Genomic DNA, 72,089 nt, shown 5'->3' with positions numbered 1-72,089 from the left:
TGGGGGGCGAGGCCGACCCCACTGACCCCGCCGCTAATCGAGGGCGAGCCGGCGCCGCCGGAACGGGTCGGCGGCGGAAAGGTTCTGCGCTCCTTCCGCTCCATCTGCTCGCCCGGCCAATCCAAGGGAGAATTCCACCCCCCCCCGGGGGAGTGAGGAGACGCACCTTGCGCTCCGCTCCGTCAAAATCCCCCTTTTTTAAAACGACGTGTGGGATCGTGGGTAAATCGGCGCAGAGACCAAGTCGTCGGGCGGAAAAACACGAACGTAAAGCGGAGGGGAAATGGTGGGGCTGATCCGGGCGGAGCCTCAACTGAAGGAGGGTGGCGGCAAAACGAGGTGAAAGGGCGACGTGATGGCGAGCGGCGCAGGGCGACACGCCCCCACCACCCCCCCAACGACAGGACGGCAACGCGCCCTCCTCCCAGCGCGTTCGCGTCGGCAAATCTCAAATGTAAACAGTGTCTCGAACAACGACAACGACAACGACGACAACGACGACAACGACGACGACAACATCAACAACCTGAAGAGTAGGATGCTGGAGGGGTGGAGCGGGGTGGAGCGGGGTGTGGAAATTCTAAACGATGAGGCCGGGATTCGGAAACTGGTGTTTTTTTGTTTTTTTGGGGGGGGGGGCGGGGGGCAAGAAAGTGTCGCACCGCCCCAAAAAATATAAAAGAATAAAAAGAATACTGATAAATGCTTTGGCAAAAGGGCGCGGCTGTTTCCTCTCCGACGCGACCTTTTCCTTCTTCTTTTTTTTTTTTTTTTTTCTTTTTCTTTTTTTTTTTTAATCCCCGAAGGATCGGATGAATTCCAGATCCGTTTTCAGACACATTTTTTTCACAACCACGATCAACAAAGAATTTACAAAAAAAAAAAAAGATGTTAATCGCTCGGGGACGAGAGAGACGGCGACGCTGCTCGTCTCTCCGAAGCGTAAAAAAAAAAAAACGGGATCTCTCGGTGATCCCCGAATGTCTCACAAACGCCCTTCCCGAACCCAGTGTGAACGGTCCGGTTCCAGGTTTTGTTTTGAGTTCTCTGTCCTGAATCGTAAGTGAAAAAGGAGGATTCGATTCTAAATGAGAGAAAGAAAACAACACTCACCTACGCATTACACCAGAAAGAAGAGGATCCCAAAAACAACTGGTCTTCCAGAGTTACACACCACAAACACACAGAGGACATCTGGAAAATTCACAACTTTTGTGTGTGTGTGTGTGTGTGTGTGTGTGTGTGTGTGTGTGTGTGTGTGTGTGTGTGTGTGTGTGTGTGTGTGTGTGTGTGTGTGTGTGCGTGTGTGTGTGTGTGTGTGTGTGCGTTAGTGCTGTGGGGAGATCGTGGCACCGTCTCTCGTCACTTTTTTACTTCTCTTTTCGTTTTTTCCTCACATTTCTCACAATCCGGGGGTCCCTAGCTCCGCCCCTTTTTCGAGAAGAGTGTGTGTGTGTGTGTGTGTGTGTGTGTGTGTGTGTGTGTCGTTGCCTAGGAAACCGTCTTCTTGCCGCCCAGGTCGTTCTCCTTCCTGTCCAGCCGCATGTACGGCTCGAACGCCGACGAGCCGCAGCCATAGGCGGAGCTGAGTTCGTGGTGCGCTCCGCCCAGCAGCGGCATGGAGAAGCAGAGGGCGTGGGGCGGGGCCACGCCCAGGCGAGGGGGCGCGGCCAGGGACAGCCCGAAGGCCCCGCCCCCGCCTCCGGGGGGCGTCCCCATCCCGCCGCCGCCGCCGATGCCGTTGAGCATGCCCGGGGGGGAGGCGGAGGAGGAGGGCGGTGGGAGAGGGCCCAGCCCCAGCGGGTGGGGGCTGTTGTGGTGGGAAGGCGGGGGCGGCGGCGGGCCGTGGGGGCCCGACAGGAGGCGGCCCTGCTCCAGCAACTTCAGGATGTTGCACGTGGCCAGGGACTCGGAGGTGGAGGACGGACGCTTGTCTGAGTCCTTGGTGGTGTCCTTCTTCTGCTTGGTGCGGCGGTTCTGGAACCACACCTTCACCTGGGGGGGAGGAGGGGGAGGAGAGGGAGGAAAAAAAAAAAGGGGCGTTCGGCGAGATTGAGATTGAACGCGACTGATTTGCACGTTGCGTTCCGCTAAAAACGATTCCTGCGGGAATTCCATTTCGCAGCCGGAGCCGGACGACTCGCTACACCGCCCGAGTGGAGCGGACGGGGAGCCCGACAGTCTGACGCGCCAACTCTCCAAAAAGAGACAAACCTTTCATCACTCATTTGTTGGCCTCAGGCAATTCAAAAAGAGGTGAAACCTGATTGGAAACTCAGTAGGACGTTGCTGCACAAAATTTCAAAACAGACGAGGATAAAAAGGTGATAAAAAGCTTGAATCATGCTTAAACAGTAGCAGCGCACTTCACAAACGGAGCACAAGTTACGGAATGAATACAAATGAATACAGTTTTCATTTGTTTATACAAGTAGTATGTAGCACATATGTAGTGTGTAATATGAAGTATGCTGCATGTAGGATGTAGCATCTAGCATGTAGTGTGTAATATGTAGTATGCTGCATGTAGCATGTAGCATGCAGCATGAGGGGGGGAGTGTAATATGTAGTATGCAGCATGTAGCATGTAGCATGTAATATACCGAGCTGAGTCTGCAAGCAGCCAGAGGGAGAGGAGCGGTGACCTCTCCGCGTCCTTGTGGATGAGGTGGAGCGCCGCCTTAACGTATAGCGTGCCGCGGAGCTGTAGGGGGTTGCGTGGAGCCGGGTGGAGCTGGAGGGGGTGGGGCCGCAGGGGCGGGTCGGGGCAGGTCACAGCACAGAGGTGGAATCGGACGGAGATGTCTCTCGCGCTCTCTCTCTCTCTCTCTCGCTCTCTCTCTCTCTCTCTCGCTCTCTCTCTCAAATTTGTAACGTCCAGTAAAAGGTGATTTTCTACGTGGGAAGCAGGGAGGGGGAGAAGGGGCAAAAAAAAAAAAAAAAAAACGCCCCAAAAGTAAGAAAACCCCTCGGAACAGCGGCCCCCAGCAGCTGAAACGGCGACGCTGGATTTCCCCGACCGCCCAGAGCTTGTCCCCGCGGCCCCGGCTGGGGCCCTGGGGCCCGGGGGCCCGGCGGTTGAGCGCCCGCTTTGTGGACGCGGTGGCTTCCTCCTTTAAACACGACACAAATAACGAGATCTGGGGAGAATCCCCGTCGTCGTCCCCCCCGTCCCTCCCTCCCGGAAAAGCCGAAAAGCCGAAAAGACCTGAGAGACTGACGGGAGGGGACGGGAGGAGGTGGAGGAGGAGGAGGAGGTGGTGGAGGGAGGATGTTTCAGCGACTGGTATGAGTCTGTGGAGCTACATTCCAAACCAAACACCACCTGGTACTGGTTCTGCCATAGAACAATCCTTCCTCAGTGGTTGCGTGTGTGTGTGTGTGTGTGTGTGTGTGTGTGTGTGTGTGTGTGTGTGTGTGTGTGTGTGTGTGTGTGTGTGTGTGTGTGATTTAAATAGACGGGGGGGGGGGGGGGGGCAGATCTGCTTCTGGTGCACTACACTACTGGATGTAAATCCTTCTTAATGGGATCCAGGGTTCAGGGCGGGGGCGGAGATTACCGAAGCGAGATCTGGATCTGCCGTGACCTGCATTTGCACCGGGCCTGGCCTCCCTCCCTCCCTCCCCTCCATCCCCCTCTCCCTCTCCCTCTCTCTCTCTCTCTCTGCCTGCCCCGCCCCGCCCCGCCCCGCTCCGCCCCGCCCCGTCCGGGTGAGGGCGAGGGCTGGGGCAGATAATGAAAAACCACGAAAGGCTCCTGGAATGGGAAGCGACAGAAGAAGATGCCAGGGGACAGCACCAGGCGGGGGCATTAGGGGAGGGGTGGGGGTGGAGGTGGGGCGGGAAGATGGGGCCGGTGTCGAAGAGGGGCAGTCGGAGACAAACGGAAAGAAAACACCCCGGTGAAAAATAAAGATTGGAAAATGGTCGGGCGGCAAAGGAGGCGCTGCTTACGGGCAAAGGCAAAGGAGAGGCGGGGCCGCCTTGACCGCCTTTCTAAAATTGTAGAGTTTCCAAAGAGGATCCTCTAGACTCGATTTTGGATTTGAGGCCTTCACGACGTGAGCATCTGTTCCATCGAACGTGTGCAGATTTTACAATCTCCCGAGAAATGGCCGCTCTGTCGGGCCGTCATCATGTACCGCGACGGGGAGCCCGGCGGAAGGAAAGCATTCCAGCGTCATGCCACAGTGTGGAAGAGGGACCGGGCGGGACCCAGGGAGGGCTGAAGCGCTCAGGGGACCACGCGGGGACACGCCCTGCTTGGGTCAAGCGGCCGAACTCTACGTCCCAGTGTGACACGAGCGCACCTTCATCCGGGTATAAGATCGTTATCGGAAGGAAAGAAATATTTCATGAACGCCCCGGGCTTTGGGAGAATGAGCCTTTTTCTTTGGCGTGTCGTTGTGGTCACTGCACGAGTGAACAAAGGGTCCCCACCACGACACATTGCATCACCTTCACAAAGACGCTGACACAAAATGGTCCGGGGGGGCAGCAAGGTTAAGCCCTCGCTAAGCAGGACACCTGCCGACTGTCTTTCTAACACTTTCGATGACCCATCCAGCCACTTAGTGTTCCCGCCCGGACCCTGCCCACAACCCCTGATCCCAGGCATGTGACGGGCCCCACCATCCAACGACCCCTTTCCACGGCAATGCCGCAAGATGGACCCGTGGCTTTTTGGTCCTATGTGACGGAGCGACAGCGGCTTAAGGATGCCGCGCTCCAAATGCAACCAACAATATGAAAAGAACCAACGGCTACTCAATGGCATGTGACGGCGGCTACTTCCACATATCGAACAATCGGAATGTGACGAATTAATTACATCTTAATTGGCGATCCAAGGATGCATCCATGAGCTATACTCAGACTATAATACAACAAAATGTCATAGGGACTCAATATATTTGTCCTCCCATCTTTTCCTATATACTTCTCCTTCCGTTAGCCTTAGTAAGAAAGTGTTCTCAGTCAACTTTCCCATCATTCATCAACACGTGGTCGGAACTCTAGGAACACCAATCCGGCCACGCTTGTGGACCCTGACCTTCATTTATCCCACCTTGCTTTTGAATGCTCCTCTCTCGGTACTCGTGATCTTGGTATGTTGAGTGTGTTTTCCTGCAAACAGTAAACACCAAAGCCAGGCTACCCTTCAGCCACGGCACAAGCGCAGCGGTCTCATCTTCGCCTTGACCACCTGATAAGCTCTTGATTATACCCAACTCAACGCGCCCCTAATCCCCTCCTCCTGCCGCCATAGCCCCGCCCCATCAGTTCGTTTTAAGTATCATCCTCATCGTCTCCATTTGTCGACCCAGTCATGCTGCTCTGATACTATGCACTGAAATGCCACCTGAGCCACCACTGACCCCCTGCCCACCCAACCCCCGCCCGCCCCGGGCAAAACCTGATCTGCCCCTGCGAGTGCTGCAGCAGCACATGTCCAGCCAAGTTCAGCCAGGGGTTAACCCTGTTTTACAGCACCGTTGGTAGATATGGCTCCCTAATCCTCCTTAGTGCAAAAGCACTTGGGACTATTATGAGGCCCACCTCTCTCTTGCCTCCCTCCCTCCCTCCCAACATCCCGACATCCCGCCCTTCCTCCATCCATTCCGTCCTTGCACACAACCCCCCACTGCCCACTCCCCAGAGCCCCCGCGGCCTGTGATGTCCAGGTTTTAGAGACAGACACATAATGAAGATTGAAATCGAAGGGAAGGCCACGTTGCCTCAGTGTCCCTCCCGCCTCTGCGTTGCTATGGGGATGAGCTACACAGGAAGCATGGAGGGATGTAGGAAGAGGTACATGCTTTTTTGCTGCATGCTGCACTACTTGGCAGACCCCCCTGACCCGATGCTGGACAGCCTCACAGCGCTGTCCGACCTCTCCCTGTGCGACCAAAAATACAAATTCCCACTTGGACATCCCGAAGAGGCCACACCCAACAAGATATGAGGACAGGCCCTATATGTAAAGTGTAGTATAATGTATTTAATGAATACATTTTATCCTGGGATTGTCAGCATCAGTACTAGAAAGTAAAACCAATATGGTTTTGAATCAATCATGAAGACGATAACATTTCAAACTCACTTCTGTGTCTTCTATTAAATATAGGTCGTATAGGTAACGTATGCGGGTTCACATTCACTCCGTTATGTCAATGAATGTGTCATTGATGTACCTTGGCCGCTGCCCTCACGCTCTTCCCGGCGTACGACTTTAACGTGGCTCTGGCTTTACATTGAACTCCGCGAATTGGGTTCATCCGCTCTGTGCTGGGAAACACAGGTGTCTTGTTCCTGGCTAATCCAGGAGGTTAATTGAATTACACGTTGCCTGGTGAACGACTCAAAGGAGCCGCATGCGAGGGCCCTGTGTCCAGACACACATGCCACACCTTCAGGAGGCAAACGAGACTGTTCGGTGTTCCCTCGTAATTAGGGGTAAAACCAGAGGTGACCGGGGGACTTCTTCCAAACCTCTTGGATAAGCAGGGTACGCTGGGCAGAAACCTTCTGACCCCTTGTTTGGACGAATGAAGTCCAAGTCATCCCAACACCAGGCGACCACTCCAGGACCACTCCAGGACCACTCCAGGACCACAATAGTAACTGTAGTTATGTAGCGTCCTCACCGCCCAGACAACAGTAATTGTTTGTCCGGTTCCAGCAGCATACTTTCCCGCCGAATGGAAACGCAGTCCATGAATGCACAATGGCCGCAAGTGGGCTCGGCTCCTCGCCCCGTAGCTTGTCTCCGTCTGTCTGTCCGCGTGTCTGTCCCCCTTCCTTTCTCCCCGTCCCTTCCTCAGAGGGCTCGGGTTCGGACGGGACAATCCCCACACTGTGCCGCCCTGTACGCGCCACATCTGCGCGACGCTACGTCGCGGCCAGACGACGGCAGCAACCGCTGCGGCCCCAGACGGCCGTCCAGACTTCGGCTGTCTGGGGCCGCCGTGCAGAACAATGCACACAGCGGGGACATTCACAACGATGTCTGGACACGGGCGGAGCCGGATAGGGTGGAGCCGTCATGGCGCACAGAGACAGGACGGGGGGTAGATCACAGCACGGAGAATGAATATACAAACGTCGAACAGGGAGCGCCAAGTTCAACGACCTTCTTGCAAATTACCCAGACATTGGCACTATCTATTTAGGAGGCAAGGTGTGCTGTGGCAAACTGATTTATGGTAAAAAAAAAAAAATTTTTACATATTTGTGTGAACATTGAGTAGCCGGCAGCAAAATGATGCTTCCACCTAAGAACCCAAATTCTTTAGAAGAGAATACCTCAACTGGCATCAATACATGAACATATTATGGGATTACCAATGACACCAATAGCCATTCCGCATGGCGTTATGCCTCCATGGCGTGTCCCTTCAGCCCCTGGTTCGTCCAGAAGGGCGGAGTCGGGCGACAGCAGGGGGTTTATTAGGGGAAGCTGCAGTTTCCAAACAGAGGAACTACGCGTCATTAGAACGCTCCTCTCTTCACTGGATTTGGGAAGATTAGTTAGCGATCATAAGGAATTACACAGATGCGGCGAGCTCGGATATCTGCCGGCCTCCGTCCTAAAGACGCCAGGGCTTGTCACTGGAACATACAAACACGTCACATTCCCCCAAATGTGAAACTGATCTTGTGTTGTTTTCCTGTTACACAAATGTGTCTGTGTATTTATCATTTGATTGCTGTGTTTAATTACACTGTGATAATCCTTTTTTACAGTCAAGTACACACACTGTCCACCCACATACACTAATTCAATGATATACAGTGTATTCTCACAGACACTCACTTATACACTCATAGGCACTTACACACACATACACACATATATATATATATATATATATATATATATATATATATATATATATATATATATATATATATATATATATATAATATCCACCCAAACAAGCATGTATCTCAACTAAACAAACTTAAATGATGCTGAAATGTGATATATGCCACCAGAGTTTAATGTGTGGATGCAGGGATGTCTGCATTGCTTCATCTCTTCCATTTGTTCCAGGATTACACATTTAGCTGATATTTGAATTATCTTAGCACCTAGCCCCCGCTGGGTTTGACGTGAGTTCAATTGGACTTGCTGCAATTGTGTATTAAACCTAACTAGTGGGGAAAAAAAAAACAGGAATGCATTTTAATAAGAAAGATCTACAATGTTTAATACAAAACACCTGGAGATGATTTTTATTTGGAAACAGAATGAGAAAATGTTTAAAATAGGAAAGCGCTGGGGCACACTGAGTAGAATTTAATAAATAGAATTTAATAAAGTTTAATTTAATTAGATATAATTATTACTAATATTGAATTGAATAATGTAGTATTATAATATATAATAGGATAATATCGTTTTATTATCATAATTATTAATACCTTTAATACGCCTACAAAAAACAATAATAATCATAATATTCATGATACTGATAAAAAATGATAATATTGTCTTTCACTTGGCATCCAAAAGTATGTGTTGAATGCACATTACACGATTTGCACGTGAATTGAAAAAATATATTTGTGAAGTGAAGCATTTGCAGCCAAATTGACCACAGTTCCAAACTGTCCATAACCGGCACCCTGCGTCAACGCCAGTGCGTGTCCGTGCGTGTGTGTGTGTGTGTGTGTGTGTGTGTGTGTGTGTGTGTGTGTGTGTGTGTGTGTGTGTGTGTGTGTGTGTGTGAGCACGCCAGGCTGTTGCGTGCGGAGAGCGGCTCCCCCCGCCGCGTTAGGCAGGAGCTGGGAGCCACCTGCCGGGGGAGCGCACCGCGCTGCGGTCCGGTCCAACTCCGGGAGCCGGTTCACTCCTTCCTTCCTTCTGTCTGTCCTTCCTACAGCCTTCCCTCCCTTCCTTCGGTCCAGCTTGCTTGCTTTTTTTTCTTTCTTTCTTTCTCTCCTCCCTTCCTTCCTTCACTCCTTCCTACTTTCTTACCTTCCTCCCTTCGGTACAGCTTTCTTTCTTTCTTTCTTTCTTTCTTTCTTTCTTTCTTTCTTTCCTCCTTCCCTTCACTCCTTCCTTCTTTCGTTCCTTCCTGCCTTGGGTCCAGCTTGCTTTCTTTCTTTCTCTATTTCTTTCGTTCCTCCCTTCCTTCCTTCGCTCCTTCCTTCCGTCTTTCCTTCGTTCCTTCCATCATTCCTTCGTTCCTTCCTTCCTTTCGTCTTTCCTTTCTTCCTTCTGCCCTTCCCGACTTCTTTTCTCGTATGTGCTTCCTTCCTTCTGTCCCCGTTCTCTCTCACTTCAGTCAGTTCCTTCCTTCCTCTTTTTCCCTTCCTACTTCTAATGTTGTTCTTTCCTGTTCACCATGACAAAGACACGGAATTTTAAATCAATTTAACTCCCAGAAAATGAATCACATTAACCCCCCGTTTTGCTAGTTGTGCCACGGTGTGTGTGTGTGTGTGTGTGTGTGTGTGTGTGTGTGTGTGTGTGTGTGTGTGTGTGTGTGTGTGTGTGTGTGTGTGTGTGTGTGTGTTTGTGCGTGCGTGCGTGTGTTTTATAATATACATTGCACATTACAGTGGGCTGGACTAAGAAAATAAGATCCAAATACGAATTTCCTGTTAAATATAAATATAAACATAATATAAACAATATAATATCAAAACACGGAGCTTCTATTGTGGAGAATCAACAAAATGTGTTTTTTTTTAGAAAAATAACTAAAATATTCTTCTAATAATTCTTATTCTTCTTATTGTTGTTGTGTTGTTGTTTTTTATTGTTTTTTTTTCCATTCCTAGTGGTTTTAAACTACTAAAGTATTAAACCATGAGACATATTGGTGTCGGGTAGTTCCACAGTAGAATATCATTAAATAAAATGTCATTGCCAATGTGGTTTTTTAGGTTCTGTGGTGATTTTAATGAAGTTCGTTTCGTTGAAAACTTTGTGCGCAACTCGAAACACTGGGTGCGAATCGACAACGGACGTGCATCGCTCTGAAAAGGCCAAACAAATAATAAAGCCATTGATTTCCCTGCGCTTCCACGCCAAATTGGAGACGAAAATCGAAATAGCGACAGTGCGCGTCACGTGACAGACACGGGCGGCCAATCAGAAGGCCCGGCGCACTTTGCGTACATCCATAATAAATCCGTCAGTTTGTCCAAGAAGCATAAATGCAGTTTTTTTGAAACGTGAGGCTGCAACAAAAAAATTGCCCTTTAAACCAATTTATTTCTGCAATCAGAAAAAAAAAAACCTCAAGGTAAAAAAATAAAAATAAACCATTCCTCTAATCCACCTTGAAAGCATTGGGAACGAGGTTAAAGTGGCCAAACGTGCGGGGATGACTTCCCCAAATGAATCTAATTGTGGAATAAAATGGGTAAAACGCCGCAGTGTGAACCGTCACGATCAGATGGCCTCACCCTCATCACCCTCACCCTCATCATCCTCTTCTTCCTCATCCTCCTCATCCTCAGGTCCCATTAACACCCGCAGTGTCAACACAATGGCTCTGTGTTCCCGGACACTCTGCTTTATTCTCCGTTTTACACATGAATTCGGTCCCGAACCGTGGAGTTCAGGGCTGAATGTGCAGCATAATGGTGCTGACAATTATACCGCCACCGGTAGATGCTCTGCATGGTGTTAAGAACATTTAAATTAAAAAAAAATACTCTTTTTTTTTTTTAATCGTTTATTTTTATTCGTTTGGGTGGGCTTTGTATCTTCAGAATCCGACTAAAATCGGGCTTTAATAGCAGAGTATAGGAAATTTAAATACAATGACTGGAGATCTGAATGTCAATGACAAACCATACAAAGGTAAAAATAAATAAAAGAAAGAACATTATAATATATATAAATATAAATGCGCACAATATCCATAATAGAGAGGCGGGCGTGATAGTAGGTAAATATTGATTAATATCAAATATAACATATCTATATAAAATAATACGAAATAAATATAATTTCATATCAACAAATATTACCTAATCATCTAATAAGCAATAAATAATCTATTGTCATCCACTGTGTTTATTTTTGTGACAGGGACACGGTGATTGCGCGTTCTGAGCGAACTCTTCCTCAATGCGCCGATAAACGGTGTATTCATGTGCAATAAACGCGCGAGATGCAATGAAAAAACAGCAACGTTTTGCATCTTTTGAAAGGATCGTGGGTTTGCTGTTGTCGTCTTTTTCTTTCGTGTTCGATTTGCACTCATACGCAGAGCGTGGGTCGGGGACTTTAAAGTTTCCAAAATAATAGTAATCAGCATTTCACAGGCCTGCGGCCGGGGGGGGGGGGGGGTGCTCCCCCTGAAAATGCGATCGGTGAAAATTCGGGGTCTCTGAAATGTCGACACGCGTCGACGTCGCCCTTTTTGCGCCGGGTTTCCACTCTTCCCCGTCTTCACGGTCACGGGTGTGCGTAGAACGAGGGGTGTCGTTGATGCGCGGCGGTGATTGGTCAACAAAGACACCCACGTGCGTGCTGTTCTTGCCACCGCCGTCGAGGCGCGGTGGCGCAATCTCATAAACTCAAAGACCAGAGAAAAAACAAAAACAAAAAAAAAACTTTGTCCCACTCAGTCTGCACCGTTTGTGTGTGTGTGTGCGTGTGCGTGTGCGTGTGCGTGTGCGTGTGTGTGTGTGTGTGTGTGTGTGTGTGTGTGTGTGTGTGTGTGTGTGTGTGTGTGCGTGTGCGCGCGCGCACGTGTTGACGAACAACTCGCACCTCTGTTGACGGGGACTCGACCCCTTGCCCGCAGCCTGGCGGTGCGTCCCGTTCGGATTTAACGCCTCCCTCGTTTTTGTGCTGATAAATTATGGGGTGTATAGTGCACCACTCTGCATGGCAGTTGTGTCGCACCACGACGCCCGTGTGGAGGTTCGACGCGCTCATTAACTGGTTATTATACGTCAGATGTGCTGACTGCTGACGTAAAGCCGGCGGGTCTGCACGCTCGCAGCCACGAATGTTTGTTTGCAACAGCAGTCACAGTAAAATCCTCTTTTTTTGAAGCAAGCGCCTAACCCCCGAGTTGACAAAAAAAATCTAGCTTCCCCGACTAAAAGCCATGGTATAGTTGCCTGCAACACACATGCACTGTGGTGTAGTATAACGTCGTTATACAACATAAACAACAACATCTCAGGCTGCGCCTATAAATTACGAGCGCTGGAAAGATTAAACTCAAAATGTATTGTAATTATTATTTTTATTATAATTATTATTATTGAGTGTTGTTTATGGAACTTAATTCAACACCTGACTTCGGCCGGTATATGTTTATTTATTAATATTATTAATATTATTGTTGTTATTATTATTCTATTGTCATGGTTCCATGGAATATAATAATAATTAATATTGTAATAATAATAATAATAATAATAATAATAATAATAATAGTAATAATAGTAATAATAATAATAAAAACATATAGAGGCCTGAGTCAGGTGTTTAATTAGTTCCATTGAACAGTCCATAATAAACGAGGAGGGATCCCTCTATGTCACTGTGTACATTAGGTCAGAGGTCAGAGGTCACGCTGCTGAGATCATTTGAATGCAGCGCCGCGGAGCTGATTGGTTGTTTTCCAGGAAGGCCCACATGTCAACAGTGATCAGGTGGATTTGTGGATGCAGAGCCTCCCAGCAGCAGGGAATCCCTCAGGTTTATTCTAGAGGTGGAGGCAGAGATGCAAGACTCGCAAACGATTAGTTTCAAACGACTCGGGGCGAGGGACTCACCCCGGCAAAAGAGTCGTTCGCCGGTTTCATTGGCAGCCAGGGGGACATTCGTTCGGTCGGGAATCTCGATTTGAAAAGCGAAAAAGAGCAACACACCCACACGAGTTCCTTGTCCTTGGGCGTGCTCAAGAATATTCAACGTGTAAACTTGAAATAATTATTAAACTAAATAAATGTGGTAAAACAAAGGCGTGTGGAATAATTTGTGTTGAAGGTGACAGATTTACCCTTTGAGTTCCACCAAAATAAATACTCTTGACGGAAGTAAATTACTTTTGTGATTCACACACAACTGCTTTTAAAGGAACGAGGCGAATAGATGTTTGGGATCCACCGCACTTTGCATCCTGCCCCGTGGATAAATAATTCACCGGGTTTTTGTTTTTTTTCGTTTGTTCGGTTTTTTTTTTGTCGTTGTTTTTTTTCTTAAGAATCCCACGTCCGACAGGGCGGAACCAACTCTGCCCGATCCGCCCATTGCACCGACCGAATCGAACGGAAGAAGAGTCCGAAAATCGAACGACTCGTTTTACGGAGCGACTCGGCAAGAACCGGATCTCAAAAACGAATCTAAACTTCCACCGAGGTCGCGAGACAATGATTTTTTTTGCTGCGCCCATAAAAAAAAAAGCCAATGCCCACGTGGTTTTCAACCGCCCAACGCCCGCATAAATACTTCAATAAAATGCATTTATATGGTCTGATAAATAATCAAAGTATTTTTTTTTCCAGTGTAAGATCACTGGATCTTACATCAGCTCTTTGTGCGGCTAAATTGGATCACTCGCCCGAAAGGTCTAACAGTCCGTTTCCAAGCTCGATATCAGAAAAAAAACAAAACAAACGGGGGCCAGACAGTGGATTTAAAACAAACCATCCACGCGTCCCTCCAATATTCATGCATTCTAGAGAGCTGCAAGACAAGCAAACGGGAACACAGACGAGGGCCAACCTGTCGCTTATCAATAACTCATGTTGACCTGAAATATGAATAGCGTCACCATGTCGACAGAAATAAAATAAAAAAAATACAAAAATAACATATTAATAGTAATATTTCTACTGTAATGCCACATACAGACCAACCTGTCGTTTATCAATAACTCATGTTGTTCTGAAATATGAATAGCGTCACCATGTCGAGAGAAATAAAAATACAAAAAATTCGAAAATAACATATGAATAATATTGTTTATACTGTTAAGCCAAATGCAGACCAACCTGTTGTTGTTTTATCAATAACTCATGTTGATCTGAAATATGAATAGCGTCGCCATGTCGAGAGAAATAAAAATAAAAAATACAACAAATCCATATTAATAATAGTATTTCTACTATAGTGCCTCAATGGGGGCCTTTCTAAACAGTAAGATCTATTATACACCTTTTTTGCCTTTTTCTTCTCTTTTTTTTTATCTTATGTTATCCTATATATATATTTTTTTTTTTTCTTTTTAATGTGATTTTCATTTTATCTCCTCTTTCCTTGCCTGAAATCCCATCTCACCTGGGTCTCGGACAGGTTGAGTTGGCGCGCCAGCTCGGTGCGCTCCCGCCCCACCACGTACTGGCAGCGCTGGAACTCCAGCTCCAGGCGGTACAGCTGCTCCGCCGTGAAGGAGGTGCGCGTCCGCTTGGGCCGGTCCAGGTCGAGGCCCTTCGGGAGGACGATCTCGCGGATGGTGCCCTTGGCGTCTACGTAGGAAAATAATATATTGTTGTTTTTGTTGTTGTAGTAATTATTATTTTTATTAATATTATTGTTATTATTATTATTATTATTATTATTATTATTATTATTATTATTATTATTGGACTGGGTAAAGGACACACGGTTTTATATTGAACTTGATTTATGAAAGTGTGGAGGTCTCACTTTCCTCTTTGGGTTTTTTTTCTGTCCTCATTTCATCTCGTGTCGTGGAATGGCTGTGTTTCTATTTTCATTTTGTTAAAGACGATCCGGAATTCTTTCTGTAATGTTAGCTCTCTAGCACTTTTAATGAAGTGATACAGTTAATGCAACATATAGGTATAGAAGATAGAATATTTTCAGATGTTTTATAATTACATGTAATTTTAAATGTATTCATATATATTTTAACTGAAAAAAATAGCATAATCATTTTTATTTATCATTATTAATCATTATATATGCAGTTACATAGCAATCATATATGCAACGTTCAAACAACATAACCATAAAATATGTAATTCCAATTTCATGAGAATTATAAGTGCAGAGTTATATATTTTATATATGCTAAATTCTACATGATATATTCAACCTCCATAACTATTATATAAGCTATATATAACCTACATAACTATTATATATGCTATATTCTCACTACATAACTATTATATAAGCTATATTCTACCTACATAACTATTATATATTATACCTACGTAACTACAATTCTGCACTACATTCTACCTATATAACTATTATTTACGATATATTCTACCTACATAACTATTTTATATTTACCTACAAAACGATTATATTATACCTACATAACTACTATTCTGCACTATATTCTACCTAGAAAACTATGATGTACACTATATTGTACACTATATTCTACCTACATAACTATTATATACACTATATTCCACCTACATAAATATTATATGAGCTATATTCCACCTACATAACTATTATATACACTATATTCCACCTACATAACTATTATATACACTATATTCCACCTACATAACTATTTTATAAGCTATACTCCACCTACATAACTATTTTATAAGCTATATTCCACCTACATAACTATTATATACAATATATTCTACCAACCTAACTATTATATACTATATATTCTACCTACAAAACTGTTATATATTATACCTACGTAACTATTATATTATACCTACATAACTACTATTCTGCATTATATTCTACCTACAAAACTATTATATACTACATATTCTAACTACATAACTATTATATATATACTATATTCTAACTACATAACTATTATATATATACTATATTCTACCTACATAACTATTATATACTATATATTCTACCTACATAACAATTACATACTATATATTCTACCTACATAACTATTATATACTATATATTCTACCTACATAACTATTATATACCGTGCAGTGCATTGCACTGCTGCCTCACAGTAAGAAGGTCTTGGGTTCGATTCCCGCCTGGGCGCTGTTGGCACCGTGCTCCGGCGGGCTTCCAAATGTGAGCCTTTCTAACTATTCTGCACTATATTCTACCTAGAAAACAATTACATACGATGTGTTCTACCTACATAACTATTATTTTTACTATATTCTTCCGAGAAAACTATTAAATACGCTATATTCTTCCTACATAAGTATAATATACAATATATTCTACCTACATAACAATTTAATACACTATATTCCACCTACATAGCTATTATATACACTATAACGTATATAAGCTATATTCTACCTATATTCTAACTACTATTCTACTTACATAACTTTTATATAATTTGAATCGGTCAGGATTTTTTGGGGGCTTGGAAACACACACACACACACACACACACACACACACACACACGGGGCTGCAATACATGACCCTGGGCTGAGCAAACCAATAACCGCATCAGTTGATATCATCACTATTTGCGCGCCAGTAAAACGGCCGTAGTGACGCAGAAGTGCGGCTCTGCGTCGTCACACTGCGTTTTATTCGCCGCAAAATCAGCGTCCGCGCGGCGCCGCCCGCCTGCGCGCGCGCACAGGGTCGCACCGGCACGGCGGAAACGGAAACGCGGCTTCACGCGGCCTCCCTGACCCCTGGGTGACCCCCTCACCCCCCCCCCCCCCCTCCTGCATCCCACTCGGATTTAAAAACAAACCGTGACCCGAGAGGCTGCCCCCCCCACACACACACACACACACGCACACACACACACGCACACACACGCACACACACACACACACCTCTGACTCCGGCTCCAAAAGGGACGTTATTACCAACGAGGACGACGCATTAATTATTGAATTGAGGTTTAGCTTCATACTGGATGTATGGAAACCTGAGGGAACGATGAGAACGAGGCACCACAGCGTCTACGGCCTTTTACCGTCCTCACTGGGAGGCTGCAAACACTGGAAAACAGATGAATATCTATATCAATAATTGAATACGCTCAATGTTACAGCACAGCTGGCATGTTACACTGGAATTCTAATTATTACACATTACTGTACATAGGAGCCATGCGTAAAACTGTTACCTGGGAATTAGAGGGAACCTGTAATTAGGTCACACTCAGGTATATGTAAATAAATGTATATATTAATGAAAATGGCCCTTTCACGTGATGTAAAAACATCCCCACACAGCAGCATGAAATGATGCTCAGAATGCTGCAGCTAGAGGTTCGGTGCTTCGAAAAGCTCGTTCATGTTTACATCCTGTATACATACATTATTATTATTTTTTTTTTTTAAGAAAATAAACAACTCCTGAGATTTTTAAATAATTGTATATCTAATTTAAAAGTGTACATAAATACATATATATGTTATTTTAAAATATGCATAGTTCATTACATGTTAACAAATAACAATTACATTTGCAAGGACAGGGACAGGATCATAGCAGTGGTCACACATCGCTCGAGATGAATCAGGCTCATTACATTTTTGGATTTGAATTCACACTCGTTCTATAATTCTTCTATCTCAATGTTGTGAATTATAATTTGTTTTCCGAGCTAAAGGGAGATTGGTGGACACTCACAGCATAGAGATCATTATGATGATTAACAACAGGAGGAATGAACAACTCCAATGGACATTCGGACTGAAAATAGACATAATTCCGTTGATGCTTCCATTCATTATTTATTCCCCAAAAGCGGAAATGTGTTGTTCTGTAATAACCTCGACAGTATGTGGGGAATTATTATCAGCTATAAACACATTTTAGTGTCTTGCGAAATACTGCATTTTATCAACTAAATGACCTTCAACAATGTATTTATAAATTGATGTAAAAAATAAAACAGTTAATTAGTAACAAATTATTACAGAAACAAATATTTAAAAATATTTTACAAGTGTCAGGAAGTCAATGGTTTGTTCACATGACATGATGCATGTGACGTTATGCGGAAATGAGAAGCATAATAATATAAATAAAACGATGTATATGTAAATCCACTGCGGTGCAGGTGTCAGGAACCATGGTGAATTTGTGGAGACTTTGGAGACTTTTTTTTTTTTTGGTCAAATTTTGAGGGTGTGATCCCACCTTCGTAAAAGATGTTTCAAGGAACGAAGCTGTGAACATGCTCTTAAATCTAGGACGAAATGACTGAAGGCACTGTCTGCTGCATCCTCCACGAAAACACCCTTTTTTATTTGTTATTTTGGTTTAGGCCCGCCGCTTTTTTCACTGCTTTTATCTCTTTTTTCTTTAGTATATTGTATTTTGTTGCCTTATGTAAAGAGATTTGGGTGTGGAATGTCCGATACAAATAAATCTCGAATAATACTCGAAAAAAGAGTTCTTGATCTTATTGGGACTTTCCTGCTGAAATAAAGGGCGTATAAAGAGTAAAATAAAAAAATAAGAAGAATAAGAAGAAAAATAAATCAATAAATACTACTATCAATAATAATACTAACAATACTACTACTAATAAATATAACCGAGCAATCGTTCATTAGAATCATAATAATCCTAAATAATCCTAAATAATAATAATAATAATAATAATAATAATAATAATAATAATAATAATAATAATAATAATAATAATAATAATTCATAATTTCCTCGGACTCACCCCGCACTAAGATCCTGCGGCAGTAGTCCGGGTCCCCCCCGAGAAGTTTGTCCTGGCCGTCCTCGCTGGAGGAGGTCGGGGTGGAGGACGAGGTGCCCGGCGTGTCGGTGGAGCTCTGCACCGGGGACCTGCACCCGCCGCCGGCGTCGGCGCGGCACTTGGGGTCCACCCGGTCCCGCTCTCGGTCCGTGCACAGCGACGTGGGTCCGCAGCGGAGGCTCCTCTCCTCGGGGGAGAGCCCGTCGCCCATGGTGGCCTGGTCGAACATGGACCAGCTGTGGAGCTCGGGTGGAGGGATAGTGGAGTGGAGTGGGGTGGAGTGGGTGGGGGTCCTGGGTCTCTCTCCCCCCCGCCCCACTACTTTGTAGCCCACGAGAGTTTGAGGGGTTCCCCGACTTGGGTGTAGTTTGAGGTGTGGGGTGTTATTCCGGGTGGATGTGGAGCATCTCCACCAGGAGCGTCCACTCGCGGGGGGAAAGCACGCGGTCAACGCGGAGCCGGGTCGCTCCTCGTGGGTCTCCGCATGACGCGCGAGGTCCAGAGTCCAGATGATGAAGGTGGAGGGGACGGAAGGGGTGGAGGGGTGGAGGGAGGGGTGGGTTGGGTGGGTGGGTGTGTGGGTGGGTGGGGGTGGACCAGTCTCCTTCAGGAAGCTCCTCGGCTACAGGTTCGAGGAGCTCCGCCGGGCTTCCTCCTGCGTGGGCGGCGTGCGGGCACCGCGGAGGAGGGACGCAACAGGGGAGGAACCGACGCGGGGACGGACTGGAGGCGGCCGGCGCGTGTCACAGGTCCCCGTGGAACCAACTTTCATCTTCCCCACCCCACCCCACCCCCCCACCCCCACCCGTGTTACACCACCCCCCGTGCGGCCGGAGCCGGGCTGCTGCAGCGGGTCCGCCGCGGCCGCGGCATGGCGCTGGTCCTGGAGTAGTGGGGGGGAGGGGGGGGGCGCGGTGGTCTCCGGTCCGCACCGGCGTGTTGGCCGAACCCCTCCGTGGGTTAACAACAAAAAAAAAAAAAAAAAAAAAGGCGGGACTTCCCCGTGGGTTCAACGGGTGACCGGGTCCCCGCGGTTGGGGTTGACTGCGGTGCGGAGCGGAGCGGGGGGACGGACACGGGGACGCGGCGGCGGCGGAGGCTGAGGCGGCGGCGGCGGCTGCACCGCGGCGACTTTACGAGCCCCCCCGCCTCCCTCACGCGTCACTTCCGGTCCGCCGCGCCGCGGGCTGCGATTGGCGCAGGCGGCGGGCGAGAGAGCGCGCGCGGCGAGCGGCCCAACCTCGGGTCACGGGACGTCGGAGCGGACGGCGTCGTTGTTGTTGAACGGACGCGGTTTTTATTGCATAGTGAAAAGTACATTAAAACCGTTTGGTAGTAAGTAAAAAAAAAAATGGAAAGCGCACGAGTTTCCGAGTGAAACACAAAAAGATTAAAAAAAAAAAAAAAATAATCACAATCATAATAACAAAGTCGTTTCTGTTCACCTTAAAAGACGTTCGTATATATTTATGTGTATGTTTTAAACGAAATCACTGTATCTTATAATCGAAACAAATATATTTAAAAGTAAAACAATTACATCAAATGTATTTTAAAAATGCATATAATTTACTTTTCTAATTGAACATACGCATTTAAAAATACATTCGTTTAAGCGACATTTTAAATATACATTTACATTTCGGGTGTAAAAGGTGCAATAACGTTTGGTTTTTTTGCAACGTTGATGTGTTGTGGCTGTTGTGCGGCGGCAGCAGCTTCGCCGTGTTGCCGTGATTGTGAAGTAATTGCTGTAACTACACGCATAGGATGGTGTTTCCCTCCTGCAGGTGAAAACATGTTTAAGAAAGGCGTTTTGCAGCGGGATAATATAATTATAGTTTTGCTGTGTGTGTGGGTGTGTGTTTCTGTGTGTGTGTGTGTGTGTGTGTGTGTGTGTGTGTGTGTGTGTGTGTGTGTGTGGCTGTGTGTGTTCAACGCAGGCCGTAATTACCCCACACAGACAGGTTGTTCAGATGGAATGATGAATGGGAGCTGTCAGTCAAACACACGGAAACACGCACGCACGCACATACACACGCACGCACGCACACACACGCGCACACACAAATACAGTGTTTATAAGGACAGACCAAACGACAATCTTTGGTCCACAGGGCATAAGATAAAAGTAAAAAATAGACATTATGAAGACTTTTAAATATCTTTAAATTGTTTGAACTATGTGCATCTAGAATATTTAGAAACGACAGCGTTGGTGGTGCATTCATATTGCGAGGACGCGCAATCTGTCCTGTTGGTGGGTATTCAGGTATTTTGTCCATTTAAACCATATGCATGCACACACACGCGCGCGTGGGCGCGCGCATACACATACACACACTCTCACACACACACTCTCACACACACACTCACATACACACACACACACACACACACGCACACACGCACACGCACGCACACACACACACACACGCACACACACACATCGTCTCTAAATTTTCTTAAAAAGCACAAAAAGACAGCTTTGGGGTGTAACGTTTGTTTATACGTTTCCAATGGTGTTCGAATGGGATCTGTTCAAACATCCCTGATATTCAGCTGCTATAACAATATAACTGGGCTTATAATGCGTTTGAAGATTCGGGATGGAAGATTTTTATTTCACAAAACGAAAATAATTGAAGTATACTGTGGATGCATTATATATACAGTATATATATACTATATATATATATATACATGCTGTATATATATATATAAGAAATGCTAAAATGTTTTATGTATGTATATACAGTATGCATCAGTGTTCATATAAAAATAATAATTATGTGGCATTTTGATCACAGATAATAATAATAATAATAATAATAATAATAATAATAATAATAATAATAAACTATTCCAATAATAATTATTATTATTATTATTGTAATGTGCAGTGTTTAACAGGGGTAATAATGATAATGTACAGTATACATGTCACCCACTTCATGATAGTGCGACCCAGTGGAAACTCCCATGGACTCCACCAGCAGCTTGTTGCTGGATTGGACTATCGTCCCTCGTGGAAATGGATCTGATCAATCAGATCAAACAGCAGAGCTTACTGTAATCCCAGGGGTCAGGATGGGGCCACCGGGCCACGCAGAGTTCACACATTCAGGCTTTAAGTAAATCTGTCAAAAGAATTCTAAATATTTAACAAACCGTGAGCCGCATGTAGGTTTACACATCCACATTCTACACTGATATGGTCGGGGTCTATTATTTTATTTCAAAATTTTCACGCAAAATCTAAGTAAAAACTGTATGGGTTTGTGGTATCTTCATTCTAGACAGACAGACAGAAAGACAGATAGATAGATAGATAGATAGATAGATAGATAGACAGACAGACAGACAGACAGACAGATGGATTGGACGTTTTCCAACAATTTACCTTCAAACATGAGAATTATCTTCATTTCTTCATCTTCATCTTCATCTTCAACAGCACAATTTGTTGTGACGTAAAGTTGTAAAACTGTAAAACTGTCGAGTTTCAACATTTTAAAGTTGTATTGTCGTAAAGTTGTAGAGTTGCAACGTCGTACAGCTGTAGAGTTGTAAAAGTGTCGTGTTGTAAAGGGGTAGAGTTGCAAGTTACAAAGTTGCAGAGTTGTACGGTTGTAAAATTGCGAGGTTGTAAAGTTGTAAATATACCAGGGTGTGAAGTTACAAAGTACTGTAACGTTGTAGAGCTGTTAAACGGTGCGTTGCAAAGTTGCAAAGTCGTAAAGTCGTACGGTTGTAAAGTTGTACGGTTGCAAAGCTTCAAAGTTGCAGTGTTTATATTGTAAAGTTGTACCGTGGTAAAGTCATAAAACAGTTAATCTGTAAAGCTCAAAAGTTGTAAAGCTGTAGATTTGAAACAAATGCAAAGCGCATGTAAAATTGTATAATTGTAACGTTTAAATGGTGTTGTACAATAGCAGTGTTGTAAATTTGTAAAGTCGTAACGTTGTACAGTTGTAACGTTGAGTTTAGTTTTGATTTGTGTAAGTTTGGTTTGTTTAAGTACAAAATATTTGAATACAGACACTGTAACGATTTACTGTAACAACAAATAATAGGTACAAATTTGAAGATTTTTTTTCCTTGAAAATGAAACGCATTCAAAAGGGAAAACTGTAAAATAAATGTATATGTTGATAATGTTCTGTTGTTTATTTGATTATTTGTTTGTTTGTTTGTTCGTTTGTTTGTTTGTCGTTTAGACCGAATTTATCTGCAGTCATGTGATGATGCTTTTTAAATGTTTCCTCTGGGAGCAGAAGTCTCCAGTTTCCAGGAAGTGACCGCTTTGGAAATGAAATGAAAATATGAAGGAACTGAGAAGCTTGATAAGATATTGTAATATAATATAATATAAGATAAGATAAGATAAGATTGCTTAAATGTTTGGAAAAACATTTTTCAGGTGTTTTCAAATTGAAAATAATAATAATAAAGACGCACGTCTACGTTTGAGAACCCAATTTAGAAGAGACGATTTAAAGATACATTTTAAAATGTGTTTTCCTCTTTCAGAGAGAAAAATCCGCTTTATGAGGCCTCTCTTACTTTATTTTTACTGAGCATGGTGGAGCTTCGTTTGGCGTGGGGTCACTGATGGTGTGTATATAGTTAATAAGGCAGGTCCACCCACGGAGGTTGAAAGGTGGGCGAGAAAAGGAGAAGAAAAGTAGAATCATACCTGATATATTTGTAAGGAAAAACCCAAATGAAATGTATCAGGTATAGTCTCCAGAGTGAATGGCAGCAATAACCTCTGAAAACCCTTTTTAAACGTTTTAAAACGTTTTTCTTCACACGCAGACTTTATTATGGGCGAACAACGGTGGCCTATAATAAAACCGAAACAAAAACAGCGTCTCCTTTGTTAAATGGAGCAACACGTCCCAAAGAAAACTGTTGAATATAGGTTCCACCGTCAAAGATTAAATCCATAATCACACTCTTTAAAGAAAGTTATTACTGTGAAGATTACAATTCAACCAGAAGCTAAAAACATCATAAAATACCCCAAACACTCGACTCGTACTTTATTTCAGTTCATTGACAAACAGTTTATTTCACGCAGAAACGAATGACACAAACAGCAGATATGAGCAGACAGCATTTTTTAAATATATATTAAAGATTATATATCTATCAAAAAAAAAAAGATATATATATATATATATATATACAGTATATATATATACAGTATATATATTATCATGAAACAATTGCATCAATAAAAACGCGCATTGTGTTTGTCGGAACTTTGCGCTGAATCTGTGCAACAAAGCTCGGTTCATCGGTTCTTCTTCTTTTTAAAACGTGAAATTAAAACAAAAAACACACACGCGCGCGCACACACGCACACATTCGCGCACGCTCAGAGTGGAACTGTTCTTAAACACTCCAAAAATATCAAACACGCAACTTTGTCCGTAATGTTGCGGGTTTATTTACCGATAAAAATGATATGTCTGACTCCATATCATACGTACATAGTATATATAATATAATATGCGCACATTTGAGTATTTTTAGTATTTTTAGAGCTTATGGAGCTTATTGTGCCTAATCAGCGGGTGTCATGACATTTCACTGCATATATATGTATGACCCTATGTATATATGTATGTGACAAATAATCTCTTGAACCTGAACTTGAACTATTATATCTATTTAATACAGAGTACATAGTATATATAATATTATATATTTATATTATATCAATTTATTACATAGTACATATTATATATTATATGATATCTATTTATTACATAGTACATAGTATATATAATATAATAAATATATTAAATTATATCTATTTACGACATAGCACATAGTAACTATTATATCATATATATATGATATAATACATATTTATTAAATAGTACATAGTATATATTATATCATATATATATTATATTATATCTATTTATTTCTCTGTAATCGATGACGCTGGAACCGGGTGGAAACAGTGCGCATCAGTTGAACACGCGGTCTGCGGCGCCCCCTGCGGTACAACAGCCGCACTGCAGCTTGGACACTGACGCGGTTCAAAGGTGAAAAAAGAGCGAAAGACTGGAACAGAAATGAAGGAATTTAATAGAAAGGCTGTGGGTCTTCACAGAGATACAGATCATCATTTTGACTCTCATACATTACAGATAAAGTTGTTTTAGCATGTTTTATGTAGACAGACAGACAGACAGACAGACAGACAGACAGACAGATAGATAGATAGATAGATAGATAGATAGATAGATAGATAGATAGATAGATAGATAGATAGATAGATAGATAGATAGATAGATAGATAGATAGATAGACAGACAGACAGACAGACAGACAGACAGACAGACAGACAGACAGACAGACAGACAGATAGACAGATAGATAGATAGATAACATGTTGTGAAGACCCACAGCCTTTCTATTAAATTCCTTCATTTCTGTTCCAGTCTTTCGCTCTTTTTTCACCTTTGAACCGCGTCAGTGTCCAAGCGGCAGTGCGGCTGTTGTACCGCAGGGGGCGCCGCAGACCGCGTGTTCAACTGATGCGCACTGTTTCCACCCGGTTCCAGCGTCATCGATTACAATAAAATGAATAGATACAATATAATATATCTATGATAAAATAGATACTATGTACTATGTTACAAATATGCATTAATATAATATATATATGATATGATTTATACCATGTAATGTGTAATAAATATATATAATATAATAGATATATATATATATGATATAACACATACTATGTAAAAATGGATATAATATAATATATACTAAATAATATAAACTATGTACTATGTAATAAATAGGTATAATACATATTTTACAATATATACCATGTACACATAATATAGATTCAAACATATCATTTTTATTTGGAAATCAACTCTCATACATTACAGATAAAGTTGTTTTAGCATGTTTTATACAGACAGACAGACAGACAGACAGACAGACAGACAGACAGATAGATAGATAGATAGATAGATAGATAGATAGATAGATAGATAGATAGATAGATAGATAGATAGATAGATAGATAGATAGATAGACAGACAGACAGACAGACAGACAGACAGACAGACAGATGATAGATAGATAGATAGATAGATAGATAGATAGATAGATAGATAGATAGATAGATAGATAGATAGATAGATAGATAGATAGATAGATAGATAACATGTTGAGTAGCCCCACAGCCTTTCTATAAAATTCCTTCATTTCTATTCCAGTCTTTCACTGTTTTTTCACCTTTGAACCGCGTCATTGTCCAAGCTGCAGCCAAGTCACACTTTATTTACAAAGTGCATTTCATAACAGGGCAACACAATGTGCTTTACAAAGAAATACAATCAAAGAAAGAACATTGTTGTCAGCTGGTCATTTCAAAAGAATGCCCTTGAAACAACAGCAACAACAAAAGAGGCAAAACAACAGCAACAACAACAACAGAAAACAACAACAAAAACAACAACAAAATAATTACATCAGCAGTAGCAACAACAGACGCAGCAGAAACAACAGAAACAACAACAGCAGCAACAATAACAGCAGCAGCAACAAAAACAACAACAGCAGCAGCAACAACAACACTAGCAGCAATAACAACAAAAACAACCACAACAGCAGTAGCAACAATAGCAGCAGCAACAGCAGCAACAACAACAGAAACAACAACAAGAGAAGCAACAGCAACAGAAACAACAACAACAGCAGCAGCAGCAACGACAACACCATCAGCAACAACAGAAACAACAACAATAGCAGCAACAACAACAGCAGCAGCAATGATAGCAGCAACAGCAGAAACAACAACAAAAACAGCAGCAACAACAGAAACAGCAGCAACAACAGAAACAACAGCAAAAGCAGAAACAGCAGCAACCGCAGCAACAACAGAAACAACCCAGACATAACAGCAACAACAACAGAAACAACAGCAACAATAGAAACAACAGCAACAACAGAAAAACAACAACAGAAACAGCAGCAACAACAGCAACAACAGCAACATCAGAAGTAACAACAGAACCAGAAACAAGACCAGAAACAACAGGAGAAAAAACTACACCAGCAACAACATAAACAACAGAAAAACCAGCAAAAAAAACAGCAGCCACAACTGAAACAACAACAGAAACAACAACAACAACAGCAAAAACAACAGCAGCAGCAACAGAAACAACAACAACAACAACAACACCAGCAGCAACAACAACAAAAACAACAACAACAGCAGCGACAACAACAGCAGCAGAAACACAAACAACAACGGCAGCAACAACAACAGAAATAACAACAGCAGCAACAACAGCAGCAGCAGCAACAGAAACAACAACAACAGCAACAACAACACCAGCAGCAATAACAACAAAAACAACCACAACAGCAGTAGCAACAACAGCAGCAACAGCAGCAACAACAACAGAAACAACAACAGCAGCAGCAACAACAACACCATCAGCAACAACAGTAACAACAACAATAGCAGCAACAACAACAGAAGCAATGATAGCAGCAACAACAGAAACAACAACAAAAACAGTAGCATCAACAGAAACAGCAGCAACAACAGAAACAACAGCAACAGCAGCAGCAGCAACACCAGAAACAGCAGCAACAGCAGCAACTGCAGCAAAAACAGAAACATCTACAGAAATAACAGCAACAACAACAGAAACAACAGAAACAACAGAAACAGCACCAACAGCAGCAACAGCAGCAACAACAGAAAACAACAACAGAAACAGCAGCAACAACAGCAACAACAGCAACAGCGGCAACAACAGCAACATTAGAAATAACAACAGAACCAGATATTTCACTGCATATACAGTATGTATGACCGTATGTATATGTATGTGACAAATAATCTCTTGAAATTTAACTTGAACTTGAACTTGAACTTGAAACAAGACCAGAAACAACAGGAGAAACAACTACAGCAGCAACAACATAAACAACAGAAAAACCAGCAAAAACAACAGCAGCCACAACTGAAACAACAACAGAAACAACAACAGCAGCAAAAACAACAGCAGCAGCAACAGAAACAACAACAGCAGCGACAACAACAACAGCAGCAACAGAAACAACAACAACAGCAGCAGCAACAACAGAAACAACAACAACAGCAGCAGCAAAAACAACACCAGCAGCAACAACAACAAAAACAACAACAAAAACAACTACAACAGCGATAGCAAAAACAGCAGCAACAACAGCAGCAGCAACAGAAACAACAACAACAGCAGCAGCAGCAACAACAACACTAGCAGCAATAACAACAAAAACAACCACAACAGCAGTAGCAACAACAGCAGCAACAACAACAGAAACAACAACAAGCGCAGCAACAGAAACAACAACAGCAGCAGCAACAACAACACCATCAGCAACAACAGCAACAACAACAACAGCAGAAGCAATGATAGCAGCAACAACAGAAACAACAACAAAAACAGCAGCAACAACAGAAACAACGGCAACAGCAGCAGCAGCAACACCAGAAACAGCAGCAACAGTAGCAACCGCAGCAAAAACAGAAACATCTCCAGAAATAACAGCAACAACAACAGAAACAACAGAAACAACAGAAACAGCAGCAATAGCAGCAACAGCAGCAACAACAGAAAAACAACAACAGAAACAGCAGCAACAACAGCAACAACAGAAACAGCAACAACAACAGCAACATTAGAAATAACAACAGAACCAGATATTTCACTGCATAAACAGTATGTATGACCGTATGTATATGTATGTGACAAATAATCTCTTGAAATTTAACTTGAACTTGAACTTGAAACAAGACTAGAAACAACAGGAGAAACAACTACAGCAGCAACAACATAAACAACAGAAAAACCAGCAAAAACAACAGCAGCCACAACTGAAACAACAACAGAAACAACAACAGCAGCAAAAACAACAGCAGCAGCAACAGAAACAACAACAACAACAACAACAACAGCAGCGACAACAACAACAGCAGCAACAGAAACAACAACAGCAGCAGAAGCAACAATAGAAACAACAACAGCAGCAGCAACAACAGCAGCAGCAGCAGCAACAGAAACAACAACAACAACAGCAGCAGCAACAACAACACCAACAGCAACAACAACAAAAACAACAACAAAAACAACTACGCCAGCGATAGCAAAAACAGCAGCAGCAACAGCAGCAATAACAGATGGAAATAGATGCAGTGTGGCTGTTGTACCGCAGGGGGCGCCCCAGACCGCGCTTTCACCTCAAACAAACTACAAGAGCAGCTCCTCCCCAGCCACGAGTGCGGACGCCTCCCTGGCCAACCAACTGAACTCCTTTTATGCGCGGTTCGAGTCTGGCAGCAGCACCGCTAGCTCGCCGGCTAATTGGAGTTACACCGCTGGGGATGAGCGCGTACTCTCAGTGTCCGTGCACGAGGTCAGGAGGGCTTTGATGCGGGTGAACACCAGGAAAGCTGCGGGCCCAGACGGCATATCTGGACGAGTACTGAAGACCTGTGCTAACCAGCTAGCTCCGGTGTTCACCACAATATTCAACATCTCCCTGGCTGAATCAGTGGTCCCGTCCTGCTTCAAGAGGTCCACCGTCGTTCCTGTCCCGAAGATCACCTCTCCGACCTGCCTGAATGACTACCGTCCCGTGGCCCTCACCTCGGTGGTCATGAAGTGTTTCGAGAGGTTGATTAAGGATTACATCTGCGCCTCCCTCCCCCGCACCTTGGACCCGTTGCAGTTCGCGTACCGGCAGAACAGATCCACGGATGACTCGGTTTCCCAGGTACAGCCCACCACGCTCACGCACCTGGATGGCCAGAAGGGGGCCTATGTGAGATTGCTGTTCATCGATTACAGTTCAGCCTTCAACACCATAGTCCCCACCAGACTGGCTGTCAAGCTGATGGAGCTCGGATTGAATGGTCCGCTGTGCCCCTGGATCCTGGACTTCCTCACAGCCCGCCCCCAGGTGGTCAAGGTGGGGAAGTAAATGTCAAGCTCCCTCACCCTGAATACAGGATCCCCCCAGGGCTGCGTCCTCAGCCCCCTACTGTACTCCCTGTACACACATGATCACCGACTGCGATGAGAAGGCCTACCGCGAGGAGGTGGCTGACCTGTCACTCTGGTGCCAGGACAACAGCCTACACCTGAACGTCAGCAAAACCAAGGAGCTGATTGTGGACTTTAGGCGTGGCTCACAATCGAGGACGCACGCGCCCCTGTGGATTAATGGGACTTCTGTCGACAGGGTGAGCAGCTTCAGATATCTGGGAGTCCACATCACAGAGGACTTAACATGGACTGTTCACATAGACACTCTGGTGAGAAAGGCGAGGCAGCGTCTCTACCACCTCAGGCAGCTGAGGAAATTGCGGGTCTCGGTGAGGATCCTCAAGTCCTTCTACTCTGGAGCAGTGGAGAGCATCCTGACAGGCAACATCACTGCCTGGTTTGGGAACTGTACTGCCCAGGACAGGTGGGCCCTGCAGAGGGTGGTGCGTTCAGCTGAACGTACCACTGGAACCACCCTCCCCCCCTTGCAGGAGTTATACACCAGGAGGTGTAGTAGCAGAGCCCGTAGGATCATGAAGATTCCTCATCACCCCAACAACGGACTGGTTCAGCTGCTGCGGTCAGGCAAGCGCCTCCGCAGTCACACAGCGAGAACAGAGAGACTGAGACGGAGTTTCTTCCCTCAAGCCATCAGAACTGTCAACGCTGACCTCACCAGGGGTCCTAACTGAGCCATGCACTAGGCTCCACTACCTACTGTACTGTATGTAGCATACTGTACCGCATACTGTGTCACTGTTCAGGGTTGTTCGTGATGCCGTATTGCTGCGCCGTACTGTTGTATACTGTGCTGTATTATCCCAAACACTACCTCACACTATTCACATTCACATGCCACTTTAATTCACATGCCACTTTAATTGCACATATCTGTATATACATAGCCATATTCCTTCAACCTATTCCATTTTATTTAATTTTATTTTTATTGTATTTTATTCTATATATTTTTATCTTATTCTATAAGTATTCAACTTACTGTATTACGTTTTAGGAGTCAGTTAGTCGGCCTATTAGAAAGGAATTTTTTACTTTTATTTTTTTTCCGAGGACATATTGTGTGCTATCACCGGGTGCGTTGCATTACATTTCACTGCATATATGTATGAAAGTATGTATATGTATGTGACAAATACAAAATCTTGAATCTTGAATCTTGAATCTCTTCAACTGACGCGCAGTGTTTCGATCTGGTGTCAGCATCATGAAATACAATTAAATAAATAGATATAAAATAATATATATGATATAATATATACTATGTAACAAATATGTATAATATAATATATGTATGATATAATATATACTATGTAACAAATATGTATAATATAATATATGTATGATATAAGATATACTGTCTGTACGTATAATATGGATTCAAACATATTATTTTATTTGGAAATAAACTCTTATACATTACAGATGTAGTTGTTTTATGTAGACTGACTGACTGACTGACTGACAGATAGATAGATAGATAGATAGATAGATAGATAGATAGATAGACAGACAGATAGATAGATAGATAGATAGATAGATAGATAGATAGATAGATAGATAGATAGATGGATAGACAGACAGATAGATGGATAGACAGACAGATAGATAGATAGAAAGACATAGATAGATAGACAGATAGATAGATGGATAGACAGACATAGATAGATAGACAGATAGATAGATAGATAGACAGATAGATAGATAGATAGACAGATAGATAGACAGATAGATAGATAGACAGATAGATAGATAGATAGATAGATGGATAGACAGACATAGATAGATAGACAGATAGATAGATAGATAGACAGACAGATAGATAGATAGATAGATAGATGGATAGACAGACAGATAGATGGATAGACAGACAGATAGATAGATAGAAAGACAGATAGATAGATAGATAGACAGATAGATAGATAGATAGACAGATAGATAGACAGATAGATAGATAGACAGATAGATAGATAGATAGACAGATAGATAGACAGATAGATAGACAGATAGATAGACAGATAGATAGATAGATAGACAGATAGATAGACAGATAGATAGATAGACAGATAGATAGATAGACAGACATAGATAGATAGATAGATAGATAGATAGATAGATAGATAGATAGACAGACATAGATAGATAGATAGATAGATAGATAGATAGATAGACAGATAGATAGATAGACAGATAGACAGATAGATAGATAGATAGACAGATAGATAGATAGATAGATAGATAGATAGACAGATAGACAGACAGATAGATAGACAGATAGACAGATAGATAGACAGATAGATAGATAGATAGATAGATAGATAGACAGATAGATAGACAGATAGACAGATAGATAGACAGATATATAGATAGATAGACAGACAGACAGACAGACAGACAGACAGACAGACAGACAGACAGATCTGCTAGAGCTGAGCTGGGATGCTGCTGCCCTCTCCACACAACGCAGGTCAGGTCTAGTTTGTATTTGTACAACTCGTTGGTCCAATAGTTGCAGCGTATCCGTGATCGCATGCGACACTCGGCTCCTCCCCCTCGTGGCCGTTGGCCGAACTGCGTCTAGCACTGCATGTAGACGTACTAGGAATTGATCGCACCAGAAAGCTTCACAGTTTGAGAAAAAAAAACATATGAATAAGATAATAAGGTAAAATAGAATAAGAATTAAATTTGAAAAAAAAGAAACAAAAATTAAAAAAAGTTTCCCAAATATATAAGAAAGCAAAATAAGAATAGTAAAATAAATAAAATATACAGACAATGCAATGCGTATGAGTATTGATATGGGTATAAATTATGATTACAAGTAACTATGTATTTACGAGGTTGATATGGTGGACATATATGGACATCCAAGGTCAACGGTAATAACATCATTATTTTATAAATGTGAGTTATTTAACTTAGTTTTAACAATGAAAAGTGCTCTCTCAGGGAATGACAACGTCTGCCCTTAAATCCAGAGCAGCACAGAAACAGAGAATAATCACCGCAAATAATATACAAAAAACACATATACAAAAACATATATACACATATAAAGAATATATATATATATATATATATATATATATATATATATATATATATATATATATATATGTTGTTTATTTGCGGGGATAATTCTCTGTTTCTGTGCTGCTCTGGGTTTAAGCGCAGACGTTGTCATGCCATGATGTTCCAGTTTCTCTGTAACGCCGTGTGGCTGCGGCCGTCGTTAATGGTTAATCTCCACCGAGTTAATATCTCAGATCCGTTCGTTCGTTCGTGTCGGGCTACACAGGCAATTGGGACATTAGCCAAGAAGTGGTATCGTCATCCAGTTCAATGAGGCCGCGGACTCCATGATTTGAGGCTTGGGCACGGCGCTGCGGGGTCAAGACTGGTACCTGCACGTGGTGGCCCTGCTACGGATTCCGACGACCCTGACGATCCCGATCTGAAGATACCGAGGAATCCAACAAAACCAGTCATACCAGTACTACACAGATCTCAGTTCCACCTCCACGGGAAAACGCCGCCCGCCGGTCCAGAGGGCGAGCGACTTCGGGTCAGCGCAGCTTTTTTTGTCGACCCCGCCCGTCCGCCCAGGCAAAGGTATATTTCTCATTATTCATTATAGTAAAAAAAAAAGAAACAAAGAAAAGAAGAATGATCCAAGCGGTGGGCTCGCTGCTCCTCGGCCTGGTCCTCCTCTCCCGGGCCGAGGTGAACGTCTACACGGAGCTCAGGGAACTCCGGGCGTCGCTGCGGGAGCTTGGGGACGAGCTGACCGTGCTGCGCGCCGCCGTCGCTCAGCTCGTCGACGACGCCAGAGGTATCGTCCGTCGCGGGGCTCCCTTCACGGCGCTGCGTCGTTGTTTGTTAGAAACTGTTGAATGAAATGAGTTCCTTCGACTCCGGTGACTTTTTGAAAATCTGTTGTAATCCTAAAACTGTATATGTTTCCGGAGGCCTCTTTAGATTGACTCCAATTATTATTATTATTATTATTATTATTATTATTATTGTGTATTGGATTTACTAATTTGGGAACACGAAAGCTTAATGAGTAAAGCACATGAGCTTTATTTATGGGATTTGTGTGATTCGAATATGGTTGTTTTTGTTAAATTCGAGGAGAGGTGGGAGGATCTACGTCCACTTTGAAGAGTTATTCTGGTTGGTACATTTGCAGTTATTTGTATTTATTCCATTCCAGGTACATACATTTCTGTTGCCTAAATGCCCGACCCGGTGACTCATGTTTTCTATCCTTATTGCACAACCTCTGAAAGGGAGATGTGTTGTTTGGTTTCTTACTTTCTTATTTATTTTATTTAGTTTTGCTGTTTCAGTGGATTTAGCGCATGCCCTCTCGCTCGGTACCTCCACGTTCCCCGCTGAGTTGCATCAATACTGAAATGATCTTGTCGATGAACACCGTCTGCTCGGATCTTTTCCCCCTCGCAGAGCGTCCCAAAGTGGCCTTCTCCGCCGCCTTGACCTCCTCTGAAGACAAGCACCACGGACCCTTCAGCAGCGAAACAAAACTCATTTTCAATAAAGTTCTGACAAACGTCGGCGACGCCTATGATGCAGCGACAGGCACGTGACTGTATTCCTTTTCACTTCTTTCAATGTGTTTTTTTTTACCCAACGTGGCGAGAAACCTTCCTGAAAGGTCCCATACTGTGCTCCTATTAAGGTCCCCGAAGCACGTTTTTGAAGGTTTTTTTATTTTTTTTTTACCTTTAATACCACTCAGGTTTTGCATTCTAGTCATTCTAACATGCCTCTAACCCAGCCTGTTCAAGACGGGCTCCTTCTGTGTCCAGAGCTTTAAATGCAAACGAGCTGCCACACCCCACGTGGCCACGCCCCGCTCCGGAACCGGTCGTGGCCTTCCCGCCCGCACCTGTCAACCCTCCCAACTTTCCTGGGGAATCTCGTTTAAATATTTTACTGTAATTCTCCCGTATTTTTAACCTTTCGGGAAAAAAACAACAAATACAGAAGAGGTTGGCGGTGACGTTGACGATATTCTGAGCAATCGGAGAAAACTAACCCCGTAAACCTTATTGTGGATCCTGCAGCGAGTAACACCTGTAACTAATATACTAATATATGACCTCATACCCCAATATACTACATTCATCACAGTTCTTTCCGCCAAGTGAGTGAGTTTTGGTGTGTTTCTCTACGGACAATCGGCATAAAAACAGCCTGAAAATAATTAAAATGAAATGAAAATACACAGAATACAAAACTGTAATTATATTACAGAAACGATTACTATGTACTTACTACTGGAATTTGACAACTTCCACCTTTTCAAATGGAATTAACGATAAATGCAAAGTTTAATACCTTTGTCAAAATGATGTGTCAAAAATTTTAAATATAACAAAATATATATGTCAATACAACAAAAAATATGGTGTCAGCGTGACCAGGAGATCATTTTAGTAAGTACACAGAAATAATGTCTACCTGACGTACTTGTACCAAATAAAACTATTCAGGCTGTTGAGCTTTGTGATGCCAATTGTCTGGAGAGAAGCAAATTTTCACCAGGCTCTTAATATTTTCAATAATTGGGAAAGTTTTGATCACATTGGGCTGGGAAAATTTGCATCGGGCGGGGACATAAAATTTGGGCTGGTTTTGAAATAACTGTCGTGTTTTTTTGTTTTTTTTTACAAATGTCATTACCAACAGGCATAAGGTTTAGTTTACATTTCAATGAAATCCAATAACCATTGGCATCACTAGGGTTAGGTTGGGGTCTCCGTTCCCCCCGTTTTGTTTTCACAAAACAAATAAAAACTGTGTTTTTATTTTCGTGTAATTATTATCAATGTATTTTTTCCCCCTCCGTTTCCTTCCGTCCCGCGACCTGAAAACAAAAAAAGTCCCCCCAAAAAAGTTTTTTTCTACCTCCCATCTCTCCATGTCCCTGCCAACCACACAGGTGTCTTCACCGCGCCGGTGAGAGGAGTCTACTACTTCCGGTTTTCGGGGTACGGTTGGGCGGGCCACGACATGGGCCTGAGCATCTTCAAAGGAGCGCAGCGCATGATGTCCGCCTACGAACACAGTGCCGGCGGCGAGTCCAACGACAACTCGTCCAACGGGGTGTCGCTGCTGCTGGAGGCGGGTGAGACGGCTCATATGAACCTGTGGGTCAACTCCTGGGTGTTCATCGACCGCCGCTACGACTACTGCTCCTTCAGCGGCTTCCTGCTCTTCCCTCTGTCACCCTCCAGTGGGATTCATCAGGGCGGGCAAACGGCTTAAATAATTCATCGCAATCTATACATTTGCTCCAATTTGACCCTGAAGGGAGATTTCACAAGGTAAAACGCGGTGTTAGTTATTAAAGCCAGGATATGGTGTGATCATTGTGAACAGAAACACAGAATAATCTTTGTTGAAGTAAATGACAGCAAAATATTTAAAGGGCTACCACTTGACTTTTCTTTCTGTAAAGCTGATTTAATCACATTTGTGAAGAAACATTAAAATTATGACCAGGATTTATGTGTTTCATCTGTCATAGTCATATATATTTCAGTTTACAGCAAAAAACATGTTCTAGTGTCTCTTTAAACACATAGATTTTTTTAATGGTCATTTTAATATGTTAATAATAATTCTGCCCAAGAATAAAAGTGAATGAATGTTTCAGGAATATTTCTCTAAAACCCTGAATGATATATTTAAATAAACCCTTTTTTTTTTTTTTTACTTTTTTTTTTTTACAAACATTAATGACACAAAAAAAGATAGCTAGGTGGATTAGAATTTTTTTCCATCATCATATAGATGTTCGATGTTTTGAACCAAGAGAAAAAAAAAACAAAAAACAAAAAACACCGCCACCAATCGTAGCCTGACGCAAAACAAATAAATCCGAGCCGCTTCGGCTGATTTTTCGACGTTCGAGCAAACAAATTAGAGAGAAAAAGTGGTTTTAAAACAGCCGTTATATACAGATCCCTGCTGCGGTAGGAATATCGACGTGCAGATGTATTATCAGGAACTTAACACATACTTGGGAATTACGAAAGGGTCTCTTATAATTATTCCCAATAATTTACCAAAGGTGTCAATAGGAATGTGCCAGATATACACCGCGTTCCAAATGATTATGCAAATTTAAGTGTCCTAAACATTACATTTTTGGTTTTTCGATTACACTCATGGATGGTGTTGTGTCTCAGGGCTCTTTGGATCACTGGAATCAATCTCAGACACCTGTGATAATTAGTTTGCCAGGTGAGCCCAATTAAAGGAAAACTACTTCAGAAGGACGTTCCACTTTATGAAGCAACCACAGGTTTCAAGCAACATGGGAAAGAAGAAGGATCTCTCTGCTGCCAAAAAGCCTCAAATAGTGCAATGCCTTGGTCAAGGTGTGAAAACGTTAGACATTTCACAAAAACCTAAGCGTGATCATCGTACTGTGAAGAGATTTGTGGCTGATTCAGAGCACAGACAGGTCGTTGCAGATAAAGGCAGAATGAGGAAGGTTTCTGCCAGACAGATTCATGGGATGAAGAGAGCAGCTGCTGAAATGCCGTTACAAAGCAGCAAACAGGTATTTGAAGCTGCTGGTGCCTCTGGAGTCCCGTGAACCTCAAGGTGTAGGATCCTCCAGAGGCTTGCAGTTGTGCATAAACCCACTATTGGGCCCCCCCTAAGCAATGCTCACAAGCAGAAACGGTTGCAGGGGGCCCAGAAATACAGACTCAACAAGGCTACCACGTCAGCAAGGAGGTGGTGGAGTCATGTTTTGGGGAATCATGGGGAGAGAGCTGGTAGGCCCCTTTAGGGTCCCTGAAGGTATGAAAATGACCTCGGCAAAGTATATAGAGTTTGTGACTGAGCACTTTCTTCCATGGTACAAAAAGAAGAACCGTGCCTTCTGTAGCAAAACCATCTTCATGCCTGACAATGCACCATCTCATGCTGCAAAGAATACCTCTGTGTCATTGGCTGCTATGGGCATGAAAGGAGAGAAACTCATGGCGTGGCCCCCATCCTCCCCTGACCTCCACCCTATTGAGAACCTTTGGAGCATCCTCAAGCAAAAGATCTATAAGGGTGGGGGCAGTTGGCATCAAACCAGCAGCTCTGTGAGGCTGTTCTGACATCCTGCAAAGAAATTCCAGCAGAAACTCTCCAAAAACTCACAAGTTCAATGGAGGCAAGAATAGTGAAGGTGATGTCAAAGAAGCCTCCTATGTTTACATGTAACTTGGCCTGTTCAGATGATTCTGATTAAAATAGCTTTTGATTCCAGTAAATATGACCTCCTAATGCTGCACATTCAACTAATGACCATGTTCAGTTCATACAACCTATAAAATGTTATGAAACTCTGTTGTGCATAATAATTTGGAACAGTGCATTTTGAGTTTTTTATTTTTGAAAAAAATACTGTTTTCATTGGGAGGTTTGTTCAATAACATTCGAATTATACCCAAACGGTTGATGACTTGAAAATTATACTGGCTGTCATTTGCATCGACCATTTAGGAAAAGCTGAGAAAAATATCATTTGCATAATAATTTGGAACGCGGTACACACTGTGTACGCATCAGAGCTACAGTCTGACAGAAACAACAACGAGAGGAGCAACTTTATGACGCTCGAAATAAAATATAAGGATATAGTTCAAGCATGCAACGTTCCACTCGACCGTGTCAGGCACATGATCAAACACCAGAAATCCGCTGAGGTAGAGTGTGTGGTGTTTGCTGAAACAGCGTGTGTGTGTGTGTGTGTATGTGTGTGTGAGATTCAGTACACCATTAAGAGTGTTGGGATTCCCTCTCTACTTTATTAATTTGTTTATTTCTTGTTCTTTTTCTGTCGGTCCAAAAAGCGCTGTCTCCTCTCCACAGGAATCTCCTCCAGACTGATGCCGTGGTTGCTCGCCCTGAGAGAGAGAGAGGCAGAGGGGGAGAAAGAGAGAGAGACAGGCAGAATGTGAGGTAGATTGTGAGAGAGAGAGAGTGTGTGAGAGAGAGCGTGAGAGGTAGATCGTGAGTGTGTGTGTGTGTGTGTGAGTGAGAGAGTGCGAGGGAGAGTGTGTGAGAGAGTGTTAGAGGGAGTGTGTGATAGGGAGTGTGAGAGAGGGTGTGTGAGAGGTAGGTTGTGAGAGAGAGAGTGTGTGAGAGGGAGTGTGAGAGAGGGTGTGTCAGAGGTAGGTTGTGAGAGAGAGTGTGTGAGAGTGTGTGATAGGGTAGATTGTGAGAGAGAGTGTGAGAGAGGGAGAGTGTAAGAGAGAGTGTGAGAGAGCATGTGAGAGAGAGAGAGTGATAAGGTAAATTGTGAGAGAGAGTGTGTGAGAGAGTGTGTGAGAGAGAGGGAGAGTGTGTGAGAGAGAGGGAGAGTGTGTGAAAGTGTATAAGAGAGAGTGTGTCAGAGAGTGTGTAAGAGAGTGTGTGAGAGAGAGGGAGAGTGTGTGAAAGTGTGTAAGAGAGAGTGTGTAAGAGAGAGTGTGTGAGAGAGGGAGAGTGTGTGACGGACCGGGGGGCGTGCCCTGTTCCCCCCGGGCACTTTTATATCACGCCCTCGGGGTGTCCGCAATCAAAAACTCGACCGGGCGTCGAACCCTCACCTGCTGGAAACCTGCGTTTCTGCAGCCGGCGGCTTGGGAACATTGCTGCCAAAAAACGATCTACACACGTAGGCAGTGGAAATATCATGCCTTAGGTGGGCTTGACTTGAGGCGGAGGGGGAGTCAAACCAGCCGCCCAACCAACGTCACTTTCTTTTAAGTAGAGAGAGAGAGAGAGAGAGAGAGAGCGAGAGAGAGACAGACACCCACCCTCCTGTCAAGTCTGGGGGAACAGGTAGTGGTTTGGTGAAACCTTCCCTGCCGACCAGCCAGAAGGTGTCCACTTTTCCCGTCACCTGCAAACACAGCCAGAACATAACACCAGCCCCATAGTAACAGTCTTCCATCGTCATAGCAACTGTATCGCAGTAGTAAACTAGATCAGTGTGTGTGTGTGTGTGTGTGTGTGTGTGTGTGTGTGTGTATGTGTTTGTACCTGTGTTTTTCGTGTTTCGATCTTGTATCCCAGGTTGAGGCTGGTCAGGAGTTTGGCCGTATACAGACTAATGTGGATCCGGTACGCTGTATTATAACATCACATACAGATTATTAATCTAGATTATTAATCTGGATTATTCATCTGGATTATACTTTGCACATGGACATTATGATACCACTTGGGATAATGATTAAATCTGGATGATGACATTGATATTGCATACGTACGCAGTCCGGAGGCTTCCATATGAGACGCGGTAGTGACAGTGTCTCCAAACAAACAATATCTGGGCATCATGAGACCGACCACGCCCGCCACCAACGGACCTAGATAGATAGATAGATAGATAGATTAATCAACTCAAAATGAACTAGAACACTGAAAAATGTGTGTGTGTCTGTGTGTGTGTGTGTGTGTGTGTGTGTGTGTGTGTGTGTGTGTATGCGTGCGTGCGTGCGTGCGTGTGTGTACCTGAGTGCAGGCCAATGCGGATCTTCACTTTGATCTCGGGCATGTGCTTGATCTTAAAAGCTCCGATGCAGTGCAGGATGTCCAGCGACATGTTGGACACTTCAGCCGCATGACGAGTCCCGTTCCTGTTCGGGACGCCTGACGCCACCATGTAGGCATCCCCGATAGTCTCTACCTGGAAGATACATATTATATATACAATACAGTGTATATTCCCTGTGTGTCTCTACCTGGGACAAATACTATTTCAAATAATGTAGTCATTTGCTAAATATATAAACATGTGATATATTAAAAACAATATAATAAAGGTAAGCAGAAGCGTCATGCAAAACCATCTTCCTTCTACTAGAGGGCGCAACACTAGTGAACACGGGAACATACGTAATGTGATTCAAAATCCAATGTAGTTGTTTAATTTAATGTGTATTTCATTTGGAGTATTATTCAAATTTAGTAATTACTGTGAGACCGATTTTAGGGGGTCCTACCTTGTAGACGTCGTGAGTGGCGATGATGGCGTCAAACAACGTGTAGAGATCGTTCAACAGGTCGACCACCTGGCACGCACACACACACACACACACAGGGTCACACACACACACACACACACAGGGTCACACACACACAGACAAGCACACACAGGCTCACGCACACACAGACAAGCACACACAGGCTCACGCACATACACACACACACACGCACACACAGACACACATGCACACACACAAACACACACATAAACACACACACACTTAGCATTTAAACAAGCTCAGCTAAATGGAACTAAACACACTAATAATTAATTAAAAATAAATCCGTAAAAGAAAGTGTGTATGCCTGTTTAAAATAGATGTCTGCACTTTACCATTTACATTTATATGTATTAGAACTGTATTACATCGATTTGTGCATATATTGGTTAATATACAGTTAGATTGTACATCTAGTGGATAATATTAAATATATATGCAATAATCTATAACACAAGAACACAAGTATAATATCACAAGTATAATATCTACCTCTATGGGTTCGCTGATGGCGGATATTGTGGTGAAGCCGACGATGTCGCTGAAGTACAGAGTGGAGTCTGAATAATGTTCTGGTTTGACGGGCTTCCCTTTCTTCAGCGCCTGGGCCACCGACCTAAAGAACAAATACATTCAAGAAATATCACAACATTAAGAGCGATATGAATTCATTAAATATGAACTGAAGACAAAATGTAAACGTGAATCCGATCTCTACAGCGCAGCTCAGTTAGCGAGCTCGACACCTCCCAGCACAGTCCAAGGCGAGCGACACCATCCCTCCCATGAGGCGATCTGAGGACCAAGACGACTGCTGGCATGAGGAGAGCTTTGAAAAGAGTAAACCCGCGGAGGTCACCGGGGCCAGATGACATTCCGGGCCGTGTCCTCGGAGCGTGCGTGGACCAGCCGACGGAGGCGTCCACTTCTGTACTCAACCCTGAACCAGTCTGCAGTCCCCACCTGCCTCCATCAGACCTCCGTTGTCCCCGGACCAAAGAAGCCTTCCGTCCCCTGCCTGAATGACGACCGCCCGGTAGCACTGGCTTCCATTATCACGGAATGCTTCGAGCGGTGAGTCAGAAGCCACAACTGCTAAATCCTTCCGGACACCTCGGACTCCTATCAATTCGGATACCGCCCCCAACAGATCTACGGACGACGCCATCACCTCGACAGCGCACACCGCCCATTCCCACCTAGATGAAGGAAACACATATGTGAGGATGCTGTTTGTAGATTACAGCTCAGCGTTCAACACTATTGTGACCCGCTAAGCTGGTTCCCAAGCTCAGGATCCTGGGTCTTAACCCCTCCCTTTGCAACTGGTTCCTGGACCCCCTGACGGGCAGACCCCAGGTGGCCTCGCCTCCCCTGCATTGACCTTCCCCTCCTGTTCACGCACGACTCTGTGGCCACACCCAACTCCAACCTCATCCTCAAGTTTGCAGACGACCACCATCACCATCCCGGGTCTCACCTCCAACATAGATGAAGACCGCCTACGGAGAGGAGATCAGTGTCCTGGCAACATGGTGCCAGGACAACAAACCAAACGTCTCAACGTCAACAAACCAAAGAGATGATCGTGGACTTCAGGAAGCAGCGGGGGAGGGGTTCACGCCCCCATTTACATTGATGGAGCTGAAGTGGAGAGAGTCTCCTGCTTCAAGTTCCTCGGCGTGTTCACCCAAGATGACCTCACCCGGTACAGGCAAGCGGACTCGGCAGTAAAAACTGCCCAAAAGCACTTATGAGGAGAATCAAGATTGTTTGGCATGTCTGCCAAAACTCTCACCAACTTCGACAGGTGCACCATGGAGAGCCTCCTGTCCGGCTGCCTTACCCCCTGCTACGGCTCCACTGCTGATCAGCCAGGCCCTCCAGAGGGAGGTGAAGACAGGGGAGAGCCTCGTCAGCTGCCAGCTCCCCTCCGTGCAAGGCATCCGCCACACACAATGCCATAGGAAAGCACGTAAAATCATAAAAGGACTACAGCCACAGAGGCAATGGACTGTTCCTGTCACCGCCGTCCAGTAGACGCGATCGGAGCATTCGGCACCGACTACCAGACTCACAAAGAGCTTTTAACCGCAGGCCATCAGGCTTCTTAACCAGCAATACTAAGCTACTGATCGTATTGATGACACATAAACAATTCCAGAGCTCTGGTCAATCGTACATTCATTGTAAATGACTCATTCTAATGTACGTATTCATCGGAACACCTCCACTTTATGTTATAATATTTGATATTTATATTCTTCCTGTCCAGCCCTACTCTCCCTACAACCATCAGAATACATGACATATTCCCCATTTTTACATTCCCCGGTACTGCTGCTAATGTTCTATTATTGTGTTTTTCTTTTTAATTATAAAGACATTTTTCTTTTTAATTGAAAACCTTCTTTGAAAAAAAATTTTTTTTTTCATTTGACTGTGCAGAATGACTCTGTGTTATACTGCGCAACTGATGAATAAAATACTTTGGCTTGGAGTTGTGAGAATGCTGGTATACACTATGTGGCCAAAAGCATGTGGATACCCCTTCTCATTAACGACTTTGGCTATTTCAGCCACGCCTGTTACTAACAGGTGCATCAAACTCAGCATCCAGCCGTGCGGCCGCCTTGGACATACGCCTGGAGTAGAATGGGATCTGTCGTAGGACTTTCCAACAAATCAGTTTGACAAAAGTCTGCCCTGCGACTAATCGTCGTGAGCTTCATGAACCGGGTTTCTATGGCCCAGCGGCTGCATGCCAGCCTAAAATCACCGTGTGCAAGCCTAAAATAACCATGTGCAAGCCTAAAATAACCATGTGCAAGCCTAAAATCACCATGTGCAAGCTTAAATCACCGTGTGCAAGCATAAAATCACCATGTGCAAGCCTAAAAACACACTATGTGCAAGCCTAAAATAACCATGTGCAAGCCTAAAATCACCATGTGCAAGCTTAAATCACCGTGTGCAAGCCTAAATTAACCATGTGCAAGCTTAAATCACCATGTGCAAGCCTAAAATAACCATGTGCAAGCCTAAAATCACCATGTGCAAGCTTAAATCACCGTGTGCAAGCCTAAAATAACCATGTGCAAGCTTAAATCACCATGTGCAAGCCTAAAATCACCGTGTGCAAGCCTAAAATCACCATGTGCAAGCCTAAAATAACCATGTGCAAGCCTAAAATCCCCATGTGCGACGCCAAGCGTCAGCTGGAGTGGTATAAAGCCATTGGACTCTGGAGAGGTGGTAACGCTCAATCACTTAAACAGTTGGCTGTTTTATTTATAACCAAAACACTAAGCCTCAACGTTTTGCAAGAAAAAAAACAAAAATAAACAAAAATAAAAATCTGGCAATGCACAATGAACTTAAACACGAAATAGAAGATAGCCACATTTTCCCATGTACAATAAACCCCAATTTAAAAAAAAAAGAAAAATGAAACCGTCCACACAATAAAACCAGAAAAATGACCTAAAAATAAGAAATGAACAGTAAAAATGCACTCGGGTACAGTAAACCTAACGATGAAGGTAAGGACTAGGTGTCGTACTTGGGCAGCAGCTGACCAATCAGCTTCTCCGTCTTGGTCCTCTCGATCTCCAGCTCATCGGTTCGCTCTCGGATCAGATCCTCCAGGTTGGAGCTGTATTGCTCCAGCATCCGCAGCATGGAGTCGATGATGTTCGCCCTCTTCCCTCTGTTGATGCCTCGAAACTACGTGAGAAGACCCAGCGCGGCTCTTTAAACCAGTGATTCTCCACCCTTTTTTCGGCCAGGGCGACACCACTATCCACCCAAAAAGACGTCATGAACTCTGCTTATTGCTATTATGGCCGAAAGGTAGATGGTGATGCCAAACTTGCCAACAATTCGTCCACAGCAAACAAATGTTTGAAATGAGTCGGGAGTCACGCCGGCGAAATAGTCTTTGAGAGAATCGTCGACTCACAAACTATAAAATAATGACTTAATTAAATGTACTCTTTGCGTACCGGACCGACTCTTCTGACCCTCGTTCATGGTCCGGGAAGTCGCCCCTCGCTCACCGGGCGTTGCGCCGACTCAACCAAACCAACCAAGAGTTGTAAAATCCAACAAATGTTTTTACTGAGTGACTCGTCAAGAACGAATCTCCAAAAAGAGTCAAAACTTTCATCGCTAGTACCGCTGGAGCGGACGAGTTAGTACATCCTGGCAATTCTGATCCTGCAACACGAGGGCTGGTTTCGGTTATTTGGTATTTTAAGTGGAGTTTGTAACATTTTCAGAGCAAATCTGGCATGCCACGGCAAAGTGATTGAAAAACCCTGGATTAAACAAACAGACAGACAGACAGACAGACCGACAGCATTCACCTGTTTGAATATCTGGTCGAAGTCGGGTCTTCTGTCGGGATCTTCGTTCCAACACTCAGTCATGAGGGTGATACAGTCGGTCGGAGCTTCGTCCATACAGACGATGGGTCTGCAGAGAGGTGGAGGCTGCTTGATCCTCTGGATCAGCTCTGAGAGACGGACAGGTGGGTAGTGAGACAGGCAGACAGTGAGACGGACAGCAAGACAGACAGCCAGGTGGGCAGTGGATACATAGGCAGACAGGCAGTTACAGTCATAGACAGACAGACAGCCAGCCAGGTAGGCAGAAGATACACAGATACACAGACAGACAGACAGAAACCTAAAAATGACCTAGAAAATATATTGAAAAAAAATGCTTTTCAACATGCAATAAACCTAGCAATTAAAAATAAAAAATAAAAAAAGACCTTACAATGAATCTGAAAAATAAACCAAGAAATAAACAATGAGTGATAAAATATGACCGATGTAGAATAAACGTAAAAGTTCACTGCGAGATAGAAAAAAATTGGGCACTATGCAACAAACCAAAAAAATTGCAATTAAAAAAAAAAAACTGAAGATAAACCTAAAAATCAACAACGAACAATACAAAAATTGGTACGGTACAATAATGATAAACAACGGAAATAAACACCCGGGTCGGGCCCCCCGCTGAAGTGTCCTCCATATTGTCTGTGGGGCGGGTACTGCGCTCACCGTGCGCCGGCATGTCCATCATGGCGTAGGGCTGCGTGCGCGAGATCACTTCCTGGATGATGATGGCGAAGCTGAACACGTCCCCGGAAAACGTCCCCCCTCTCACCGGACTCCGCAGGAGCTCCGGGGCCGTCCACAGCAAGTCTGCACAGGAAGAGGTCCGACACGAGGAGGGAGATAGAAGACACACGCAGACACGTCACGGATCCATAAAACCTGTGCTTATTACAGTATGTGGTGAATATTATTATTATGGCCTTTTTTTTTTTAGGGAGTGACGCAACACTCACAGACGATTAAAAATAATCACCTATGACTCAATGATTGTCCAGGACCGAACCTTAAAAAAAAAAAAAAAAAAGAGCCCCAACCCCTGAGCCATTTAAAAGATTTGTTCGAAATCATTTGCGAGTCTTGCGTCACTCACTATGGGTCAGCCATAATAATAGGCCGAGTTGGACGTGTTTCGGATGATTTTAGCGGTTAACAGGATCGTGGGGTAGTGCCGTGGGATCATCCCATTGTCAAAAATGTGCAGGGAAAAGGGTTGGAAAAACTGTTCTATCCCCCGTCTGTTGGCGTCTAAAGGGTTCCACCTTGTGCTTCCTCCGGAGGACTGAGGTTCTGGGCGTGGAGGATCATGGGAAGGCCGTAGTCAGTGATTTTCAGGACGAAGCGTCCGTCCACCAGACAGTTCTTGGACTTGAGGCGTCCGTGGCTCAGGCCTCGCATGTGGAGGTACTTCATACCCTGGAAGAGCAAAGACAAAATGGACCGGACTGCATTCCATCTAGGGTTTTAAAGACTCTCCATGAAGAGCTGGTGCCTGTGTTATGTGATGTTTTCAATGCACGTATTCAACACGATATTTTCCCAAACCAGTGGAAAGAAGCTTTGGTCAAAGCTGCTTCCCAAAAAAGCAAAGCCCAGCTTTCCCGCCTACTACCGTCAAATCTCATTAGTCAGCTGTGTTGGCAAAGTGTATGAAGGGATCCTAAGGGAAGCCCTTCTGGAGGACAGAAATGCCAAAAAACTACCCCATCACAACATGGCTTCATGGCTAGTAGATCAACTGTCACTGCTCCCATTCGGATCCTGCAATGCCGGTGTCGGTGTTCAGATATCACACGATTTGTCCTGGGATGCCCACGTCAACCATAATGCTCCGAAAAGACGCGGCCAAGGATCCCTGCGCCCCCGGTGTCGGCGAACGAGCCGGTCTCCCCCCGTGTGACGTCCCTAAACAAATACACCTGACCGTGAGTACGCCGGCCCGGTTTGGGGGGCGGGCTGACGACAAGGCCTCTTCCGAGGAGCTGGAGAGGTTCGAAAAAAGCCATGCCTTCTTCTCTTCCGCCGCCGAGCGAAAGGCGCGAAGAGGCCACCCCGCGCACCTTCACCGCACCACCCGAGGACGCTTCACCCACCCACCACACCCCTCCCTCCCTCCCGCGGTAGTACCTTGATCATGTCCATCAGGAGGGACGACTTGAACATCCAGTCCAGCCTCATGTTGCCGTCCGCCAGCAGGTCGGACAGGCTCCCGCGGGGACAATGTTCCGTTACCATGGCGAATATCCCAGAGTCCAGGAAGAGTCCCATGTAGAGGTTCAGGTTCTCATGTCGCATCTCCCGAAACTGCCGATCAGACGAAGACACACACACACACACACACACACACACACACACACACACACACACACACACACACACACACACACACACACACACACACACACACACACACACACACACACACACACACACTTCAGTGTTCTAGTTCATTTTGAGTTGATTAATCTATCTATCTATCTATCTATCTATATATCTATCTATCTAGGTCCGTTGGTGGCAGGCGCAGTCGGTCTCATGATGCCCAGATATTGTTTGTTTGGAGACACTCTCACTACCACGTCTCATATGGAAGCCTCCGGACTGCGTACGTATGCAATATCAATGTCTATCATCCAGATTGATTCATTATCCCAAGTGGTATCATAATGTCCAATGTCCACACACACACTTATTTAAGAACCATAAATATTATTTGTCAAAGCGATATTAGATCGAATCGATATTGGATCGAAATCAATACTGGATCGAAATTGATATTGGATCGCATCGAAATTGGATCGAATCGATATCTGACCAAAATCGATATCGGAATGAATCGATATCGGACCGAATTAATATTGGATCAAATCGATATCGGACCGAATCGCTATCGGATCAAATCAATATTGGACCGAATCGATATCGGATTGAATCAATATTGGATAAAATCGATATTGGACCGAATCGATATCAGACCGAATCGATATCGGATCGAATCGATATGCGATATCGGACAGAATCAATATCGTATCAAATCGATATCGGATCGAATTGATGTTGGATTTAATCAATATTAAATCGAGTCAATATCGGATCAAATAGATTAAATCTATTTGAATTCAATCGAATCGTGAGCCCTCTCATCGATATCAGATTGAATTGATATCGGATCATTATTGAATCTTGATCTTTTATATCAAATTGTGAGGGAAAACCCCAGACTTCAGTGTTTCCTTCCTTGTGTTTTTCACTGCGTTTCTCACGTTGCTGAACACGCTCTGGGTGCTCTGACCGACGGACGTCACCATCTTCCCTTCTGGAAACTTCTTCAGCCAAACCCAGTCGCCCTGGCAACCGAGAGATTCAAGATTCAAGATTTTTATTTGTCACATACATATACATACTTTCATACATATATGCAGTGAAATGTAATAAGAGAGGTCATCAGTACCCAGCATGCATCAGGGGAGCAGACAGACAGACAGAGGGACAGACAGACAGACAGAGACAGGCAAGCACACAGACAGACAAACAGACAGAGGGACAGACGGGCAGGCAGGCATCCAGACAGACAGACAAGCAAGCAGACAGACAGACACACAGACAGAGGGACAGATGGACGTACAGACAGATGGGCTGACGGACAGATGGACAGGCAGACAGGCAGACAGACAGATGGACGGACAGACAGACCTCTAGGATTCCTATGTTGGAGCTCTCTGGTGTGGTTTGGATGTAGCTCCGTCCAACCGAGTGAAACGTGGTTTTCACATCGAGGAGACTTTTCATTATGGACTCATCATTCAGTTTCTACCACAGGATGGATAAAAAATATTACAACATACAATAAACCTCATAATAACAATAATAATAACAAAGAAAGAATAAAAATATTACAACATACAATAAACCTCATAATAACAAAGAAAGAATAAAAATATAACAATATACAATAAACCTCATAATAAAAATAATAAGAAAGAAAGAATACAAATATTAATGTATGTTATGTACTAGTAGTAATATATAGTCGATACATATATTACTACTCGATACATTAGATAAATCTGAATCAGAATGACTCCTTTCGCCGGATGTATTTACAGAAGGATTTTTTTGTGAAACATATGCGTATGCTGCCCACTGCTCCTGGCTGTGGCCCCGGAGGAAGGACAAGCCAGGATGGCTTAAATGCAGAGGAACCATTCCACCGGCCACCATCCAAAGCATGTGCATGTGTGTGTGTGTGCAAGCAAGACTGTTTCTTCTTTCTTTCTTCTTCTATATACAGTGAATATAAAGTATATACACTGTATATATACTGTGTATATACAGCATATATACTGTGTATATATACATGTATTATAAAGTATATATACACAGAATATATATACTGTATATACAAAGTATATATACAGAAAATAATATACAGTATAGAAATATACAGTATATATGCACAGTACATAATATATATCTATATACATATTTACCCTTTTGCTGACTGAAGTGTCGATAAAGACGATGTCATCCAAAGAGAAAACCAGTTTACTAGTGACTCTTCTTCTGTGGCGAGAACTGTGGGGACAGAGAGAGAGAGACACACACACACACACACACACACACACACACACACACACACACACACACACACACACAATTAAAGGGGACCTATTATGAAAAACTCACCTGTTCAGTGCTTGTGCACATACATTTGTGTCTGATGGTTCTACTAACACACACACTGTGAAATAAGACGACCCAGTCCGTTTGTTGTGAGCCGTCCATTTCAGGAAACATGTCATGAATCGAGTAGTTCAGATTTGTCTCGGTACCGCGTAGCACTGGGACACAGTAAAATAAGAAGCTCCACCATCTGAGTAACTCCACCCACGGCTGGAGAATAACAAGCGCTTTTTTGGTGGAGTGATGAGGTGAAATCAGTGAAAGTTTACGGACTAAATGCAACAGAACCCGGAAGGTGAAGCTCAAACCCCATTGGCTCAGAGAATGAGGGGCCTCGGGAGGGTGGCTCCTCCCACTTAAACAGAGTGACCGGGAACAGGACGGGTTAGAGGCATGTTAGAATGGCTAGAATGCGTCATCTGAGTGGTATTTTCAGCAAAAAAATGACATGTTTTGCGGACCTCAGACTCTATATTAACTTGTGTAAAAGGGAGCATAAGAGGTGCCCTTTAACACAGTCATTAGAAGAGCTCTGCGATAGAGAGAACAGGAACAGAGGGATGTTTCACTGAGTCTTTAATCTGGTTAAGAGTTCAACAGAAGGACGGATCACTGTGTGTGTGTGTGTGTGTGTGTGTGTGTGTGTGTGTGTGTGTGTGTGTGTGTGTGTGTGTGTGTGTGTGTGTGTGTGTGTGTGCGTGTGTGTTCCTACCTGTATAGAGCGGCTCCAACTCCAGCACAGATCAACAGGAAAATCAGGACGAAAATAAGAATTTCCATACCTACGGAAAGGAAAGCAGCTTATATACAAAGTAAAAGCCTTGAGCATGGTTACAACAGTTTCAAACAATTCATTTTCAAAATAAAAGCCTTTTTCATACCCACACTGATGAAAAGGTTTATCTTCAAAATAAAAAAGCTTTACTCACTTACAATAATTAATAACAGTTTGCTGTCCAAATAAAAGGATTTTTCCTTTCCAATTCTCATTGGTTGGTGTGCGTGACGTGAACTCGTTACACCAAATCTCTGTTTTCTCCAAACTGAAAAAAAAAGCTATTCTGATCTGATTCGATATAAACAGGGTGATCATCAGTTAAAACCATCGCTGACAGCACTCACGTTACCTTCAGATATTTTAGCACTTTTTACTTTCGCAAAATCTCTCAGGGGGTTTAGATTAATGGCAGATCTGTGTGTTCAGCTCATCACGGAATCAGGGTACAAACCTTCAGCACAGGCCTGGTCTGGACTGAACCAACAGAAGCTTGCCGAGGGGGGTTTCCCCCCGGGGAAGAGGAAGGACCGTGCCAGCGGTTTCAGACCCCCTATGGTTCCATACGTGTGTGATCGGGCCAAACTGTGTGTCGGTACCAGTCGGTCTCCGTCGCTGTCCAACACCACGTAGCCGGCCTGAAGGCCTTGGCCGGACGGACCCCCAGACAGCATCTGGAGAGGAGGTGGAGAGGCCACGCTGAGGGTGTGGAGGGTTCAAAGTAACCCAACTAACCTCATAAAAACTCACCTAAAACTATTAAACCAACCTCTATATATTTCGTTATATAGCATCTTCAATGAAGGGACGGACCACACGGAGGGTTTGGAGGTGTTCAACAAACCTAACCCTGCCAAACTAATCTGACTAGACCCACTTAACTAACTCTAGACCCACTTAACTAACTAACTCCACCAGACCTACTCAGCTAAACTCATCATCTGTGTTTCACAATGGCCATTTGTTTAACTTGGTTGGGTTTTCCTCCGTTGTGGTCTTATTGTTGAAATGCACACACAACATTTTGGCAAAGTGAGAAGTTTAAGTTTGGGCTCGGCGATGTTCTCCACTTTCGCGAACCTGGTTGAAACCGTGGAAGTCGAAGCCTCCTTCTGAAAGGACGAGCTGGTCGCCAGTGACCCAGTGGCCACCCCTCGCCTGGCGACGCTCCTCAACCGCCTTGGCGACAAAGTACACCATGTTGAAAATGGTTCCAAAGAGAGGGGAGACCTGCGGGCAGTTAAAACAAAACCGTACTGGATTACACCACACCCCCAAAAGACGAGTGGACAGACTGTAGAACAACAACTGACCACCTGGGATGGTGGTTTTGGGCGATCAGATCCCAATCCAAGGGACATCTGTGCATCAAGCTCAATGTTGACCACACGAGTGCACCGCCGGAGCCGGCTGGGTGTGCCGTTGCAAGGTCAAAATGGCAAGGCTGCACTAATTCATCAAATTCATCAAATTCATCAGCTCCAGCAGAACAGCAGCTCTGTGTTCAAGAGAACCAGTTTCACTCTGAACGTGAGAATCCGTTCGCGGTGATGAAAGGTTCGACTCTTTTTGGAGATTCGGTTCTTGACGAGTCGCTCGGTAAAAAGAGAGTGGTTCGTTTTTCCGACTCTTGGTCGGTTTGGCTCAGTCGATGCAAGGCGCGGCGAGCGAGGGAGGACTTCCTGAACCACGAACGAGTCAGAAGAGTCGGATCGGCTCTGAGTTGCGAATGGAATTCTCACAGAAATCATTTAATTATGTTGAAATGATTTATTTGTATTTATAAATCGGTCACACTCAAGAAGGAATTGTTTATTTATTGTGCTTTTTTGACTTGGACTAGGAATTATTTTCAATCTGTGAGTTATCGTTCACAAGTCTTAGCAGACCATAATGACAATAAGCACAGTTCTTAGGCACAGTGGTCAAAAGCGTAGTTGTGTAGTGCCGTGGGATTATTTCACTGTTAAAAGTGTGCCATGGCAGAAGAAAGGCTGAAAGCACTGTTCTATATGGACGCGGTGGAAAGTCCCTTTGGACAAAACATTGATTCACGTCGCGTAAAGTGGGGTTTACCTCTGTTGCCGCCACTGCAGAGCGAATCTCTCTACGATGTTGGGCATCACGGAAAGCTTCGTAGAAGCTCTGGTCAGACTGCATGGTGATGGTGAGTACAGCGCTGTAGGCGTGACGCAGCCTGGTGCTATTGGTCAGCTGAGGAAATACTGTGTCCTGATTGGCCAGGCGACAAGAGGGGAAGATGATCAGATATAGACATGACACCGAATCAGTGCTTAGCTGACTTAGTGAAGTATATTATGTAAAGAGAGAATGGCATTTTACATGGTAAGGGTATTTTGTTACCTGGTATGGCATGGCGTACAATAAGGCGTCATAGGGAATAAAGACGTAACCCTCAGAAATCATTCCCATGTCCAAAGCTGCCAATAGCAGCTCCCGCTGCTCTTCTCCACCAATCAGAAGAGAGCTCATGCACAGAATCACCACTGCAAGAGAAAAGGTTGGAGCAGAAAGTCTAATCAGGAATATACTCACTCAAGAACAAACAGACCTTCATGAAAACTGTACATGCTTGCAAGTATCAAGTAAATGTGGTTTAAATCCTTCTCCATGGAGATGACTTGTTTACTCTAAACCCTTACAGGTTTAGAGTTACACACTTAACTGTAAACCCTTGAGAATTGAAGTCCTCTGACCTTTGCCGCTGTTGGACTCTCTAACGGCTCTTAGCGCCTCGCGCGGACCACCGCCCTTTTCCGTGGCCATGGTGATCACTGGACCGATAGGCAGGCCCATTGCTCTGAGGGCCGAGGCCACCTCCTGTCCCGTGCTTTCCCATAAGTCCGTTGGAGCTGGAGAAGCAGAAGCAAAATAGAAAAAAAACAAAAAAAACAACGCTGGCTGCTAAAAGGTGTCGTCCAGCGTGTTCACGAGGACTTAAGTAGAGACAGCACAGAGATAATCACTCAGATCGGATCTAGGTTGTTAATAGTTGAGTACAGTAGGTGTTCAGTAGGATTTTGAAGTTCATCCCAAGTTTGACAGGAAGCCAGCAGAAGACTGGGAGGACTGGGGTGATGTGGTCACTCTTTTGAACATAACCAAGTTTGTTGGCGAGCACTGGTACCATAGACTAGTTTCACTACGCCACTAACCTGTTACCCACTAAAAGCATCAGAAACTTGTATGACTGTGCTTATTATTATGGGATTCAAATGATTGATATCCCTATTCAAATGGTATCCTGATATCCCGAATTGATATCACACTGCTTTTAAGTACTTGTCCAGCACCGCGACTGGCCAGGCGAGGTTTTTGAAAAAAAATAAGGATGAGACTTTTGTTTTACAGTGAACGGGAAGCAAACTAGTCCATTTAGATGGGTAATTTTTCTGACGAGCTAAGAAGCTTGGACCACGCCTCTCAGACAGTCCGTTTGCACATGTTGACGTTGAATAGATGCGTCTGCACGCCCGTTGGACCACAGTAACAGACAACAACTCGGGCAAACAAACTTTCAGTGTTACCTTCTGTGGATGGAACAGGGACAACGCAAAGGCCCAAGGTTTTTTGGCGGCGACGAATGCATCCTGGAGTTGTCGGCCAATTGTGTTGGAGCAGTTACCTGTAGCCATGTAACACCATGCGGTAGTGTAGCCTTGGCAGCCAATGGCCACAAGCAGGGCCACAGGAACCAAGGTGGAGAATTTATGGGCACCAATTCAACTTGGATTGGGAATATGTGATGATTGGCTGACAGTCTGTGGGTCGGTCGAACAGCGAAATATGGCGAGTCGGCCAGCAGCCCTATCCAGCACTCAGTCACAGCTGCTAACTGTCGTCTCTGTCCTCTTCACTGAGGTGGAACCATAACATGTGACAGCTTCACTCTCAGTAATTGTCAAGTGATAAAATGATAGACTTCTTGCATTAAACCTACCAGTTATCACGCTCACATGAGCCCAGCGGAAAGACCTCAAAACAGTAAACAGAACTCTGCTGGGAGGAGTGATGGGTGGAAGACTTGGCCAATCAGCGTCCAGACAGCCAGGGGAAGCTAGCCCCGCCTCCCAGTGCTGGGCCAATAAAGAGGCAGCATGGCACAGGGCCGGGTTGAAGGGTCCAATGTAGGCGTGGCCATAACCCTCCATTTCAGCAAGCTGAGTTAGAGCTGAAATGCAAACAAGATAGAGCTTGTTAGCTAACCTTCATAACGAGTCGTTAGTTTACTGAGTTAATAGGCTAACCTTTGGAGGCGGAGCAGTCCTCGTCCAGAAGTTTGATATCATACCAGTAGCCTTTACTCAGACTACTGTCACTTTGTAACCTTGACAACGCAAGGTTTGCGGCGGCTGTGGGCATCGCTCTGGAGAACATGGGGTCGCACATCCACGGACCAATCAGCGCTAGTTTGAAGGTTGCTGACCAAACATTTGCGACACAAAGCAAGCCCAGCCAAATCCCCATCAGCCATTTGGCAGACGGCATCCTGACATCTGGGAAAAAAAGAGGAAGCATTTCAGATTGTGAAGTTTGGATTGGTTGAATCTGTAGTTAAACTCAATGCAAAAGTGCACCGGTTACTAAGGAACCTGCAGTTGAAGGGCCTGTACAGACATGTTTGGGTGACTTTGTTCTGACTGGACCTGTTACAAGATGTTTGTTGATTCACAAATTGGCACCATAGCTTCACCCAACATCAACCACCGGAGACGCCCAGTCAGCCAAAGTCCCTCATGCGCCTGCGCATGCGTACCGGCTCTTTGAAAGTATAAGGCAACTCATGGATATAAATAAAGTGTTCTATCACAAGGATCAATGCTCGCGACAATTGCTTACCAATAATGCTACTTCAAAACTAAATCCAATGCAGTGCTCAAAATACTGGAGAATTGTCTATTGTGACAAAATGTGATAGCCAGTGAAAGTTAGGCTGAATAAACCCCTGTCCCACCCTACGGAAACCACTGGTCTCCCTCCAGAAACAAGCAGCAACCCTCCTGAAACCATTAGCCACCCTACGGAATCCACTAGCCACCCTGCAGAAACCACTGGCCACCTGACTGAAACCACTGGCCACCTGACTGAAACCACTGGCCACCTTGTAGAAACAACTGGCTACCCTGCAGACAGCACTGATCACCCTGCATAAACCACTTGCCACCCTGTAGAAACCACAGGACACCCTGCAGAAACCACTGGACGCCCTGCAGAAACCACTGGCCTCCTTACTGAAACCACTGGCCACCCTGCAGAAACCACTAGCTACCCTGTAGAAACCACTGCCCGCCCTGCAGAAACCACTGGCCACCCTGCAGAAACCACTAGCCAGTCTGTAGAAACCACTGGCCACCTTACTGAAACCACCAGCGCACCCTGTAGAAACAATTAGCCACCGTACTGTAACCATTAGCCATCCTACAGAAACCGATGACCACCCTAACGAAACCATTAGCCCCCCTACCGAATCCACTAGCCACCCTGCATAAACCACTGGCCACCCTGCATAAACCACTGTAAAAATTTAAAATGTACCATTGTTATGGTGAAATTGTCTTTTCTTTTTCTTTTAAACTCACTGGTGTTGTTTTTTGGCCTATGACTTGCCCGTTATACATTTAAAGTATGTTATATGATAAAGTCAGTACTGGCCTATCCAGGCAACATTTAAGAAATAGTGAGACTGCTTGATGGTTCTGTTTCCATTCACCTTTGACCGTTAAATCCTAACATGCTAATGCTAATGCTAGCTGACACAGTTTGCCTCCAACTGCTCAAGGTTTTCTAAAGATAGAGGGAGCTGAGAGGAGAGTTTGCCTTAGAAAGACAGATAGACAGATAGACAGATAGATAGATAGATAGACAGACAGACAGACAGACAGACAGACAGACAGACAGACAGACAGATAGATAGATAGATAGATAGATAGATAGATAGATAGATAGATAGATAGATAGATACATAGATAGATAGATAGATAGATAGATAGATAGATAGATAGACAGACAGACAGACAGATAGATAGATAGATAGATAGAGAGATAGAAACAGATAGATAGATAAATAGATAGATAGATAGATAGATAGATAGATAGATAGATAGATAGATAGATAGATAGATAGATAGATAGATAGATATATAGAAACAGATAGATAGATAGATCAATGGATGGACAGACAGACAGATAAGCCCCTGACGCTATTATTACTAAACTAACTAAAACTGCCAAACACACACACACAGAACTCACACAGACACAGTAACACACACACTACACACACTTTAACACACAAATACAACACCTGTGGCGGGTCGTCTCCTCCCGCTGAACGGCTCTTCTCCTCCTCCGCTCTGCTGGGATAGAGAGAACAGGAACAGAGGGATGTTCACTGAGACTTTAATCTGGTTTAGAGTTCAACAGAGGAAAGAGGACGGATCAGTGTGTGTGTGTGTGTGTGTGTGTGTGTGTGTGCACATACATTTAATGTGTGTGTGTGTGTGTGTGTGTGTGTGTGTGTGCACATACATTTAATGTGTGTTTGTGTGTGTGTGTGTGTGTGTGTGTATGTGGCTAAATGTAGCTGATGGCGCATTTGCTGCTTAATAACTTGCCTTTAATATTTATATTATTACCATTATGTGAACAAAGCACCATTATGTTGTATTAATAATAATTGATCAATAATAATTATATTATTGTTATATTATTTAGTATTAAATATTAATTAATAGGATTATTGATATTTTTTTAATCTGATTATTTCATATTATTGAATAGGATTATTTTATATTTTTTAAAGGATTATATTATATTTGTTAATAGGATTATTTTACATTTTTAAATGGGATTATTTGATATTATTTAATAGGATTATTTGATATTATTTAAGAGGATAATTTGACATTTTTAAAAGGATTATTTGATATTTTTTAATGGGATTATTTGATATTATTTAATAGGATTATTTGATATTATTTATCATCGCTTACTGTGCTACACAATGCAGTTTTTAGCTCTAAAAATGAATTGTATTTATGATAAACAGTATATATGTATCTCCTTTTCTTGTCTGTTTCATGGATGAATGAGAGATAGATATATAGATAGATAGATAGATAGATAGATAGATGATGGGTGGATAGATGGATGATGGATGGAAGGTCAAGACTCAAACCCTGTCTTCTATTCCTGGCCGCAGCCCAGTCGGTAACAGATATTCGTCGCTGGCTCCAATCCAGAGCAGATTAGCGTTCAGCAGATTACAGCAAATTATGTCCAACACTGCTGCACTTTGAGGCACGGAGCAGAATTGGCAACCTTACAGGTAGATCAACACAACCAGGTGGAGGGATGCGGCGGCCATGTTGGTGCATTTAATCCCAAATGTCGTCCCTCCCTGTCAGTCCTGTAGCTAGGGAGGTAACAGTGAAACTAGGGCCAAAAGAGTTATTTTACATTTTGGAATTTAGAATTATTATTTACACATATTAAATATAACATCAAATATCTATATTATATATTTAATATCATATTTATTTTCTATGTATTTATCCGTGTATCAATTTATTTATGTTGTTTTTCTATTCTTCAGACTGATATATTTTTATTTGGGGGAGAAACTCCAGTCCATCACAGACCACCAGAGTCTGGGCCTTCACCGGGAACACGCCGCTCTGCAGGGAAAACCTTCCGATGGTTTGCCGGCGGAGAGCAGTACCCCACAGTCTGCCAGAGGTCGGCGCACACCACATCTGTAAAACAACCCGCAGTAGTCGTGAAAAGCCCCAATGTGGCCCTGAAATGACATTTCTGTCTGAAAAGCCATTCAATATAGATTTGAATGATATAGTCGGTGGTTTATCTCTGTATTACGTGTCATGTTACGTCCGCGGCCCCTACACAACTCTTTTTGAATACGTTCAATTATGAGTCCAATACGGCGTCAAAAATCCAACATGGCTGCCAAAATCTCCCTCCAGAGGTTTATGAACCGTACGTGGAACGGTTGGTGGTATGGGGGGTTGTTTCGACCGACACCGTGTACCGCTGCTCGGCCGTCAGAGCAGCTCACAACCAGTTCGGTGACGTTCCCCCAGAACACAAGGTGCCCCTTTCGGCGAGGCGGCGTCCACGCCCTAGTATTGTTGGTCGGAAGAAGAGTGAGAAAGGAAACCACTGAACCGGGGGTCGATTCTGCGTTGATCAGACACACCAGATTAAATGTTGGCCAACGGTGAAGCATAAAAAACTATCACGGGGTTGTTTTGACCGTGTGTTTACCTCCTACAAGCGTCCCTGCGCACGCATGCGCCACAGGAGCTCACTGTCACGTCCCAAATTCCACTTAAAATGCGTTAGCGGCGAGAACCGCCCCTTGTGTTGCAAGATCCAAACTGCGTCGATACATCAGCTCCAACCGGTTCGACAAGTCGCTCCATAAAGCGAGGCCAGGTTGTTTCCACTCTGGGTTTGTTTGGTTCAGTCGTTCCAACGAGAATCTCCATTCCGTCAAAATAATTTATTCTGGCGGAATGCAAAGAGTAAATCAGTCACATTCAGTCCAAATTAAGACCAAATACCTGTCTTTAATTTGGCCAAGTCGAGGGTTCTTGGCCAAACTAAACAGTAATTTGGCGTTGTGAATAGTAAAGAGTGCCCGATGGAGTGAAGGTAGAATGTGTTACGACAGTAATACACAAGGACAAACATTCGATTTTAACACTTTATTACAATTCATATCAAGCTGTACACACACACACACACACACACACACACACACACACACACACACACCCCCCCCCACACACACACACACAATCATGGAAACTTACTTGTACTAGTATACAATACCTAGTACATCTAGTATTATAGTACACATAGTACTGCAGTACACCCTACTCCACTAGCTGCTGGTCCAATCACAGAGCAGAACATCAGATCGTGGCCAATGGCGGTCCAGTCAATTTGGTTACAGAAAACCTTCACTTATCCATCCATCCCTCCGTCGTCCATCCCTCCGTCTTCTCTCACAGTGTAATCTTGGTGTTTCTGAAGCTGGAGTTATCTCTGAAAACACACAGTCAGCCATTGGTCGACATTCAATCTTAAGGACAGAGGAAGGCAGACAGGTAGTTAGACAGACAGGTGATTAGACAAGATGAGCGTTAGACAGGTAGTTAGGTAGACAGTAGGTACGGATCAGAACAGTTGTTTACTTGTGTGGGTAGTTTCCGCTCAAAAAAAAAGTATCTCATTTTCAGTCATGTTATTTCACGTGACGTATTATGGAGATAAATACACACAATTCTAATCTATTATATCTGATTTCATAAATAAATTTAAATCATGGGACCGATTATGTAGTTTGTGAGTTCGGGACATGGGGGAACAATTGACAGCATTTTAAAGGCAATTTTAGCCTTTGGGCCACCGATTATTGGACCATGAAAAATAGGAGTTTTGCACATTCCTAATAGACAACCATGTAGTTGGACAGGCAGGCAGACAGACAAGTTGTTAGACAGACAGGTATTTAGAAAGGCAGACAGGCAGTTACTTGAGGCTGTCGTTGTGTGTCTTGTACTCCATGATGGTGTTTGGCGGCAGATTTAAAACTCGTCTCAAAGTGTCTCTAATTCTGGAAGTTGTCGTCTGGTCGCTGGACGTCCTGTTCCAGATGGACAAGATGTCCTCCTAAAACACACACAGAACATATACACACTGTTCCAGATGGACAAGATGTCCTCCTAAAACACACACAGAACATATACACACTGTTCCAGATGGACAAGATGTCCTCCTAAAACACACACAGAACATATACACACTGTTCCAGATGGACAAGATGTCCTCCTAAAGGAATAGGAGAAGGATGGTGGCTTGTTTATGGTAAAAAAACGCCATTAACTACACTTTGAAAAAGATTACTTTGTTTATCTGTTCTCATTAACCAACTCATAGTGTGGCTTTAACTGGGTGCACTGCGTTTTAAACAGAAAAACATTTCTTGAGAGTCAAATGTGAGCAAGTTATATAATTTACATTTATCATTTAAAATTGTTACATACACTGATGTCCTCCTGAAACTATGCTTGGTTAGCACATGGTGCTGTAGCAGAACTGTAGTAGTAGTTCTGTAGAAGCGCTTTAGTAGTAGTTCTGTAGAAGCGCTTTAGTAGTAGTATTGCTGTATTAGCACTGCCCTACTAGTTCTGCTGTATTAGTACTGCCCTATTAGTTCTGCTGGAGTAGTAGTGTTATAGTAGTAGTATTACTGTAGCAGTAGTATTACTGTAATTGTAGCACTGCTATAGTAGTAATACTGTGGTGTAGTAGTGCTGTAGTAGTGTTGCTGTAGTAGTTGTACTGCTGTAGTAGAACTGTTGTAGGAGTAGTCGTATTGTATGAGTAGTACAGCAGTAGTACTGTAGTAGTAGTGCTGTAGTATGAGTGTATTAGGAGTAGTACTGTAGTAGTACTGTAACAGTAGCACTGTAGTAGTAGTGTTACTGTAGTACTATTGCTGTAGTAGTAGTAGTAGTAGTACTGCTTTCGTAGTGCTACTGTCGTCAAACTGTTGTAGTAGTGCTGTAGTAGTACCTGGTAGCGGATGGAGACCACCACGCCACAGATCTCCTCCCCCACCATGAACTGCTCTCCCAGCATGGCCAGCATGATGTTCTCCCACAGGCGGCTGGCGAGCCCTTTACGCAGTCGGATGATCCACTTCCCACCACTGCGGTTAGCGTCATCCTACACACACACACACACACACACACACACACACACACACTTAGTACCAAGGCACTACTTTAAGCACCGTAGTAGTACTGTAGTGGCAAAATTACCTCCCACATGGGTTTGATTCCCTCTTTAAACAGATGGAAATCACTGTTTCCTGTCAAGTCTCCTGGTCGAACCAAATGGCTGTACAACTTCCAAAATTGCTCCACCTGCACACACACACACACACACACACACACACACATATATATTAATTAGTATGTACAGAAGCTATATAGTATACAATATGTATATATATTTATATTGGTGCGCACAGAGGCTACGGTGGCGATCTGTCGGATGTTCTGTTCGTAGCTCTGTGTGTTGGCTGGTCTGCTGGGGATCCTCCTGCTGAACCAGAAGGTGTAGTTGTACTGCAGTGGGTGTTCGCCTTCACCCGGAGACACCGCCTGCACGCGCACGATATACACACACACACATCCATCGATCCATCAATCAACAAATAAACACACACACAAACATCATCATGAAGGACTAGCAGCTCCTGATATGACTGGCTGGTGTTGGTGATGCTACCTTGCGTCGGTTGGTGTTGCCGTTGGCGTCTCTGCAGCACACAGAGTCTTCTGGCAACTCTTCGTCATCTTTGAGGCTGAAACACACAAACGCTTCGTGAATCCGATGGATTTCCCCAGTTGGAAGCCAGGGCAGCAGTGTGGTCGCAGAGATGTAGTTTCTCTGTCGCGCCACCAGCTACTGACACAGAAACATGAAGGCGGAGAAGCGGCTGCAAGGCTCATTCTGGCATCACGGACTTCCAAGCACTTTGAGCACTTTTCCTTTTCATTTTCAAGGAGTTCAAACTAAATTTTTCAGTGTGACCCTAATGGATGAAGATATAATATAATCTTAGCCTCATTGTCTATTATTTATATAAGTATGGCTATTATCTAGTTATCTATGATTAAGCGAATCGTCATCTACAATTTCCAACCATGCTGGATATTTCAATTTACAGTACGAGGGCGGAATCAAGCGCTTCAAGGACCTGCTAACGGTCACTATTAGCAGATCGGCAGCCATTATTCAGGAATAATTGACACTTAATCGTCGCTATTGGCAAATCAGAATAGAAAATTCGACCGATTAACTGGTCTGAACCCAGCTAGGACAGACGTTGCAACCGCGAAGTAAAAACACATGTTAGCATAGCGGACACCGAGCCGTTAGCAGCCCCAGCTTCCTGCGAGCGAGCGGCGGCGTGTGTCTTGACCCCCTGAAAGCCGGGCAGCCGGTAGGCTGCTGACGCTCTCCCCCAGCCCCGCCGGATCGCCGGACCCACACTGCTTCCACCCTTCCCGACTCACTGCTCCAGCTGGTTCATCCCTCCTCGCACACGCTCGCCTGTGTGCTCACGTCAAGCTAGGCTAGCGCTGCACCGGATCCTCTGCCCTCCACGGCGCCTCGCTTCCGGGTGTCTCCCCCGCGCATGCGCGGGGTTGGCGTTGCGCTCGAAGCGGACGGCCGTCACGTATCGCGAGAAGACGTGTCGAGAACGTCGAGAGTCACGTGACCACCCCAAAAAAAAAAAAATTTACGCCGCTCTGTGACGTCATAAGTACGTCGGAAGTAATAGTTGTCACACACGGATAATACAGTAGGCGGCAGTATGCACCTGATTTTGGGTTGCGATCCTTTCATGAACTAAAACATATATGACTATGATTACTATTATTATTATGAATAATAATAATAATAATAATAATTATTATTATAATAACGAATTTAATTATCTATCTATCGATCTATCTACTACCTCTGCCCATTTGATCCACCAGGGGGCGAGCGAACTGAAGTTAACTGCTCCTGCTCGGAGCCGCACGTCTCCCTCGAACAACAGGTGACGAGGAGAATAAAATACCAAAGCTGAGTTTCTGATTGGCTGCTAAGCTGACATGGAAGTGAAAGTAAAGAAAAAGGGATTTTCCAGGCGCTGTACCTCCACTGCACAGTAATAAGATATTACATTTATGAGATATTAAATGTGAAATTCCACCAGAATTCAGTCCCAGGCCGATAACAATATATAATTATCATATAACATTTGAAAAAAGTATATCAAACAGTTGCAACTTCTGCAAAAAGTTAAATTTTGTCCTCTATTCAATTTTAATTCAGATGATCCCTCCGATATTTGCTGTCACAGGTCCGGGGTGATATGTTTGAATCAAGCTTTAAATGGGGGAATACACTGACATTTTGCGCTGTCCATTTATCAAATTTTAAAATAATTAACTGTTAATTTGTTAATTTAATCGTTCCTTTTGTGTCCTTAACTCCAGGCGTCTTTTATCCTCCGTCTGACGTCCGTGTTCAGTTTGGGAAGCTTGGACTTTCATGATAAACACTGAATATAAACCTAAAACCTTGAATCTAAAAGTTGACAAATACAACAAAAAACAAACCTAAAGACTAAAGAGTGAAGAGGAAAAACTGGCAAAATTGGCAATTGACAATAAACTTAGAAGTTAATGACAAAATTTGTACAACAAACATGCAAACTAACAATAAACAACAAAGCTGACCATTTCACGATGTTTGTCTACCTGACGACAGGTTGTGTCATACTTCAATCTGATTGGTTGGTTTTCCAAACAGCGTCTGGACAGAACTCTTTTAGTTTGTTCTGTTGCAGTTTATGTTCCATATACTCCTAAACATTGACAACAACAACAACAAAAAAACAATGAAATAACCTAAATAAAAAACTTGAAAAATGTGGTCACGTACAATTAATTACATGGACAGTCAATGTACAGGAAACTTCATGACAAACATTTAATATAAACATAAAAGTTGACGAAAACAAATAAAACAAATAAACATAAACACGATGAACCTAGAAGTTAACTTGAAGATTTGTACAACAAACCAACAATAAACAATATAGCTGACCATTTCTCAGTTTTTGTCGACCTGACGACAGTTGATGCAGAGTCATACTTTAATCTGATTGGTTGATTTTACACACAGCCTCTGTTCATAACTCTTTCAGTTTGCTCTGCTGCAGTTTGTGCTTGTGGAGTCTGAAGGAACACATTCCCCAGAATAAAATAAAAATTACATTTTTTTCACTCTACAAAGACTTTCATGATATCGGCAAAACATTAGTTTTTTTGTTTCCACCCATAAAGAGTGTGATCATTTTACTAGAAATCTACAAATCTTTTACAGGGTTCAGACACTGTGTCCATGCTGTATTACATTGGTTTCTGACTCCAGGCTTCCCCCGGTCCTGCAGGTCTTTACACATCCAGATCGTCAAAACACGAAAGGAGAAGTGTGGAGTGACTTTTGCTTCTTTATCATGCAAACAAACTGAATAGCTTTGTGAGCAGAACTTTCCACGCTGCAATCAGAAAATAGATTTGGGAGCAAAACTATTGAAGCTGCAATCAAAATGTGTTTTATTGAAAGTAAAATAAGCGTATGATTAAAAATGTATTTAATGCAAGTCCAAAAGTTGTATTGCTGTTGAGCTGAATCTTGTGGGCAGGACTGACGCTGAAAGATGCAAGACACTTCTCAATTGGCCGGTCTCAAGTTCGTTTTTGAGTGCAGTGTGGGCAGTTTTGCCCACAAAGATATTATGTTTGTTTGCATAGCAAAGAAACAAAAGTAACTCATACTGTCCTTTCGTATCACAATGTAAAATAACCCTAGCGATAAACATTGAATAAGAACCTAAACATTGACACAACAAAATAATTATCCTCAAAAATAACAGCGAACAATAAAGAAAAATCGGCGAAATTGGTAATACACATTACACCTAGAAGTTAACTCCAAGATCTGCACAATAAACATGCAAACTAACAATTAACAATAAAGCTGACCATTTCTCAGTGTTTGTCTCCCTGTTGACAGGTGATGCAGGGTCATACTTCAATCTGATTGGTTGGTTTTCCAAACAGCGTCTGGACAGAACTTTTCCAGTTTGTCCTGTTCTAGTTTCTGTTCCGCATATTTTACTCCTAATTTTTATTTTTATTTTTTATTATTATTTTTTTTTCCCTAATAAATAAATTAATAAATAAATTAAACAATAAAATAACCTAAATAATAAAATAGAAAAAAATGGTAATACACAATTAATTACATGTACAGTCAATGTACAATAACCCTCATGATAAAGACTTTAGACCTTGTCCACAAAGGGAAATTCCTTTCCATGGCACTGTGTCCATCAGACAACAGTACATACAACAGCAGGCAGTAACAACATACAATGACAGACAACAGTACATACAGTACGTACAGCTCAGGCGGTAGAGCTGGTGGTCTAGTGATCTAAAGGTTGCTGGTTGGATCCCAGGCTCCTCCTGCTAGCATGCTGTAGTGTCCTTGAGCAAGACACTTAACCCCTAATTGCTCCTGATGGCTGCGTCCGTCGGTGTTTGAACAATTGTAAGTCGCTGTGTATGTGTGTGTGTATTTATATATATATGTGTGTGTGTGTGTGTGTGTGTGTGTGTGTGTGTGTGTGTGTGTGTGTGTGTGTATGTTTGTATAAGTATATGAATATGTATGTATGTATGTATATGTATATATGTGTATATATATATATATGGGTGAGTGTGTGTGTGTGTGTGTGTGTGTATATATGTATATAAAAAACTTTATATACATCTAATATAAACCTAAAAATTGACTAAAACAATAAAAAAGAAACCTAAAAACTATGAACCTAGAAGTTAACTTGAATACTTGTACAACAAACCTACAAACCAAAGATAAACAATATAGCTGACCATTTCTCAGTTTTGGTCGACCTGACGATAGTTGATGCAGAGTCATACTTTAATCTGATTGGTTGATTTTACAAACAGCCTCTGTTTCGGTTTGTTCTGCTGCAGTTTGTGCTTGTGGAGTCTGAAGGAACACATTACCCAAAATAAAATAAAAATTACATTTTCTTTTACACTCCACAAAGACTTTCATGATATCGGCAAAACATGGTTTAGCTAAAATTCCTGCAAATTAAATCCATATTACCATAATAACATCTGGCCATTTGTTTCCACCCTTAAAGAGTGTGCTCATTTACTAGAAATCAACAAATCTTTAAAATTTAAAGAACCTCCCTGCTTGTTTTTGGTGTATTATTTAATCTTTAGAGTGTTCAGACACTGTGTCCATGCTGTATTACATTGGTTTCTGACTCCAGGCTTCCCCCGGTCCTGCAGGTCTTTACACATCCAGATCGTCAAAACACGAAAGGAGAAGTGTGGAGTGACTTTTGCTTCTTTATCATGCAAACAAACTGAATAGCTTTGTGAGCAGAACTTTCCGCGCTGCAATCAGAAAATAGATTTGGGAGCAAAAAAAATTGAAGCTGCAATCGAAATGTGTTTTATTGCAAGTAAAATAAGCATATATTTAAAAATGTATTTAATGCAAATCCAAAAGTTGTATTGCTGTTGAGCTGAATCTTGTGGGCAGGACCGATGCTGAAAGATGCAAGACACTTCTCAATTGGCCGGTCTCGAGTGTCAGCTGGGCAACATCCACAGTTAGTTTTTGAGTGCAGTGTGGGCAGTTTTGTCCACAAAGATATTATGTTTGTTTGCATAACAAAGAAACAAAAGTAACTCATACTTGTCTTTTCGTATCACAATGTAAAATAACCCTCGTGATAAACATTGAATATGAACCTAAACATTGACACAACAAAATAATTATCCTCAAAAATAACATGGAACAAGAAAGAAAAATTGGCGAAATTGGCAATGCACATTACACCTAGAAGTTAACTCCAAGATCTGCACAATAAACATGCAAACTAACAATTAACAATAAAGCTGACCATTTCTCAGTGTTTGTCTACGTGTTGACAGGTGATGCAGAGTCATACTTCAATCTGATTGGTTAGTTTTCCAAACAACGTCTGGACAAACTCTTCCAGTTTGTCCTGTTCCAGTTTCTGTTCCGCATATTTCACTCCAAAAAATAATAAATAAATAAATAGATAAATAAAATAACCTAAATAATAAAATAGAAAAAAATGGTAATACACAATTAATTACATGTACAGTCAATGTACAATAACCCTCATGATAAAGACTTTAGACCTTGTCCACAAAGGGAAATTCCTTTCCATGGCACTGTGTCCATCAGACAACAGTACATACAACAGCAGGCAGTAACAACATACAATGACAGGCGACAGTACATACAACAGCAGGCAGTAACAACATACAATGACAGGCGACAGGCCACACTCAGGCCTGGTCAGCGAAGTTAACGAGGAGATTTGTACAATTAACCTACAAACTAAGAACAAACAATATAGCTGACTATTTCTCAGTGTTTGCCTACCTGACGACAGGTAATGCAGGGTCACACTTGACTCTGATTGGTGGACTTTCCAAACAGCGTCTGTGCAGAACTCTCAGTTTGTTATGCTGCAGTTTGTGCTTGTGAAGTATGAAGGAAACACATCACCCAAAATAAAATTAAAATTGTACTTTTTTTTTTTTTTACCCCACAAAAACCTTCATGATATCGACAAAGACATTTGACATTTGATGTTATTTAATCTTTAGAGGGTTCAGACATGGTGTCCATGCTGTATTCTCAGAACTCACTGACACTGTGGGCATGTGCACAGCTGGCCTTCTGGTGCGGCCAGAACAACCTGGAGCTGAACAACCTTAAAACTGTGGAGGCGATAGAAAATCTTTGGTGCCGACCTGCCCTCCATTCAGGACTTGTACGTGTCCAGAGTCAGGAGACGCGCGGGAAACATCACTGCAGACCCGTCGCGGCCTGGATACACTCTGTTCCCCCTCCTCCCATCTGGTGGGCGCTGCAGAGCACGGTAACAAAAGGAGCAGGCACAAGAACAGCTTCTTCCCACAGGCTGTCCCACTGATGCACACACTTCATTTTCATTGTCAATAAAAAACAAAACACAGCATATATACTGTACATTGTATACTGTAAATGCATATTATGTCTAATCCACCTACCTCATGTACTGTATATAAAGTAACCTGTCAGTTATCCCATATTTAATCCATATCTTTGCACTCTGCACCATTGCAATATTGCCTTCCTGCTACAATTTTATCACTGTTGTTTTTGTGTGTATCTGTGTATATGTGTGTGTGTGTATGTATATACTGTATATATATATAAATATATATATGTGTGTGTGTGTGTGTGTGTGTGTGTGTGTGTGTGTATGTGTGTGTATGTGGATATATGTGTATGTATATGTATGTGTGTATATATGTATATATATATATATATATGTGTATGTATGTATGTATGCATATGTATATATGTGAATATATATATGTGTATGTGTGTGTGTGTGAGAGAGAGTGTGTGTGTGTGTGTGTGTGTGTATATATAATTTTATATACATCTACATCTGTATATAGTAGTTAAATGCTTGCGTTCAGCTTTGAGTCAAATTCCTTGTTTCTATATTGTACATACTTGGAGAATAAAGCTGATTCTGATGACATTGGTTTCTGACTCCAGGCTTCCCCCGGTCCTGCAGGTCTTTACACATCCAGATCGCCAAAACACGAAAGGAAAAGTGTGGAGTGACTTTTGTTTCCTTATCACGCAAACAACCTGAATAGCTTTGTGAGCAGAACCTTCCCCACTGCAAGCAGAAAATAGATTTGGGAGCAAAATTATTGACACCGTAATCAACAAATGTTTTCTTGCGAGTCAAATAAATGAGTGATTAAAAAAAGGTATTTCAGAGCCGGAACACACAGGTCTGTAGTTTGAAAACCACTGCCGCATGAGGCAACGTGCTTCCTTGTAGTCAGGCTGGTTGCTTTGTCGGGAACAAGCCCATGTTCAACTCTCAACGTGAAATACAATTATAGCTGCAATAACCAGACACAAACAACAATAAAAAGTGTGTTGTGGCGCATGATCACAACAGAGAGAGAGAGATAGACAGACAGACAGACAGACAGACCGATAGAAGATAGACTAGAAGATAGAAAAATGTGAAAATATACTATAAACTTAAAAATTAACAATAAACACAAATATGGCCATATACAATAAACCCAATGATAAACAATAAATATACTCCTCGAAAGTCACAAAAAAACCCCAGATGAAAATAATCTGTAATTACATGTAAAATCAATGGACAATAACACTGGTGATAAACGTTAAATTTGGCTCCATTCTGGGCCCCTGGGGTCGATTTCAAAGAAAGGCAATGCTCCTTTTCGTTGCTTTGCTGACGACATCCAAATCTATCCGCCTACCCAAACGAAAAGTCAGGATTCCACGCAGTCCCTGCTGCACTGTGTGTGAATGATATCAAAAACCTGGGTGAAATTACATTTTCTCAAACTTAACGAAAAAATAAAACTGAAATCGTTCCATGTGGATAAAATGGCCCCGGCGGACAATTGAGATACTCTTTGGCCCTTGAGCTTCTGACAATCCCTCTGTTTGCCAAGGATCTCGGTGTTATTTTTGATAGCGGCTTTAAATTTGATACACAGATTAGATGAGTTGTCAAAGCCTGCTTCTTCCAGCCAGCGTCAAGGCATATCTCCCTCCTCGCGACCTTGAAAGAGATATTCACGCTTTTATTACCTCTCGGTTGGACGACTGCAATTCTCTGTATGTGGGTATACGGTGGATAACTGGCTTCCTGTCTGCTTCAGGATAGATTATAGGTTTTTATTGCTGGTTTTTAAGGTTGTCAATGCGCTGGCGCCACCATATCCTGCTCAACTCGTCCACCACTTTACTCCAGGTGCTCCTGGATGTTCCGCGATCCAGGCTCAAAAGCAGAGGCGGCCGCGCCTTCGCAGTGGTGGCCCCTAATCTTTGGATCTTCCCATACCGTAGAAACCGTCAAGTCTCTGTTAAAAAACACACTTTCATTCATTGGCATTCCCCTTGAGTGACCGGTCAACGTGAAGGCTTTGTCTGTTGTGCCGAAATTATTTTATTTATTTTTTTGAATTATTCCTTTGTTTTATTTAACTTATTTTTATTCTTATTTCTTTAATTTCTCTGACTAAAAAAAAAAAATTATTTTATCTTAATTTTCACATGTATGGTTTTATTCTCTTTTATTTTTATTTGCAATAATTTTTTTATATTCAATATTTTTATTTTACCTGTTCAGCACTTTGGTCAACTGTGGTTGTTTAAAAATGGGCTATATAAATAAACTTTGATTTGATTTGATTTGAACTTAAAAATTGACAAAATCAAAAAAAAAAATCTAAATATTTTACAGTGAACAAGAAAAAATGGTATAATTGGCAATATACATTAAACCTAGAAGTTAACTCAAAGATTTGTACTATAAACATGCAAACTAACAAATGTTTCCTAGGACATATTGTGTGTTATCATCGGGTGCGTTGCATTACATTTCACTGCATATATGTATGAAAGTATGTATATGTATGTGACGAATAAACCTCTTGAATCTTGAATCTTGAATCTTGAATAAAACAGACCATTTCTCAGTGTTTGTCTACCTGACGACAGACGATGCAGAGTCATACTTCAGTCTGGTTGGTTGTTTTTCCAAACAGCGTCTGGACAGAACTCTTTAAAATTAACAAAAAAACCCCAAACAAAATAGTAAAATAACCTCAATAATAAACTAGAAAAAATTGGTCATGTACAATTAATTACATGTACAGTCAATGTACAATAACCCTAATGATAAAGTCTGTAGATTTTATTGTCCCCAAGGGAAAATTCCTTTCCATAGCACTGTGCCCATCAGACAACAGTACATATAACAGAACGCAGTAACAACATACAATGACAGACGACAGTACACACTCAGGCCTTTTCAGCGAGGCGGCTATGGCAGCAAGGATCAGGCTTTTCCCAAAGCGAGCCCCTCTGCACCTCAGTGCTCTGTACCTGCGCCCGGAGGGCAGTGGGGTAAGGTGGTGATTGAGTGGGTGTGTAATGCAATGCGTGTAATGGCCTTTTTGTGCCGGGTGGTAACGGATGACATGTTGAAGAAGCAGGTGGAACAGTACAGTGGGATGGGCTGCAAACACAAACATGAGCCTAAAAGTTGGCAAAAAAAATAAAAAATAAAAAAAAATACACCTAAAAACTATAAACCTAAAAGTTAACTAGAAGATTCGTACAATAAACCTACAAACTAACAATAAACAATAAAGCTAAGCATTTCTCGTTGTTTGCCTGCCTGACGACAGGTAATGCAGAGTCATACTTCAATCTGATTGGTTGATTTTCCAAACAGTGTCTTACAGAACTCTTTCAGTTTGTTATGTTGAAGTTTGTGCTTGTGGAGTATGGAGGAACACATTACCCAAAATAAAATGAAAATGTCCTTTTTTTTTTCACTCTACAAAAATGTCATGAAATTGGCAAACATTTGCATGGTTTAGCTAAAATTCCTCGAAATTAAATCCATTTTAACTTAATAACATCTGGCCATTTGTTTCCACCCTAAAATAGCGTGATCATTTACTAGAAATTATTAAATCCTTTGAAACCTATGTTTTATAATTAAAAGTACCTCTCAGTTTGTTTTTGGTATAGAGGGTTCTGACATTGTGTTACAGAAAAAACAATAAAAATAACCTGCAATTAAATGTACAATCAATGTGCAATAA

At 43.0% G+C, this 72,089-nt stretch overlaps 3 protein-coding genes across 3 annotated transcripts; all 3 read right to left on the bottom strand.

The window, feature by feature from the left end:
* Positions 1–1,491: 1,491 nt before the first annotated feature.
* Positions 1,492–18,840, bottom strand: vax2 (ventral anterior homeobox 2; the record flags this gene model as incomplete). The annotated part of the gene is made up of 3 exons (XM_080023753.1): positions 1,492–1,995; positions 14,267–14,454; positions 18,573–18,840. The coding sequence occupies 3 exons, from the start codon at positions 18,838–18,840 to the stop codon at positions 1,492–1,494; spliced, it is 960 nt and encodes a 319-aa protein (XP_079879879.1).
* Positions 18,841–38,445: 19,605 nt separating this feature from the next.
* On the bottom strand, positions 38,446–55,161 carry LOC307247434 (retinal guanylyl cyclase 1-like; the record flags this gene model as incomplete). The annotated part of the gene is made up of 23 exons (XM_080023587.1): positions 38,446–38,664; positions 39,559–39,644; positions 39,785–39,870; positions 40,015–40,113; positions 40,259–40,433; positions 40,750–40,818; positions 41,284–41,407; positions 44,354–44,517; positions 45,159–45,307; positions 45,861–46,004; positions 46,457–46,610; positions 47,322–47,498; positions 48,458–48,541; positions 48,888–49,004; positions 49,685–49,757; positions 50,590–50,659; positions 51,107–51,326; positions 51,733–51,882; positions 52,729–52,884; positions 53,017–53,159; positions 53,370–53,525; positions 54,614–54,844; positions 54,921–55,161. 23 exons carry the CDS (start codon positions 55,159–55,161, stop codon positions 38,577–38,579), a joined length of 3,156 nt encoding a protein of 1,051 aa, XP_079879713.1. The 3' UTR covers positions 38,446–38,576.
* A 4,299-nt stretch (positions 55,162–59,460) lies between these two features.
* On the bottom strand, positions 59,461–62,902 carry eif4e2rs1 (eukaryotic translation initiation factor 4E family member 2 related sequence 1). Its single transcript, XM_080023759.1, has 7 exons — positions 62,787–62,902; positions 61,996–62,071; positions 61,734–61,868; positions 61,524–61,628; positions 61,276–61,428; positions 60,233–60,369; positions 59,461–59,742 (listed from the first exon to the last, which is right to left on the bottom strand). The coding sequence occupies exons 1-7, from the start codon at positions 62,801–62,803 to the stop codon at positions 59,703–59,705; spliced, it is 663 nt and encodes a 220-aa protein (XP_079879885.1). The 5' UTR covers positions 62,804–62,902; the 3' UTR covers positions 59,461–59,702.
* Between the last annotated feature and the right edge of the window lie 9,187 nt (positions 62,903–72,089).

This window comes from Zeus faber (assembly GCF_960531495.2).
Source record: "Zeus faber genome assembly, chromosome: 22".
Classification (NCBI taxonomy): Eukaryota; Metazoa; Chordata; class Actinopteri; order Zeiformes; family Zeidae; genus Zeus; species Zeus faber.
Note: the sequence above shows the minus strand (reverse complement) of the source record. Positions and strands in the feature narration are given on the sequence as shown.

Excerpts from the sequence above, each read along its gene's own strand:
- eif4e2rs1 (XM_080023759.1), bottom strand. Across the intron at positions 60,370-61,275 it reads TGGTCTCCATCCGCTACCAG|GAGGACATCTTGTCCATCTG; the intron begins GTACTACTACAG and ends TGTGTGTTTTAG. Across the intron at positions 59,743-60,232 it reads ACACACAACGACAGCCTCAA|AGATAACTCCAGCTTCAGAA; the intron begins GTAACTGCCTGT and ends GTGTGTTTTCAG.